The 72,089-nt window shown below is 44.0% G+C and overlaps 1 protein-coding gene and 1 pseudogene across 1 annotated transcript; one reads left to right on the forward strand and one right to left on the reverse strand.

Annotated features, from left to right (window-relative positions):
• Positions 1-34,453: 34,453 nt before the first annotated feature.
• LOC123161800 (putative hydrolase C777.06c) lies at positions 34,454-37,615 on the reverse strand (annotated as a pseudogene).
• Positions 37,616-62,188: 24,573 nt separating this feature from the next.
• LOC123155501 (uncharacterized) lies at positions 62,189-63,172 on the forward strand. The gene has a single exon (XM_044573669.1). It carries the CDS (start codon positions 62,445-62,447, stop codon positions 62,796-62,798), a length of 354 nt encoding a protein of 117 aa, XP_044429604.1. The 5' UTR covers positions 62,189-62,444; the 3' UTR covers positions 62,799-63,172.
• Positions 63,173-72,089: the final 8,917 nt, after the last annotated feature.

Raw genomic sequence — 72,089 nt, forward strand, 5'->3', positions numbered from 1 at the left:
TCCCACTCGGAGGCTTAGCTGCGAATCCGTTTCGCCTAAGTTTGTAAAAATCCTACCGAGTGGTGAGCCAGACTCCCACTCGGAGGCTTAGCTGCGAATCCATTTCGCCTAAGTTATCGAAAATCCTACCGAGTGAAGAGCAAACCTCTCACTCGGAGGCTTAGCTGCAGTCCAAGTACTCGCCTAAGTTATGAAAATCCTACCGAGTGAAGAGCAAACCTCTCACTCGGAGGCTTAGCTGCAGTCCAAGTACTCGCCTAAGTTACCGAAATCCTACCGAGTGAAGAGCAAACCTCTCACTCGAGGGCTTAGCTGCAGTCCAAGTACTCGCCTAAGTTATGAAAATCCTACCGAGTGAAGAGCAAACCTCTCACTCAGGGGCTTAGCTGCAGCCCAGTGCTCGCCTAAGATCTAAAAATCCTACCGAGCGAAGAGCAAACCTCTCACTCGGGGGCTTAGCTGCAGCCTAGTGCTCGCCTAAGTTATGAAAATCCTACCGAGTGAAGAGCAAACCTCTCACTCGGGGGCTTAGCTGCAGCCCAGTGCTCGCCTAAGATATAAAATCCTACCGAGTGAAGAGCAAACCTCTCACTCGGGGGCTTAGCTGCAGCCCAGTGCTCGCCTAAGATATAAAAATCCTACCGAGCGAAGAGCAAACCTCTCACTCGGGGGCTTAGCTACAGCCCAGTGCTCGCCTAAGTTATGAAAATCCTACCGAGTGAAGAGCAAACCTCTCACTCGGGGGCTTAGCTGCAGCCCAGTGCTCGCCTAAGATATAAAAATCCTACCGAGTGAAGAGCAAACCTCTCACTCGGGGGCTTAGCTGCAGCCCAGTGCTCGCCTAAGATATAAAAATCCTACCGAGTGAAGAGCAAACCTCTCACTCGGGGGCTTAGCTGCAGCCCAGTGCTCGCCTAAGATATAAAAATCCTACCGACTGAAGAGCAAACCTCTCACTCGGGGGCTTAGCTGCAGCCCAGTGCTCGCCTAAGTTATGAAAATCCTACCGAGTGATAAGCCAGACTTCCACTCGGAGGCTTAGCTGCAGCCCAGTGCTCGCCTAAGTTATCGAAATCCTACCGAGTGAAGGGCAAACCTCTCACTCGGGGGCTTAGCTGCAGCCCAGTGCTCGCCTAAGTTATGAAAATCCTTCCGAGTGATAAGCCAGACTTCCACTCGGAGGCTTAGCTGCAGCCCAGCGCTCACCTAAGTGGATTAAGGAATAAGTTGATTGCAGTAAGCGCCCTGCTTTGAACCTGCAAAAGACATTTCGAGCCAAGAGCAATCATATTCAAACGACAAATTCAAGTTCGGATCGATACCTAAAGGAACCGGAAGTGCTCAGGCGCTAAGCCCGTTAAGGTTTATCGGTTACAATTCCACTCGGCATACCGAGGCAAATTTAAAGCGTCGAGCTTAGAAGAAGTTTTTTACCCCTCCTGTGGAGGGCTGGAAGGTGCAACAAACTCATCAAGATCAATCCCATCTGCGATCCGAGTGGCAGCCGCAAGGAAAGTTTCCATAAAGGACCTGAAGTCGTGTTTCTTGGTGTTGGCCACCCCGAGGGCCGCCAGCTTGTCTTCTCGCGCATCTTTGCAGTGAACTCGGGCCAGACACAGAGCAACATCTGCACCGCACCGAGCCGAGGATTTTTTTCCACTCCTGCACTCGACCAGGGATCGTGTTCAAGCGAGCCATCAGCGACTCGAGGTCATTCTGAAGAGTCTCCCCGGGCCAGAGCATCGAGTCGATGCGAGATGTGGCGACCTTCAGCCTTGCAAGATAGTCCACGACAGCTGCAACACGGGACTCCAGTCGGAAAACATTCATGGCAGCTTCGTCGTCCATCGTAGAATTGACGGGGTCAAGGTTTGGTTCCAGCCGGCTAGTTTCTTCTTCAAAGTTTTGACAAAATTCTGCAAGGATGATCACCGAGTCAAGGCAATGGTCGAATGGAAAAACCACGGTTGGAAATGATCGCCGAGCATAGAGATTTACCTTCAAGCATAAGAAACAGCTTCTTGGCAAGACCATTCAGAAAGGCCTCCAGATCTTTTTTCTTCCCAAGAGCAGCTTTCAGATTGGCATTTTCTTGCTCAAGCTTGGCGACTGAAGCTAACTTCTCGTCAACAAGCTTGATCTTCTCAGCTAGTTCAAGGTCCTTCTTCCGTTCGGCCTCCCTCACCTTACCTGCAAGTTACAACAAGATCAGATTTTGAAACAAATAAAGGGAAAAAGCAGTCGTCAAGGTCTCACCAAACATACCTTCGGTCTCCTCCTTTGCCTTAGTCAGATTCTCCTGAACCAGCTTCAAATTCAGCTCGAGCTGAATGTGCTTGTTTTCCAGCTCAGAGTAGCGAGCCACAAGATCACAGGAGTTCTGCGAAGAACCAATCGACTAAAATGTCAAATATAATTCACTTCCGAGTGAAAAAGGAAAAATCACGCGTTTCTAAGACTACAGCCGAATACGAGCATTCGACCGTAGTCTCGGGGACTACACCCAGTGGGTGCACTCAGCGTGCCCCCACTAATCGACCAGTCGAAGACAGAGTCGACCGGTTTGTGAAACCCAGTCGCCTTAGTCGAATGACGGAAAGACTGAAATTATAAAGCCTAAGGCCGACTGCCAGCAGTCGACCTTAGCCTTGGGGACTACACCCAGCGGGTGCACTCAGCGTGCCCCCACTAATCCTATTTGAAGACAGAGTCGACCAGTCGACCTCAAAAAAAAACAAGATGTATTCTCTAAGACTGTAACCGACTGCCAGCAGTCGACCACAGTCTCGGGGAATACACCCAGTGGGTGCACTCAGCGTGCCCCCACCGGTTTGTGAAATCCATTCGCCGTAGTCGAATGACGGAGAGACTGAAATTATAAAGCCTAAGGCCGACTGCCAGCAGTCGACCTTAGCCTTGGGGACTACACCCAGCGGGTGCACTCAGCGTGCCCCCGCTAACACGGAGTTTAAATCAACACACCCAGTGGGTGACTACTATAAATTCTGGAAAGAAAAGTTTTTTGATAGCATATCCTAACAGAACAAGTGGTGGTCGACTGACCTGAACATTCCTTTGAAGGGCGGAACTGGCGTCATAAGCTGCCTGGCTCGCATCCCGGATGGTCTTCAACTGCTCCATCATGATCCCTGCCTGGCGTATCGCCTCCTTCGCGGCGCCAGCTTGGTCCTCTGGGACGTGGTGCATCGTGAAGAGGAAGGGCTGCGAAGCACTTGTCAGCGGATCTGCGAAGGACACAGTGTGTCGAGTGGTGTTCTCCTCCTCCGCGACCAGAGTCTCAGGCACCGTCACATCCTGGGGCACCCTGCTGGCAGACGCTTTCCTTCTCATTCTGTGCTTTAGTTGTTCCTCGTCTTCATCGTCATCAGGGAGAGTGATAACAACATTGGATGGAGCTACAGAAAAGAATCAGAATTAGAGATCATGAGTCGGTCGACTAGAAACGGTGTTAAGAGTATAATACCAGGTTTTGAGGTTGCTGCGTCCTCCATCGCATGGTCGTCAGCCCGGGCTGAGGTCTCAGAAGTAGCAGCACTACAACTCCAAAGAGTCAGTCGACTAACTCCAACGCCAACCAGAGATAAAGTTCACACAAAACAAGAAGACGTAAGCAATATGATTACCCTGATATGGTGGGGATGGACACCTTCATCTTCGGCATGTGCTTGGTCGGCTTCGACGGGGCCGCCCTGGGCTGCTTCGGCGCCTTTTCAGTCGGCGCCGGAGAGGTGGTCCGGGGGCGCTTGGTCGACTGAGTAACAGTCGCGACCCCCTCGCCGCGTTCAGTCGCAGGGTCATGGACAAGTTTCGACCGCCTTTCCGAGCGCGATGGTGCGACCTCCTCCTCCTCCTCCTCTTCGCCGTCCTCATCGTCATCATCATCGTCGTCATCGTCATCATCATCGGCCTCGGCGGCGTCCGAGTCCCACTCCTCCTCCTGGCTCTCGTCCCCGCTCGCTTCTCCCTCCTCAGTCGGAGCCTGCGCTCCGTTGGGCATGGAGTACAGTTCAGTGAGGGCCTGATGGACAACAAGACAAAGATCAGCCGACCGATCGGCAGAGAAAACAGAAATAAATACGACAAAAATACAATGGGAAGTGGAGCAGACATACCTTGTTTGGGTCACTGTGGCAGTCGAGTGGAGGAATCCTTCTGGCTCCGCGAGGGTTATCCTTGTTCCCAGTAACAGCGGCCATCCACCTTTCCAGAGTGGCATCGTCGACTGTTTCTGGGTTAACCCGAGTCACGTCCTCAGTCCCACAGTACAACCACATGCAGTGGCTCCGGAACTAAAGAGGCTGGATTCGGTGCCTAAGGAAAACTTCCAGGAGATCCATGCCCGTCACTCCCTCCCGAACCAACTGAACTACGCGCTCCATCAACATCTTCACGTCAGCTTTCTCCTCCGGAATCAGCTTCAGGGGGGAGGGCTTGTTCACTCGGTCCATGGTAAATGGAGGGAGCCCACTCGACTGCCCCGGTGTCGACTCATCCTGGCAGTAGAACCAGGTCGACTGCCAGCCTCTGACTGACTCGGGAAATGTCATAGCTGGGAAGGTGCTCTTGTTTCTCACCTGGATCCCCGGACCTCCACACATTTGGACCACTCGGGTTCTTTCGTCGCCTGGACTCGCCTTCTTCACAGTTTGAGAGCGACATGTGAATATGTGCTTGAACAAGCCCCAGTGCGGTCGACAGCCCAGAAAACTCTCGCACATGGACACAAACGCGGCAAGATAGGCGATAGAATTCGGGGTGAAGTGGTGGAGTTGCGCTCCAAAAAAGTTCAAGAAACCACGGAAGAAAACGCTCGGCGGCAAAGAGAATTCGCGGTCGACATGGGTAGCCAGAAGCACGCACTCACCCTCTTCCGGCTGGGGCTGCCACTCTTTCCCCGGAAGCCTCGCAGCTCCATGGGGGATCAGGCCCTCGTTGGCCATGTCGAGGAGGTCCTTCTCCGTGATGGTCGACTGGATCCAATCTCCCTGGACCCAGCCTTTCGGCAGGCGGGATCTGGACGAAGACCCACCGCGGCTGGTGGATCTCCCCTTCGCCTTCTCCGTCGCCGACGCCTTCTTCGCGCGCTCCAGCGCCGCCGTCTTCTCCTTGACCATGGCTTCCGGCGGGGCGCGTGAGGAGAAGTGGTGCGGGGGCAAGAGCGAGCGCGTTGGGCGGAGACGAAGGAGGCAGAGAGAGAGAATGCTGAGGCACTGTTCAAAAAACCCCCGTCGGGCGCATTTATAAGATCCCTTCCGAGTGGATGACAGGTGGACCCGGCAGATCTAATCATATCCTGGAACTGTTACACGGGCGAGATACGTGGCGAAGAAAGTGGCGCGAGAATCGAGGCGTCTATGTCCCGTCCCATCCGAACGCCGCAGTCCGCTCCGCTTCGTGCGTTTCCCGAAATTTCGCATCCCGCGGAATCCGCTAACGGCAGATCAGTCTGTCAAGCGCGGGATTTCCTGCGATCCGTCGCTCGGAAATCGACGAAGCCCGAAAGATCACTCGACGAAAGAAAAGAATGGATCGAGTCGACTGAAGACAAGTTGCTCACTATCAACGAAGAGATTCTCTGGATTCAGGACAACGCACGACCAGTGTGCAAAGGTCAATCGGAAACAGCATCAACTCCTCCGTCACTCAAAGCCTCAATCCATTCGGGGCTAATGATGGGGTCATGTACCTAGGGTAGGGTCACAGACCTGATCTAAGTACCCTGCCCAAGGACACCCTTAGAAGAGGTCACCTTCCAGTCGACCAACGAGGGATTCACTCGACTGACTTGAAGGACTCGACCACGAAGACTCACTCGACTACCAGGAGGTCAAAAGGCACTCCGCACTGCAACGGCCTGTAGTTAAGTAGACTTTATGATAGTTAAGACACATTATGTGGGACGTTACCAGTAACGCCCCGGACTAAATACACCTTAAACCCTTCATTACGTGGGCTGGCTGGGGTCCTGGCGCACTCTATATAAGCCACCCCCCTCCACAGGCAGAAGGGTTCGGCACCCTGTAACTCATATACACATAATCCACTCGACCGCCTCCGGGCTCCGAGACGTAGGGCTTTTACTTCCTCCGAGAAGGGCCTGAACTCGTACATCTCTTGTGTTACAACCTCTCCATAACTAGGACCTTGCCTCTCCATACCTACCCCCCACTCTACTGTCAAACTTAGAACCACGACACCCCGGCCCCCGTATATAAAGGAGCAAGGGGGAGAGGCGGCCAAGGGGAGGAGGCGCGCCCAAGTGGGGCAATCCTGCTCCAAGTAGGATCCCCCCCTCTTTCCTAGTCCAAGTAGGAGAGGGGAAGGAAGGGAAGGAGAAGGAGAAGGAAGGAGAGGGAGGAAAAAGAGGAAAGGGGGGCCGGACCCCTAGTCCAATTCGGTTTGGGCTAGGGGGGGCCGCGCGCCCTGCCTCCTCTCTTCCACCACTTGGCCCATGAGGCCCATTACTTCTTCCTCGTATTGTCGTAACTCCCCGGTACCCCCAAAAATACCCGAATCACTTGGAACCTTTCCGATGTCCAAATATAGTCGCCCAATATATCGATCTTTACGTCTCGACCATTTTGAGACTCCTCGTCATGTCCCCGATCTCATCCGGGCCTCCGAACTCCTTCGGTACATCAAAACTCATAAACTCATAATATTATTGTCATCGAAACCTTAAGCGTGCGGACCCTACGGGTTTGAGAACAATGTAGACATGACCGAGACACGTCTCCAGTCAATAACCAATAGTGGAACCTGGATGCTCATATTGGCTCCCATATATTCTATGAAGATCTTTATCGGTCAGACCGCATAACAACATACGTTGTTCCCTTTGTCATTGGTATCTTACTTGCCCGAGATTCGATCGTCGGTATCTCAATACCTAGTTCAATCTCGTTACCGGCAAGTCTCTTTACTCGTTCCGTAATACATCATCTCACAACTAACTCATTAGTTGCAATGCTTGCAAGGCTTATGTGATGTGCATTACCGAGAGGGCCCAGAGATACCTCTCCGACAATCGGAGTGACAAATCCTAATCTCGAAATACGCCAACCCAACAAGTACCTTCGGAGACACCTGTAGAGCACCTTTATAATCACCAAGTTACGTTGTGACGTTTGGTAGCACACAAAGTGTTCCTCCGGTAAACGGGAGTTGCATAATCTCATATTCATAGGAACATGTATAAGTCATGAAGAAAGCAATAGCAACATACTAAACGATCAAGTGCTAAGCTAACGGGATGAGTCAAGTCAATCACATCATTCTCCTAATGATGTGATCCCCTTAATCAAATGACAACTCATGTCTATGGCTAGGAAACTCAACCATCTTTGATTAACGAGCTAGTCAAGTAGAGGCATACTAGTGACACTCTGTTTATCTATGTATTCACACATGTATTATGTTTCCGGTTAATACAATTCTAGCATGAATAATAAACATTTATCATGATATAAGGAAATAAATAATAACTTTATTATTGCCTCTAGGGCATATTTCCTTCAGTCTCCCACTTGCACTAGAGTCAATAATCTAGTTCACATCGCCATGTGATTTAACAGCAATAGTTCACATCACCATGTGATTAACACCCATAGTTCACATCGATATGTGATCAACACCCAAAGGGTTTACTAGAGTCAGTAATCTAGTTCACATCGCTATGTGATTAACACCCAAAGATTACTAAGGTGTGATCATGTTTTGCTTGTGAGAGAAGTTTAGTCAACGGGTCTGCCACATTCAGATCCGTATGTATTTTGCAAATTTCTATGTCAACAATACTCTGCTCGGAACTACTCTAGCTAATTGCTCCCACTTTCAATATGTATCTAGATTGAGACTTAGAGTCATCTAGATTAGTGTCAAAACTTGCATTGACGTAACCTTTTACGACGAACCCTTTAGTCACGTCCATAATCGAGAAACATATCCTTATTCCACTAAGGATAATCTTGACCGCTGTTCACTGATCTACTCCTAGATCACTATTGTACTCCCTTGCCAAAATCAGTGTAGGGTATACAATAGATCGGGTACACAACATGGCATACTTTATAGACCCTATGGCCAAGGCATAGGGAATGACTTTCATTCTCTTTCTATCTTCTGCCGTGGTCGGGCTTTGAGTCTTGCTCAATTTCACACATTGTAACACAGGCAAGAACTCTTTCTTTAACTGTTCCATTTTGAACTTACTTCAAAATCTTGTCAAGGTATGTACTCATTGAAAAAACTTATCAAGCGTCTTGATCTATCTTTATAGATCTTGATGCTCAATATGTAAGCAGCTTCACCGAGGTCTTTCTTTGAAAAACTCCTTTCAAACACTCCTTTATGTTTTGCAGAATAATTCTACATTATTTATGATCAACAATATGTCATTCACATATACTTATCAGAAATGTTGTAGTGCTCCCACTCACTTTCTTGTAAATACAGGCTTCACCGCAAGTTTGTATAAAACTATATGCTTTGATCAACTCATCAAAGCGTATATTCCAACTCCGAGATGTTTGCACCAGTCCATAGATGGATCGCTGGAGTTTGCCTATTTTGTTAGCACCTTTAGGATTGACAAAACCTTCTGGATGCATCATATACAACTCTTCTTTAATAAATCCATTAAGGAATGCAGTTTTGTTTATCCATTTGCCAGATTTCATAAAATGCGGCAATTCCTAACGGACAGACTTAAGCATAGATACGAGTGAGAAACTCTCATCGAAGTCAACACCTTGAACCTGTCAAAAACCTTTTGTGACAATTCTAGCTTTGTAGATAGTAACACTACTATCAGCGTCCGTCTTCCTCTTGAAGATCCATTTATTCTTAATGGCTTGTCGATCATCGAGCAAGTCCACCAAAGTCCATACTTTGTTCTCATATATGGATCCTATCTCAGATTTCATGGCCTCAAACCATTTCACAGAATCTGGGCTCATCATCGCTTCCTCGTAGTTCGCAAGTTCGTCATGGTCTAGTAACATGACTTCCAGAACAAGATTACCGTACCACTCTGGTGCGGATATCATTCTGGTTTACCTACGAGATTCGGTAGTAACTTGATCTGAAGTTACATGATCATCATCATTAGCTTCCTCACTAATTGGTGTAGTAGTCACAGGAACAGATTTCTGTGATGAACTACTTTCCAATAAGGGAGAAGGTACAATTACCTTATCAAGTTCTACTTTCCTCCCACTCACTTCTTTCGAGAGAAACTCCTTCTCTAGAAAGTATCCATTCTCAGCAACGAATGTCTTGCCTTCGGATCTGTGATAGAAGGTGTACCCAACTGTCTCCTTTGGGTATCCTGTGAAGACACATTTCTCCGATTTGGGTTCGAGCTTATCAAGTTGAAGCTTTTTCACATAAGCATCGCAGCCCCAAACTTTCAGAAACGACAACTTTGGTTTCTTGCCAAACCACAGTTCATAAGGCGTTGTCTCAACGGATTTTGATGGTGCCCTTTTAATGTGAATGCAGCTGTCTCTAATGCATAACCCCAAAACGATAGTGGTAAATCGGTAAGAAACATCATAGATTGCACTATATCCAATAAAGTACGGTTATGACATTCAGACACACCATTATGTTGTGGTGTTCCAGGTGGCATGAGTTTGTGAAACTATTCCATATTGTTTTAATTGAAGACCAAACTCGTAACTCAAATATTCGTCTCCGCGATCAGATTGTAGAAACTTTATTTTCTTGTCACGATGATTTTCCACTTCACTCTGAAATTCTTTGAACTTTTCAAATGTTTTAGACTTATGTTTCATCAAGTAGATATACCCATATCTGCTCAAATCATCTGTGAAGGTCAAAAAATAACGATACCTGCTGCGAGCCTCAACACTCATCGGATCGCATACATCAGTATGTATTATTTCCAATAAGCAAGTTGTTTGCTCCATTGTTCCGGAGAACGGAGTTTTAGTCATCTTGCCCATAAGGCATGGTTTGCAAAGCATCAAGTGATTCATAATCAAGTGATTCCAAAATCCCATCAGCATGGAGTTTCTTCATGCGCTTTACACCAATATGACCTAAACGGCAGTGCCACAAATAAGTTGCACTATCATTATTAACTTTACATCTTTTGGTTTCAATATTATGAATTTGTGTATCACTACGATCGAGATCCAACAAACCATTTTCGTTGGTGTGTATGACCATAGAAAGGTTTTATTCATGTAAACAGAACAACAATTGTTCTCTAACTTAAATGAATAACCATATTGCAATAAACATGATAAAATCATATTCATGCTCAACGCAAACACCAAATAACACTTATTTAGTTTCAACACTAATCCTGAAAGTATAGGGAGAGTGCGATGATGATCATATCAATCTTGGAACTACTTCCAACACACATCGTCACCTCGACTTTTACTAGTTTCTGTTTATTCGGCAACTCCCGTTTCGAGTTACTACTCTTAGCAACTGAACCAGCATCAAATGCTGAGGGGTTGCTATAAACACTAGTAAAGTACACATCAATAACATGTATATCCAATATACCTTTGTTCACTTTGCCATCCTTCTTATCCACCAATTACTTGGGGTAGTTCCGCTTCTAGTAACCACTCCCTTTGCAGTAGAAGCACTCAGTCTCAGGCTTAGGTCCAGACTTGGGCTTCTTCACTTGAGCAGCAACTTGCTTGCCGTTCTTCTTGAAGTTCCCCTTCTTCCCTTTGCCCTTTTCTTGAAACCAGTGGTCTTGTTAACCATCAACACTTGATGTTTTTCTTGATTTCTACCTTTGTTGATTTCAGCATCACGAAGAGCTTGGGAATTACTTTCGTCATCCCTTGCATAATATAGTTCATCATGAAGTTCTACTAACTTGGTGATGGTGACTAGAGAATTCTGTCAATCACTATTTTATCTGGAAGATTAACTCACACTTGATTCAACCGATTGTAGTACCCAGACAATCTGAGCACATGCTCACTGCTTGAGCAATTCTCCTCCATCTTTTAGCTATAGAACTTGTTGGAGACTTCATATCTCTCAACTCGGGTATTTGCTTGAAATATTAACTTTAACTTTTGGAACATCTCATATGGTCCATGACGTTCAAAACGTCTTTGAAGTCCTGATTCTAAGCCGTTAAGCATGGTGCACTAAACTATCAAGTAGTCATCATATTGAGCTAGCCAAACGTTCATAACGTCTGTATCTGCTCCTGCAATAGGTCTGTCACCTAGCGGTGCATCAAGGACATAATTCTTCTGTGCAGCAATGAGGATAAACCTCAGATCACGGATCCAATCCGCATCATTACTACTAACATCTTTCAACTTAGTTTTCTCTTGGAACATATCAAAATAAACACAGGGAAGCAACAATGAGAGCTATTGATCTACAACATAATTTGTAAAATACTATCAAGACTAAGTTCATGATAAATTTAAGTTCAATTTAATCATATTACTTAAGAACTCCCACTTAGACAGACATCCCTCTAACCCTCTAAGTGATCACGTGATCCATATCAACTAAACCATGTTCGATCATCACGTGAGATGGAGTAGTTTCAACGGTGAACATCACTATGTTGATCATATCTACTATATGATTCACGCTCGACCTTTCGGTCTCCGTGTTCCGAGGCCATATCTGTTATATGCTACGCTCGTCAAGTTTAACCTGAGTATTCCGCATGTGCAACTGTTTTGCACCCGTTGTATTTGAACGTAGAGCCTATCACACCCGATCATCACGTGGTGTCTCAGCATGAAGAACTTTCGCAACGGTGCATACTCAGGAAGAACACTTATACCTTGATAATTTAGTGAGAGATCATCTTATAAAGCTACCGCCGAACTAAGCAAAATAAGATGTATAAAATATAAACATTACATGCAATCAAAATATGTGACATGATATGGCCATCACCATCTTGTGCCTTTGATCTTCATCTCGAAAGCATCGTCATGATTTCCAACGTCACCGGCATGACACCATGATCTCCATCATCTTGATCTATATCAATGTGTCGTCACATAGTCATCTCGCCAATTATTGCTCTTGCAACTATTGCTATCGCATAGCGATAAAGTAAAGCAATTATTTGGCACTTGCATCTTATGCAATAAAGAGACAACCATAAGGCTTTTGCCTGTAGCCGATAACTTCAACAAAACATGATCATCTTATACAAAAACTTATAACTCATCATGTCTTGACCATATCACATCACAACATGCCCTGCAAAAACAAGTTAGACGTCCTCTACTTTGTTGTTGCAAGTTTTACGTGGCTGCTACTGGGCTTAGCAAGAACCATTCTTACCTACGCATCAAAACCACAACGATAGTTTGTCAAGTTGGTGCTGTTTTAACCTTCGCAAGGACCGGGTGTAGCCACACTCGGTTCAACTAAAGTTGGAGAAACTGACACCCGCCAGCCACCTGTGTGCAAAGCACGTCGGTAGAACCAATCTCGCGTAAGCGTACGCGTAATGTCGGTCTGGGCCGCTTCATCCAACAATACCGCCGAACCTAAGTATGACATGCTGGTAAGCAGTATGACTTATATCGCCCACAACTCACTTGTGTTCTACTCGTGCATATGACATCTATGCATAAAACCAGGCTCGGATGCCACTGTTGGGGAACGTAGTAATTTCAAAATTTTCCTACGCACACGCAAGATCATGGTGATGCATTATGACGCCCCCGATTCAATCGTATACTAATCATACACGCAAACGTGTACGATCAAGATCAGGGACTCACGGGAAGATATCACACCACAACTCTAAAATAAAATAAGTCATACAAGCATCATAATACAAGCCAGGGGCCTCGAAGGCTCGAATACAAGTGCTCGATCATAGACGAGTCAGCGGAAGCAACAATTTCTGAGTACAGACATAAGTTAAACAAGTTGCCCTAAGATGGCTAGCACAAACTGTGATACATATCGAAAGAGGCGCAGGCCTCCTGTCTGGGATCCTGCTAAACTACTCCTGGTCGTCGTTAGCAGGCTGCACATAGTAGAAGGCACCTCCGGTGTAGTAGGAGTCGTCGTCGAAGGTGGCGTCTGGCTCCTGGGCTCCAGCATCTGGTTGCGACAACCAGGTAGAATGGAAAGGGGGGAAAAGAGGGAGAAAAGCAACCGTGAGTACTCATCCAAAGTACTCGCAAGCAAGGAGCTACACTACATATGCATGGGTATATGTGTAAAGGGCCATATCGGTGGACTGAACTGCAGAATGCCAGAATAAGAGGGGGACAGCTAATCCCGTCGAAGACTACGCTTCTGGCAGCCCCCGTCTTGCAGCATGTAGAAGAGAGTAGACTGAAGTCCTCCAAGTAGCATAGCATAGCATAATCCTACCCGGCGATCCTACCCTCATTACCCTGTTAGAGAGCGACCACCGGGTTGTATCTGGCACTTGAAAGGGTGTGTTTTATTAAGTATCCGGTTCTAGTTGTCATAAGGTCAAGGTACAACTCCAAGTTGTCCTGTTACCGAAGATTACGGCTATTCGAATAGATTAACTTCCCTGCAGGGGTGCACCACATAACCCAACACGCTTGATCCCATTTGGCCGGACACACTTTTCGGGTTCATGCCCGGTCGCGGAAGATCAACACGTCGCAACCCCACCTAGGCACAACAGAGAGGTCAGCACGCCGGTCTAAACCTAAGCGCACAGGGGTCTGGGCCCATCGCCCTTAGCACACATGCACGTTGCGTGGGCAGGCGGAAGCAGACCTAGCAACCTCCAGTACAACGGAAGTCACGTTGCGCGGTCCAATCTGGCGCGCGCCGCTCAGTCGCTGACGTCACGAAGGCTTCGGCTGATACCACGACGTCGAGTGCCCATAACTTTCCCACGTAGTTGGTTAGTGCGTATAGACCAAATGGCCAGACTCAGATCAAATACCAAGATCTCGTTAAGCGTGTTAAGTATCCGCGAACGCCGACTAGGGCCAGGCCCACCTTTCTCCTAGGTGGTCTCAACCTGCCCTGTTGCTCCGCCACAAAGTAACAGTCGGGGGCCGTCAGAAAACCAGGCCCACCACTACCTAGGTGGAACCACCTGCCCCTTCAGCCCCCATCTCCGAACAGTATCACAGGTAATGTAATAGTGTAAAGTATTTAGTATATGCCCGTGATCACCTCCCGAAGTGATCACGGCCCAATAGTATAGCATGGCAGACGGACAAGAGTGTAGGGCCACTGATGGAACACTAGCATCCTATACTAAGCAGTAGGATAACAGGTAAAGGTAACAACAGTAGTAGCAAGGACAGGCTATGCAGCAGTATAGGATTAACTGAAGGCAGTAACATGCTACACTACTCTAATGCAAGCAGTATAGAGAAGAATAGGCGATATCTGGTGATCAAAGGGGGGGCTTGCCTGGTTGCTCTGGCAAGAAGGACGTGTCGTCAACACCGTAGTCGAACTGGAGGTCGTCGGCAGTCTCGGGGTCTACCGGAAAGAAGTAACGGAGGTGGAACACAATAAATAACAGAGCAATTAAAGCATCACAAAGCATAACGAGGTAATACGCGGTGCTAGGTATGCCCTAACGCGGTAGTAGGTGATACCGGCGAAGGGGGAAACATCTGGGAAGGTAATCCCGGTGTTTCGCGTTTTCGGACAACTGAACCAGAGGGGGAAAGTTGGGAGTTCGGTAGGTTAGGGATGTGTGGCGAACAAACGGGCTGCGTATCCGAATTCGTCTCGTCGTTCTGAGCAACTTTCATGTACAAAGTTTTTTCATCCGAGCTACGGTTTATTTTATATTAATTTTAAAAGATTTAAAATGATTTTTTTAATTTCTGGATTTAATTTAACTCGAAATTAAATTTGAATTTAGATGCTATGGGTACACAGAAAGTGTACCCAGAGTGTGTCTAAGGGGCTAGCAGGTGGGGCCCTGGTCAAATGTCCAGTCAGCGTTTGACTGGACCATTGACTGGTCAAGAGGGGCCCATGGGACCCGCATGTCATTGATACATGTTTTACTAAACAACATTTGATTAACTAATCTGGTTGATTAGGTTATTAAGCAGGTTATTTAAGTTAACTACTCCCTCCGTCCGGGTGTATAAGTCATTCGCGTAGTTCTAGGTCATCGATTTGAGGAATTAAATATGTGTTATATGTCATGAAAAGTATACCACTAGATTTCCACACGGATGTAGTTTCTAAATATATATTTTTTGTCACATATAATACATATTTAGATAGTTAAATTATCGACCTAGAACTACGCGAATGACTTATACACCGGGACGGAGGTAGTAATTAACTTACTAACTAATTAATTAATTGATTAACAATTATTATTTAATTAATCCTTTTTTCATTTTATTTTTGGGCGTGGGCCCCAAGTGTCATAGGCCATGGGGGCCTTAGCGGGGCGGGCTACCGGGTGCGGGCGCACCCGAGCGGGCGCTCGCCCGCAGGGCGGGACGAGGCCGCCGGGGCACGAGGCGAGGCCACCGGCGACAAGGAAGCCTGCCAGGCGGGGCAGTGGGGAGGCGGCCGCGGGCGGCGCGTGTGGGGGGGCCACGCGGCCGGGTGACGCGGGCGTGGGTGTGCGCGGCCGGTGGTGGTGAACACGAGCGCCCAACAAGCTCTCGACGCGGTAGTGCGGTGAACTTTAGCGGCGGAGAAACAGAAAGGGGGCGCAGGGGATCGAGGGGGAGCCTCACATCGAGCGGCAGGGGAGGTCCGTGAGCTCGGGGAAGGCTGTGGCGGGTCTGAGAGGCGGTCGACGAGGTGCAGGTCGTCGGTGATGAGGCCGTTGGTCAGGGGCGACGACGGGCGGAGCAGATGGGCATGCGCGGACATCAGGGGACGGAGGGAGGCCGGATCCGCGACGGGCCCTCCGGGGATCCGTCCATCTCTGGCGAGGAGGCGGCTTGGCGCGGCACGAACGCGGGGAACCAGGCGGCTGCGGCCATGACAGGAGCTTCTGCGAGGCGGTGGCGCGAGGACGGCGGTTCCTCGGGCGCGGGCGCGCCGGCGAGGTGGTTCTTCGGCGCAGCAAGGAATCGGGCGCGGGGTGCGCGGCGATGCTGGGGAACGAGAGGGAGCGGTGGTCTCAGTCCGGAGGAGTGGGGGGGTCGTGCGGGAGGAGTGAGAGGGGGTTCGTGCGGGAGGAGTGGGCGGATCGTGCAGGGCGACGGGGATGGGCGCCGTCAGATCCAGGGCGAGGGGGAGTGAGAGGGGATCGGGAGAGGCTAGGGTTAAGAGGGAGTTAGGTGGGCCTTGGGCCAACTCCGGCTGTTGGGCTGCCTCTCTCCTTCTTACTTCTCTTCTTTTCTTTCTCCTTTTTCACATTTTATTTTCTGTTTTCAACTTTAGCTGTTGTTTTCTATTAAGTGGTAAAACTAAATGAGCTTTGTTAGAAACGACACTTGTCACTTAAATCAAGCAACTTGTTTCTAGAAGTCACAAAATGTTTGAGGCCAAAGGAGTTGTCTAACCATTTTTAGAAAATGGAAAGGCCAATTTTATAAGTTGCTGGACCACTAAATAAAATTCCAGGGGCACTTTGGGAAACCAAAAGAGGTTGGTTCCAACATGAAAAATATCCAGGGATTATTTGCCACACTTTGAACTTTTTATTTTGCATGCTCGAGAATTAGTTTGAAATTCAGTTTGAACTAAGAGTAGGATCAAGCGAGAATTAGCAACAGTAATATGATGACATGGCATCATTAGTAGGGGATTACTGTAGCTTAAGTATTCGGGCGTCACATGCATAGCAACGAGAGGGGAGAGTGTTGTCCACGTATCCTCGTAGACCGAAAGCGGAAGCGTTATAACAACGCGGTTGATGTAGTCGTACGTCTTCACGGCCCGACCGATCAAGCACCGAAACTACGACACCTCCGAGTTCTAGCACACGTTCAGCTCGATAACGATCCCCGGACACCGATCCAGCAAAGTTTCGGGGAAGAGTTTCGTCAGCACGACGGCGTGGTGACGATCTTGATGTTCTACCGTCGCAGGGCTTCGCCTAAGCACCGCTACAATATTATCAAGGATTATGGTGGAGGAGGGCACCGCACACGGCTAAGAGATCTCAAGGATCAATTGTTGTGTCTATGGGGTGCCCCCCTGCCCCCGTATATAAAGGAGCAAGGGGGGAGAGGCGGCCAAGGGGAGGAGGCGCGCCCAAGGGGGGCAATCCTACTCCAAGTAGGATTCCCCCCTCTTTCCTAGTCCAAGTAGGAGAGGGGAAGGAAGGGAAGGAGAAGGAGAAGGAAGGAGAGGGAGGAAAAAGAGGAAAGGGGGGCCGGCCCCCTAGTCCAATTCAGTTTGGGCTAGGGGGGGGGGGGGCGCGCCCTGCCTCCTCTCTTCCACCACTTGGCCCATGAGGCCCACTACTTCTTCCTCGTATTCCCGTAACTCCCCGGTACCCCCGAAAATACCCGAATCACTTGAAACCTTTCCGATGTCCGAATATAGTCGTCCAATATATCGATCTTTACGTCTCGACCACTTCGAGACTCCTCGTCATGTCCCCGATCTCATCTGGGACTCCGAACTCCTTCGGTACATCAAAACTCATAAACTCATAATATTACTGTCATCGAAACCTTAAGCGTGCGGACCCTACGGGTTCGAGAACAATGTAGACATGACCGAGACACGTCTCCAATCAATAACCAATAGCGGAACCTGGATGCTCATATTGGCTCCCACATATTCTACAAAGATCTTTATCGGTCAGACCGCATAACAACATACGTTGTTCCCTTTGTCATCGGTATGTTACTTGCCCGAGATTCGATCGTCGGTATCTCAATACCTAGTTCAATCTCGTTACCGGCAAGTCTCTTTACTCGTTCCGTAATACATCATCTCACAACTAACTCATTAGTTGCAATGCTTGCAAGGCTTATGTGATGTGCATTACCGAGAGGCCCAGAGATACCTCTCCGACAATCGGAGTGACAAATCCTAATCTCGAAATATGCCAACCCAACAAGTACCTTCGGAGACACCTGTAGAGCACCTTTATAATCACCAAGTTACGTTGTGACGTTTGGTAGCACACAAAGTGTTTCTCCGGTAAACGGGAGTTGCATAATGTCATAGTCCTAGGAACATGTATAAGTCATGAAGAAAGCAATAGCAACATACTAAACGATCAAGTGCTAAGCTAACAGGATGGGTCAAGTCAATCACATCATTCTCCTAATGATGTGATCCCCTTAATCAAATGACAACTCATGTCTATGGCTAGGAAACTCAATCATCTTTGATTAACGAGCTAGTCAAGTAGAGGCATACTAGTGACACTCTGTTTATCTATGTATTCACACATGTATTATGTTTCCGGTTAATACAATTCTAGCATGAATAATAAACATTTATCATGATATAAGGAAATAAATAATAACTTTATTATTGCCTCTAGGGCATATTTCCTTCACATCTGTATTTTGTCCCTCTCCCTTTGTACATTTTCCTTAAGGGACAAAAGGTAGATGATCCGGTGCACCAATTTTTTGTCCCTTATAGAGAGTAGGAAGGAACGCTTATACATGGGTCAGGTGGGGCACAATTACTTCAGCCACTTGCATTGCTCATTGTCCCAAGCACACATACGCATTGCAATGGCTGGATTGGTCACCTTCGATCGCGGCAGTGTGGGATCAAATTCGGCCGGCGCAGGTGCCTTCCCTTTTTTCTAATATGTATATATGTAGTTTTTTTAAAAAAAATACTAGTTATATAAAAGTATTGATCGTATTTAAAAAATGTTAAATCACATATTAAAAATATTTTCATCGCGTATTAAACAAATGTACAACGTGTGCTTAAAAATCATGTGGTTTGAATAAATGTTAAATATGTCTAAAAGTAATGTTTTAGATGAATACAAAAAAATTATAACTTGTATGAAAAAAAAGCAGACATCAAACATGTATTTCAAAACAATGCTCATTTGTATTTAAAAAATATAAACATGTATAAAATTAATGTTTCGGATGTATACAACTAATGTACAATGTGCATGAAAAACAAAAGACATCAAAACATGTATTTTAAAATCAGTTAATCATGTATTGAAAAAAGGTTAGATGTGTATAAAATAATGTTTCAAATGTATACAATAAATGCATAATGCGCATGAGAAAAGTAGAGATCAAAATATGAATTTGAAAAATGTATAATGTGTATGAAAAATGTGGAACATATATAGGAAAATGTTTCTGATGTGTACGAGTAATGTACAACGTTTATGGAAAAAGTAGACATCAAAAACTTAAAACAATCATATATTTAAAAAAATTAAACACATATATAGGGAAATACAGTTGTGCCTCTTACGGATTACATGTGTTTTTGCAGAAGCACATGTTGTGATTTTTTCTTTTTCAGAAAGCACATGCTGTGCTTTCTCCTTTTTCCAGGATGCATATGTCGTACTTTCTCACTCATCGAAGCAAGGTCGTGCTTCACGGAAAGCACATATATGTTTCTTGTGGAAACACATGCTATGCCTTTTCTATCTTGAGAAAGCACTTTTCTATCTTGTGAAAAATGTTAAACATGCATAAAAATATTCCTATTATATTTGAAAAGAGAAAAGAAAAATATCAAAACTGACAAATAAACAAAGGAAAATGAGGAAACCCGAGAATGAAACAAAGAAAATCAAAGAAAAATAAAGAAAAAGAACAACCAAAGAAACCAAAAATAATGGAAACATTGAAAAACAACAATGAAACAATGAATACGAAGAGAACCGAAAATATACAAAGAGGAAAAAATGATGCAAAAATGAAATTTGAGAAAGATACAAAGAAAGCAAAGAACACCGAACCAAGAAATAAAAAATAAAAACGAAGAAAAAAAGAAAGAAAGAAACTGAAGGAAATAGTAAAGAAAACACAGAAAAAGAACGTAGAAAAATAGATAAAAACCAACAAGTCCAACTAATACAAATCATCTATATATTTTAGCAAAGGAGTTTCAGGAAACTTGAGGGGTGATGTCAAAAATATCTTGGAGGTGTAGAATGAATCATTGCCAGAAAAATACCTAGGTAGTCCCACAGATGTGGGGAAATCCAAAAAGGCTGCTTTAGATATATGAAAGATAGGGTTTGGAATCGTGTGCAGCGGTGGATGGAAAAGATCTTACCATCAAGAGGGAAGGACGTGCTAATTAAATCGGGTGCTCAGGCGATACCCACATATTCAATGTCATGTTTTTAGCTCCCTCATGGTCTATGCAAGCATATCAATGGATTGCTTCAGAAATTTTGGTGGGGAAGCCGAAGGGGAGAAAGGAAGCCGGCATGGGTTTCACTATGTCCAAGCCAAAATTCATGGGCGACTTGGGATTCTGAGACATTGAACTTTTTAACCTAGCGCTCTTGGCACGACAAAGCTTGGAGGCTTACACAGGACCCCAGCTCGCTGAGTGCTCGAGTTCTTAACACACATTACAATCCATATTGGCGATCTGTTAGAAGCACCGATGGGCTCAAACCCCTTGCAGGTATGGAGATCCATAAGGGAAGGAATGGAGGTCCTATCTTTGGGACTGATTAAGCGGATTGGAACTAGAACAGAAACACGCATTTGGCATGGTAATTGGTTCCCTAGATACTACAAACTTTGGTCAATATGTTCTTGTTCACATCCCCCCAACTTAGCTTCCAAGATTATAGATGAAGCGACCAGAACATGGAACCGGGAAATTCTCTTGGAACATTTTATTGCTCCTCACATTGATGTTATCATGAACAATCTACTTAGTTCAAGAGTACGAGGAGTTATTTTGGCATGTCGCTATGATAAAAGAGGTGTTTTTCAGTCTGTCCCGCATGTAGGATGATCACTAGAATCAAAACTCAGAGAGAGTATTGGCTTGAGAATAGGCCAAGTCATTTGAATCAAGCTAAAGAGAAGAAAGGCTAGACTAGTTTGTGAAAAGAAAAAGGTGCCATCAATGGTTGGTGTCTTCGTTTGGAGGATAGCCCATATTTCCCTTCTGATAGGCATAACCAGGTTTGAAAGAAACATGGCTACCTCCTCAGTGTGCTCTATTTGTAATGCTGCAGAAGATACATGGTGACACTCTTTGTTCGAGTGTCGCATGGCCAGATGTGTATGGGCTTAGGGAGATGAAGATATCTTGGAGAATGTGGTATCAAATCAATCTTAGGATGCCTGGGTATGGCTCTTTTGGCTATTTGATTCCATGAACAAGCATGACCTAGCCCGGGTTCTAGTCGCCCTTTGGTCGATCTGTTGGGCCAGGGGACGTGAATTCATGACAACGAGCTTCAAAGACCTCTAACGACGATGGGTTTTATCACGAGATACCTGCAGGACCTCGACATTGTCGTTGTTCATGCACCCCGCCAAACTTCTTTGACTACTGCACCGCTTTAGTGTGTGCGCAAATGGCTAGCTCCGGAGGGGAATGCGGCAAAAAGTATGTTTCCGTTTTGAGCCTCAAGAATCCAATTTCGAAGCTCATATGTTCGCAAAGGTTGCATCATCTCTTGCAATCGGTCGCCATTTATGGCAAGGGAAAGTACATGAAATCATTTGTATCCCGTTTACTTTGAATTATGAATAAAGTCCCTAGCTCACGTAAAAAAAGTTTACTATCATGAACCTGTTTTTGATGTGTCTTCTTATTTTGGAAGTTTTTTAAATGAATGTCTTTGAAAAGGCAAATTTGTTTTTAAATTACTGATTTTTTTTCAAAATACAACTTTTAGAAAAAAATCCAAACAATTTTTGAACCAGTGAACATCTTTTGAAATTCTGAATATTCTCTGAAACACACTTTTTTAATCGTGAACAAATTTTTGAAATGGGAAACCTTTTTTGAAATTTGGATTATTTTTAAACACAATTTGTTTTGAAAATTCCTCAACATTTTGAAACAGTGAATATTACGATTGTTTTTGGAATTTTTGGACATTTTTTTAAATAGCAACTATTTTGAAAACAGAAACATTTTGTGGAATTTATGAACATTTTGTGAAAACGCAAAGACTTTTTCTAATTTGTGACCATTGTTTGTAAAAAAAATTGTGAATTTAAAAAATGGAAAAAGGAAAAAGAATCATAAGAAAAGAAAATAAGAAGAAAAGGAAAAAAGCACTAAAAGGGAAAACCTAGTAAAGAAACAAAACGGGAATAACTGGTTCAGAACCTTCTAGAAGGTTACCCAAACCGGATAGGAACCGTCCAGAAGGTTCACAATACAGGTTCCTGTAGTGTGTTGTGTATTTAACAAGTGGGCCGGGCTCCCTCAAAATAAAACAAGTGGGCCGGGCCAACGCTGATCGATCCGATCCGGGCCAACGCTATGTGTCTACCAGGGTAATAATATTTTTTTACCAGCCCGATTTTACGTTAAGCCGTGAAAACAACACGTGGTCCGTTAATGGTGCGAGTTGTCAGCGGACGCGGTTTGGACTGTGGGCCGGAATCGGCGAGCCCAATGGAATCAATAAAAGCACAGGAGAAGAGATGAATGATGCACAAACCAAGCAAGGGATCGTGGAACCAATATCATCCGGCCGCCCCTTTCTTCCTTCTCTTGATCGGTCCTTTGGATTTGGAGAAGAGAAGAGAATCAGGATGGCCATGGACCGGCAGTCGGAGTGGATCGTGCTGCGGCGCGTGTTGGCCTTCCTCAAGTCGAGGAAGCTCCACCGGGCGGCCTACGCGCTGGAGAAGGAGGCGAGGCTCAAGCTGGACCTGCCGCACCTGCACGACCTCTTCGCCAAGGGCCGCTGGCGGGCGGCGGACGAGTACGTGACGGCGTTCATGAGCAGGAAGGAGAGCACCACGCCCTCCGCGTCCGCCACGCTCTTCGTCGTCAGGTTCGAGCGCTTCGTCCGCGCGCTCAGGCGGGGCGACGAGGCGTGGGCCCTCCGCTACTTCGTCCGCGCCATCCGGCCGCTACTGTGCAGCCACCCCGACGAGGCCGCCGTGCGCGCCGAGTGCAACAGGGCCATGATGGACCGCGACTCCCTCCACCGCAACTACCCCGACGATGCCGCATACAGGGAGCAGCGCTTGATCGAGTTCTATCGCTGCGTCTATCAGAACGAGCACATCTCCCGCTCCTTCAACGATATCTTCGACTACAACCTGCGCTTCATGAGGGGGACGGCTGCCATCGGCCTGCGCCGCCATGCACACCGGCCGCGACGCCCACCAAGACCCGCCGCCTAAATCAACAACCTCATCCGCTCATCGCTCATCTCGACCCGACCAGCCAGCTGAAGGAAATATGCCCTAGAGGCAATAATAAAGTTATTATTTATTTCCTTATAATCATGATAAATGTTTATTATTCATGCTAGAAGTGTATTTACCGGAAACATAATACATGTGTGAATACATAGACAAACATAGTGTCACTAGTATGCCTCTACTTGACTAGCTCATTAATCAAAGATGGTTATGTTTCCTAACCATGAACAATGAGTTGTTATTTGATTAACGAGGTCACATCATTAGTAGAATGATCTGATTGACATGACCCATTCCATTAGCTTAGCACCCGATCGTTTAGTATGTTGCTATTGCTTTCTTCATGACTTATACATGTTCCTATGACTATGAGATTATGCAACTCCCGTTTACCGGAGGAACACTTTGGGTACTACCAAACGTCACAACGTAACTGGGTGATTATAAAGGAGTACTACAGGTGTCTCCGATGGTCGATGTTGGGTTGGCGTATTTCGAGATTAGGATTTGTCACTCCGATTGTCGAAGAGGTATCTCTGGGCCCTCTCGGTAATACACATCACATAAGCCTTGCAAGCATTACAACTAATATGTTAGTTGTGAGATGATGTAGTACGGAACGAGTAAAGAGACTTGCCGGTAACGAGATTGAACTAGGTATTGGATACCGACGATCGAATCTCGGACAAGTAACATACCGATGACAAAGGGAACAACGTATGTTGTTATGCGGTCTGACCGATAAAGATCTTCGTAGAATATGTAGGAGCCAATATGGGCATCCAGGTCCCGCTATTGGTTATTGACCAGAGACGTGTCTCGGTCATGTCTACATTGTTCTCGAACCCGTAGGGTCCGCACGCTTAAGGTTACGATGACAGTTATATTATGAGTTTATGCATTTTGATGTACCGAAGGTTGTTCGGAGTCCCGGATGTGATCACGGACATGACGAGGAGTCTCGAAATGGTCGAGACGTAAAGATTGATATATTGGAAGCCTATATTTGGATATCGGAAGTGTTCCGGGTGAAATCGGGATTTTACCGGAATACCGGGAGGGTTACCGGAACCCCCCGGGAGCTATTTGGGCCATAGTGGGCCTTAGTGGAAAAGAGAAGGGGCTGCCCTAGATGGGCTGCGCGCCCCCCCTTCCCCTAGTCCTATTAGGACTAGGAGAGGTGGCCGGCCCCCTCCTCCTCTTTTCCCCTCCGAGGAATCCTAGTTGGACTAGGATTGGAGGGGGAATCCTACTCCCAGAGGGAGTAGGACTCTCCTGCGCCTCCCCCCCTTGGCCGGCCAGCCTCCCCTCCTCTCCTCCTTTATATACGGAGGCAGGGGAACCTCTAAACACACAAGTTGACACAAGTTGATCCACGTGATCTATTCCTTAGCCGTGTGCGGTGCCCCCTGCCACCATATTCCTCGATAATACTGTAGCGGAGTTTAGGCGAAGCCCTGCTGCTGTAGTTCATCAAGATCGTCACCACGCCGTCGTGCTGACGGAACTCTTCCCCGACACTTTGCTGGATCGGAGTCCGGGGATCGTCATCGAGCTGAACGTGTGCTCGAACTCGGAGGTGCCGTAGTTTCGGTGCTTGATCGGTTGGATCGTGAAGACGTACGACTACTTCCTCTACGTCGTGTCATCGCTTCCGCAGTCGGTCTGCGTTGGGTACGTAGACAATACTCTCCCCTTGTTGCTATGCATCACATGATCCTGTGTGTGCGTAGGAAATTTTTTGAAATTACTACGAAACCCAACAGTGGTATCAGAGCCTAGGTTATTTATGTTGATGTTATATGCACGAGTAGAACACAAGTGAGTTGTGGACGATACAAGTCATACTGCCTACCAGCATGTCATACTTTGGTTCGGTGGTATTGTTGGACGAGACGACCCGGACCAACCTTACGCGTACGCTTACGCGAGACCGGTTCCCTCGATGTGCTTTGCACAGAGATGGCTTGCGGGCGACTGCCTCTCCAACTTTAGTTGAACCAAGTATGGCTACGCCCGGTCCTTGCGAAGGTTAAAACGGAGTCTATTTGACAAACTATCGTTGTGGTTTTGATGCGTAGGTGAGATTGGTTCTTACTTAAGCCCGTAGCAGCCACGTAAAACATGCAACAACAAAGTAGAGGACGTCTAACTTGTTTTTGCAGGGCATGTTGTGATGTGATATGGTCAAGGCATGATGCTGAATTTTATTGTATGAGATGATCATGTTTTGTAACCGAGTTATCGGCAACTGGCAGGAGCCATATGGTTGTCGCTTTATTGTATGCAATGCAATCGCGATGTAATGCTTTACTTTATTACTAAACGGTAGTGATAGTCGTGGAAGCATGAGATTGGCGAGACGACAACGATGCTACGATGGAGATCAAGGTGTCGCGCCGGTGACGATGGTGATCATGACGGTGCTTCGGAGATGGAGATCACAAGCACAAGATGATGATGGCCATATCATATCACTTATATTGATTGCATGTGATGTTTATCTTTTTATGCATCTTATCTTGCTTTGATTGACGGTAGAATTATAAGATGATCTCTCACTAAATTATCAAGAAGTGTTCTCCCTGAGTATGCACCGTTGCGAAAGTTCTTCGTGCTGAGACACCACGTGATGATCGGGTGTGATAGGCTCTACGTTCAAATACAACGGGTGCAAAACAGTTGCGCACGCCGAATACTCAGGTTAAACTTGACGAGCCTAGCATATGCAGATATGGCCTCCGAACACGGAGACCGAAAGGTCGAGCGTGAATCATATAGTAGATATGATCAACATAATGATGTTCACCGATGAAACTACTCCATCTCACGTGATGATCGGACATGGTTTAGTTGATTTGGATCACGTGATCACTTAGAAGATTAGAGGGATGTCTATCTAAGTGGGAGTTCTTTAGTAATATGATTAATTGAACTTAAAATTTATCATGAACTTAGTCCCTGAAAGTATCTTGCTTGTTTATGTTGATTGTAGATAGATGGCTCGTGCTGTTGTTCCGTTGAATTTTAATGCGTTCCTTGAGAAAGCAAAGTTGAAAGATGATGGTAGCAATTACACGGACTGGGTCCGTAACTTGAGGATTATCCTCATTGCTGCACAGAAGAATTACGTCCTGGAAGCACCGTTGGGTGCCAGGCCTGCTGCTGGAGCAACACCAGATGTTATGAACGTCTGGCAGAGCAAAGCTGATGACTACTCAATAGTTCAGTGTGCCATGCTTTACGGCTTAGAATCGGGACTTCAACGACGTTTTGAACGTCATGGAGCATATGAGATGTTCCAGGAGTTGAAGTTAATATTTCAAGCAAATGCCCGAATTGAGAGATATGAAGTCTCCAATAAGTTCTATAGCTGCAAGATGGAGGAGAACAGTTCTGTCAGTGAGCATATACTCAAAATGTCTGGGTATAATAATCACTTGATTCAATTGGGAGTTAATCTTCCGGATGATTGCGTCATTGACAGAATTCTCCAATCACTGCCACCAAGCTACAAGAGCTTCGTGATGAACTATAATATGCAAGGGATGAACAAGACTATTCCCGAGCTCTTCGCAATGCTGAAAGCTGCGGAGGTAGAAATCAAAAAAGAGCATCAAGTGTTGATGGTTAACAAAACCACTAGTTTCAAGAAAAAGGGCAAAGGAAAGAAGAAAGGGAACTTCAAGAAGAACAGCAAACCAGTTGCTGCTCAAGAGAAGAAACCCAAGTCTGGACCTAAGCCTGAAACTGAGTGCTTCTACTGCAAGCAGACTGGTCACTGGAAGCGGAACTGCCCCAAATATTTGGCGGATAAGAAGGATGGCAAGGTGAACAAAGGTATATGTGATATACATGTTATTGATGTGTACCTTACCAATGCTCGCAGTAGCACCTGGGTATTTGATACTGGTTCTGTTGCTAATATTTGCAACTCGAAACAGGGGCTACGGATTAAGCGAAGATTGGCTAAGGACGAGGTGACGATGCGCGTGGGAAACGGTTCCAAAGTCGATGTGATCGCAGTCGGCACGCTACCTCTACATCTACCTTCGGGATTAATATTAGACCTAAGTAATTGTTATTTGGTGCCAGCGTTGAGCATGAACATTATATCTGGATCTTGTTTAATGCGAGACAGTTATTCATTTAAATCAGAGAATAATGGTTGTTCTATTTATATGAGTAATATCTTTTATGGTCATGCACCCTTGAAGAGTGGTCTATTCTTATTGAATCTCGATAGTAGTAATACACATATTCATAATGTTGAAGCCAAAAGATGCAGAGTTGATAATGAAAGTGCAACTTATTTGTGGCACTGTCGTTTAGGTCATATCGGTATAAAGCGCATGAAGAAACTCCATACTGATGGACTTTTGGAACCACTTGATTATGAATCACTTGGTACTTGCGAACCGTGCCTCATGGGCAAGATGACTAAAACACCGTTCTCCGGTACTATGGAGAGAGCAATAGATTTGTTGGAAATCATACATACCGATGTATGTGGTCCGATGAATATTGAGGCTCGAGGCGGATATCGTTATTTTCTCACCTTCACAGATGATTTGAGCAGATATGGATATATCTACTTAATGAAGCATAAGTCTGAAACATTTGAAAAGTTCAAAGAATTTCAGAGTGAAGTTGAAAATCATCGTAACAAGAAAATAAAGTTTCTACGATCTGATCGTGGAGGAGAATATTTGAGTTACGAGTTTGGTGTACATTTGAAAAACTGTGGAATAGTTTCACAACTCACGTCACCCGGAACACCACAGCGCAATGGTGTGTCCGAACGTCGTAATCGTACTTTACTAGATATGGTGCGATCTATGATGTCTCTTACAGATTTACCGCTATCATTTTGGGGTTATGCTTTAGAGACGGCCGCATTCACGTTAAATAGGGCACCATCAAAATCCGTTGAGACGACGCCATATGAACTGTGGTTTGGCAAGAAACCAAAGTTGTCGTTTCTTAAAGTTTGGGGCTGCGATGCTTATGTGAAAAAGCTTCAACCTGATAAGCTCGAACCCAAATCGGAGAAATGTGTCTTCATAGGATACCCAAAGGAAACTGTTGGGTACACCTTCTATCACAGATCCGAAGGCAAGACATTCGTTGCTAAGAATGGATCATTTCTAGAGAAGGAGTTTCTCTTGAAAGAAGTGAGTGGGAGGAAAGTGGAACTTGACGAGGTAACTGTACCTGCTCCCTTACTGGAAAGTAGTTCATCACAGAAAACTGTTTCAGTGACACCTACACCAGTTAGTGAGGAAGCCAATGATAATGATCATGAAACTTCAGATCAAGATACTACTGAACTTCGTAGATCAACCAGAGTAAGATCCGCGCCAGAGTGGTACGGTAATCCTGTTCTGGAAGTCATGCTACTAGATCATGATGAACCTACAAACTATGAAGAAGCGATGGTGAGCCCAGATTCCGCAAAGTGGCTTGAAGCCATGAAATCTGAGATGGGATCCATGTATGAGAACAAAGTATGGACTTTGGTTGACTTGCCCGATGATCGACAAGCAATTGAGAATAAATGGATCTTTAAGAAGAAGACTGACGCTGATGGTAATGTTACTGTCTACAAAGCTCGACTTGTCGCAAAAGGTTTTCGGCAAGTTCAAGGGATTGACTACGATGAGACCTTCTCACCCGTAGCGATGCTTAAGTCCGTCCGAATCATGTTAGCGATTGCCACATTTTATGATTATGAAATTTGGCAGATGGATGTCAAAACTGCATTCCTGAATGGATTTCTGGAAGAAGAGTTGTATATGATGCAGCCGGAAGGTTTTGTCGATCCAAAGGGAGCTAACAAAGTGTGCAAGCTCCAGCGAGCCATTTATGGACTGGTGCAAGCCTCTCGGAGTTGGAATAAACGTTTTGATAGTGTGATCAAAGCATTTGGTTTTATACAGACTTTCAGAGAAGCCTGTATTTACAAGAAAGTGAGTGGGAGCTCTGTAGCATTTCTGATATTATATGTGGATGACATATTACTGATTGGAAATGATATAGAATTTCTGGATAGCATATAGGGATACTTGAATAAAAGTTTTTCAATGAAAGACCTCAGTGAAGCTGCTTACATATTAGGCATTAAGATCTATAGAGATAGATCAAAACGCTTAATTGGACTTTCACAAAGCACATACCTTGACAAAATTTTGAAGAAGTTCAAAATGGATCAAGCGAAGAAAGGGTTCTTGCCTGTGTTACAAGGTATGAAATTGAGTAAGACTCAATGCCCGACCACTGCAGAAGATAGAGAGAATATGAAAGATGTTCCCTATGCATCAGCCATAGGATCTATCATGTATGCAATGCTGTGTACCAGACCTGATGTATGCCTTGCTATAAGTTTAGCAGGGAGGTACCAAAGTAATCCAGGAGTGGATCACTGGACAGCGGTCAAGAACATCCTGAAATACCTGAAAAGGACTAAGGATATGTTTCTCGTATATGGAGGTGACAAAGAGCTCATCGTAAAAGGTTACGTTGATGCAAGCTTTGACACTGATCCGGACGATTCTAAATCGCAAACCGGATACGTGTTTACATTAAACGGTGGAGCTGTCAGTTGGTGCAGTTCTAAACAAAGCGTCGTAGCGGGATCTACATGTGAAGCGGAATACATAGCTGCTTCGGAAGCAGCAAACGAAGGAGTCTGGATGAAGGAGTTCATATCCGATCTAGGTGTCATACCTAGTACATCGGGTCCAATGAAAATCTTTTGTGACAATACTGGTGCAATTGCCTTGGCATAGGAATCCAGATTTCACAAAAGGACCAAACACATCAAGAGACGCTTCAACTCCATCCGGGATCTAGTCCAGGTGGGAGACATAGAGATTTGCAAGATACATATGGATCTGAATGTTGCAGACCCGTTGACTAAGCCTCTTCCACGAGCAAAACATGATCAGCACCAAGGCTCCATGGGTGTTAGAATCATTACAGTGTAATCTAGATTATTGACTCTAGTGCAAGTGGGAGACTGAAGGAAATATGCCCTAGAGGCAATAATAAAGTTATTATTTATTTCCTTATAATCATGATAAATGTTTATTATTCATGCTAGAAGTGTATTTACCGGAAACATAATACATGTGTGAATACATAGACAAACATAGTGTCACTAGTATGCCTCTACTTGACTAGCTCGTTAATCAAAGATGGTTATGTTTCCTAACCATGAACAATGAGTTGTTATTTGATTAACGAGGTCACATCATTAGTAGAATGATCTGATTGACATGACCCATTCCATTAGCTTAGCACCCGATCGTTTAGTATGTTGCTATTGCTTTCTTCATGACTTATACATGTTCCTATGACTATGAGATTATGCAACTCCCGTTTACCGGAGGAACACTTTGGGTACTACCAAACGTCACAACGTAACTGGGTGATTATAAAGGAGTACTACAGGTGTCTCCAATGGTCGATGTTGGGTTGGCGTATTTCGAGATTAGGATTTGTCACTCCGATTGTCGGAGAGGTATCTCTGGGCCCTCTCGGTAATACACATCACATAAGCCTTGCAAGCATTACAACTAATATGTTAGTTGTGAGATGATGTATTACGGAACGAGTAAAGAGACTTGCCGGTAACGAGATTGAACTAGGTATTGGATACCGACGATCGAATCTCGGGCAAGTAACATACCGATGACAAAGGGAACAACGTATGTTGTTATGCGGTCTGACCGATAAAGATCTTCGTAGAATATGTAGGAGCCAATATGGGCATCCAGGTCCCGCTATTGGTTATTGACCAGAGACGTGTCTCGGTCATGTCTACATTGTTCTCGAACCCGTAGGGTCCGCACGCTTAAGGTTACGATGACAGTTATATTATGAGTTTATGCATTTTGATGTACCGAAGGTTGTTCGGAGTCCCGGATGTGATCACGGACATGACGAGGAGTCTCGAAATGTTCGAGACGTAAAGATTGATATATTGGAAGCCTATATTTGGATATCGGAAGTGTTCCGGGTGAAATCGGGATTTTACCGGAATACCGGGAGGGTTACCGGAACCCCCCGGGAGCTATTTGGGCCATAGTGGGCCTTAGTGGAAAAGAGAAGGGGCTGCCCTAGATGGGCTGCGCGCCCCCCCCTTCCCCTAGTCCTATTAGGACTAGGAGAGGTGGCCGGCCCCCTCCTCCTCTTTTCCCCTCCGAGGAATCCTAGTTGGACTAGGATTGGAGGGGGAATCCTACTCCCAGAGGGAGTAGGACTCTCCTGCGCCTCCCCCCCTTGGCCGGCCAGCCTCCCCTCCTCTCCTCCTTTATATACGGAGGCAGGGGCACCTCTAAACACACAAGTTGACACAAGTTGATCCACGTGATCTATTCCTTAGCCGTGTGCGGTGCCCCCTGCCACCATATTCCTCGATAATACTGTAGCGGAGTTTAGGCGAAGCCCTGCTGCTGTAGTTCATCAAGATCGTCACCACGCCGTCGTGCTGACGGAACTCTTCCCCGACACTTTGCTGGATCGGAGTCCGGGGATCGTCATCGAGCTGAACATGTGCTCGAACTCGGAGGTGCCGTAGTTTCGGTGCTTGATCGGTTGGATCGTGAAGACGTACGACTACTTCCTCTACGTCGTGTCATCGCTTCCGCAGTCGGTTTGCGTTGGGTACGTAGACAATACTCTCCCCTCGTTGCTATGCATCACATGATCCTGTGTGTGCGTAGGAAATTTTTTGAAATTACTACGAAACCCAACACCAACAGGACGAACAGAGCTCGAAGTAGGAGTACCTTATGATTTCTTTGTAGTACGAAACAAGTTGAGCTCGAAATGCATGACGATGAAAGTTTTTGATTTCCTAATCTTCAAGACTTTCAAATTTGTGTATTCACAAAAAAAAAGACTTTCAATTTATGTCTTCGAATTCTGAAAGTTCTGATTAATTCTTGAAATATTTCTTCCTCAGAATTGGCGGGGGAAAAAATCTTGGAGATTATGTAATGCTTACTCTCAAATTTTGTTTCACCATTTGCATCTTTGAAGTAACGATCTGTGGTTTGCTGTTGTCTCAAGAGGATCAGCCAAGATAAGGGGCAGCAATATTTTTATATTTAAGAATGGGGCTGCAATGCAAAACGCTAGAACAACCTTGGGTTCTAGTGTACTCACTTACTAAAACTTAGAAGAAAAAAAACCGTATTTGTAAACACAGACACAACCAAAGAACAACAAGAACACCGCACAAGACGTAGGTGTTACACCTCCATGGCACGAACCTGGATAAACAAAGCCTCCCTCTCTCCGAACATCTAAAAGGGGATCTCAGCAATCTCTGATATCGACGCTTCCCCGCCGACAACCTCACATGTTGTAGCGCAGAGCTGGCCGCAGCCATTCCACACTGGCATGAGCCGGCGTACGACATCCACCACATCCCCGGGGCCAGTGCCCCAATGTCCTCATGGAGAGAAGCGGGTGCCACCTTGCTTGATGCTGACGGGGAGGTGCCGATGTGGCCCGACTATACTTGCGGCGGGAGCTATATGCTCATCGATGCCTACTGAACACTGCCTTGCCGTCGCCGGTCACCAAATCTGTCACGCGCAGGGCCACTGCCGTTGCCACCACATCATCCCGCGCCTTTCGTCGTACCGCTCACAGTCATCACGCATCGTGTACTGGGCATGCTGCACGCAGGGCTGCCGCTGCATCATCCCAAGCCATCTGTTGTACCGCTTGTAGTCATTGCGGATCGCCGACCAAGCATGTTGCGCCACCACCCACCTGCTCAGGGGCGCCGCCTTGCGTCTGGGGCGTGCAGGGGCGGGCCCAGGATTCTTGGGAGTGTGTATTCAAAATTTCGAAGATTTGTAAATTTTTTGCAACCTCTTATTTTCGGCAAGTATAAATTATTATAGCACCATGCTATCCGAAGTGTATAAAATAAACATAGAATTGGGAATAATATCTCAGATTCATATAAGTGATCATAACTTGATTTTTTTAATTGGGATCATAACTTGGAATTGCTCAACATATGAAGGACAAATTATTTAGGACATATCAAAGTGATGACATCTGATACAAATGGAGGGTACAATCGATATGATTAATGTCAATTCATCCAAAACAAATTCACATCCGGTACTACTAATACCATGTCTCCAAAATAAATAAATAAATTTGACCAACAAACAACTATGAAGCACCTCCATAGATTGAATCGGAGACAACAATCAAAAAATTAACCCACGTGACCACATTAGATGGAGAAAATTTATAAAACGTAAATGGAAAGATTGATGTGTTGACTAACGAACGAGATCAACGCCTGGACTCTATCTCCATGTGCCGGATGTATGTGCGGCACCGTCGTGTGCCCGGCTGCCCGCCCGCCACTGCGTCCGATGCCCCTGTCGCCGTGCGGCCGTGCGGCGTGCTAGCGATGAGAACTGGGAGTGTGGAAGCGCAGGTTCGTGTGATCGGTCGATCGTGCAATTGACCCCACGTCCACTACAGAGTTTTCACTTTTTTTTAGAGGACTACAGAGTTTTTACTTGGGCTGGGACTGACCGACTACTAGATAAAAGACAATTGGGCCACTGGGCCATGTTGAGCGGGAGGGTAGAGAAACGGAAAGAGGCTGTCTATTCCCTTGGGCTGAAAGCGTATGCAGCCTGCTATTCTGCGTACATATTGCCTTTCCGATATAATACATGGTACACACGGTATATATGTAAATTTCTTTGGCAAAAATTGTAGCTATTCAACTGAATACCCATGAATTGAACTGGGCCCACCCCTGGGGGCGTGAAGTCCACACGCACCACAGCACCCCGACCTTAATGCTGCCTCGACGGTGCCGAGACAGCTCCATAGCACCAGCACGTGACCGCATAGGGCCTGTCACCGCCATGCGATCCTGCCGCCGATCCCTTCCGTCCTGCTCTGCTACCCGCGACAGCATGCCTCCCCTCGATGCACTAATCCTCCTTCCAGAGAACGGTCGCCACCACCATTGGAGTAGTCCGATCCTGTAGCTTGTCGCCACCTACCGGTGGAACAACGGACTTCGGAGACCGGCACAAGGGGAGCAAGTTCTCACTGCCGTCGGCCGCAGAGGATTTGTTACCACATACACGGAGGGAAACTTTTGGTCTAAGGATGTATATACACCCTATATGAAAACTATATTTAGTAATTAAATAAAAAGTCACAAATCCTGAAAGTACTTTTGAAATAAACTTGACATTCCAATGCACTGGTAAAAAAAATTCCACAAAAATAAAAAATATCGTTGACTTCTTTTAAAAAAAAGATAGAAAATTCGGTCAAAATAGTGCGAATAGTGACCTGTAATAGCAATTAAATTGTATTTTTCCCTGAAGTCAACGTTGGTTTTCTATTCGTGAAAATTTGTATACTAGTGCAAAAGAAAGTCAAGTTCATTGCAAAAAACTTCCAAACTTTTTTGACTTTTTTTTTATTATTTCCTATATGAGGTGCATATACACCCAGGAACCAAAGGGTATTTCCCCCACATACACCCTCTTTTATTTACTTGTCGCTTAGGACATCAGTGTGGCCTCCAGTTAATGACACCTATTTGAGAATAATAGAACAATATACTACATAGTGTATATAAAATCTACATGAGCAAACTTAAAATATTTTGAATACATAAAAGATCACAAAATAACTGCTGAAACTACTGCTATGGCGGATCTTCGCTGAATCAGCAAAAGATACATGGATGCTGTAATCTGCATTGACATGATTGAAATTGTTCAAAGTTACCAACTAGTCAGGCCCTCGAGTATTGCATAGCGACCTTGCATACCTTATTACAAGTCAATGAAGACTCGCAGGCCGTCATGAGCCAGTTGTGTCGGTATTCCTTCTCTATAATCATACAAGCTTACACATGAGACAGGTCCTTTAGGCTTAGAGAAAATACAGGAAGAATGTAACTATTTCAGCAGCTACACACGGACGTACCTGATAGACCATTCTGCCAACATCTGGTTTTCTCTCTGATGCCCCAAAAAATGCCTCATTCCAATCAACAGAGCTCTTTTAGGATGGATCCTCTTGATAGCATCAAGACTCTGCAAAATAATAGGATATTGATTTCATGTTGAAGCAAATAGCATTATCCTATACAAGGAACACTTCACAGTTTGCTAAGCAAATCTGATGAAAAAAACTTCAAGACAAAATATTAGGAAGTCCTTGAAAAATAACCTCACTCAGAGTTAAATGGGTGCTGAAAGAATCTCCCTGTTCAGAACATGAAGTCTGTGTCAGAGTATCAACATATTTGACAGCATTTGGAATTTAGTCATATCAAATAATCATCAATTTGTATTCTCTGACAGGCAATGAGGGGTGGGCTTACGACTCCATGCAAAGAGTTGCTTCTAGTATAAGTAGATCAACTTGTCCAGCACCAGATTTTGAAATAGCTAGAGGCGAAGACTCAACATCAGCAATTCAGCATTCCACTCGGTAACATGGAGCAGTATAATATGCAGGAAACAAGAAAGTCCAACTAAAAAAATAGCTATTAGATGTTTTACCATGTGAAATTATGATTTGCAACCTTGTTAATACTATTATTTGATAACTGACACGTACTAAGACTCTGGTCTCCAAGAAACATACTGAAAAGTGTTACTACCATTGAATTTGATCAGATGAAATCACTGAAGTTAACGTGTACACTTTTATGATTTTCGGTGCCCCACATATAGGATTTGATATACAGTTTTAGCAACAACATTAGATACTTAACCTGCTAGATTATCAAGGACATCATAAACAATGTCGAGAATTTTGGATGCTGTTTAACAGATTAATAACATCTTTCTGTTTCATTACAACTACCCCTTAAACATATGTCAGTGAAAAACGTCATGCTGTATTGATTAACAACCCTCCCATCTGTGATCCACAACAAGCATTCTAATTATCTGAATAACGAATTATGGACCAATATTTCCTTTTTACCATGCTCGGTTTTAGGTAGAAATCTTGAGACATCAGATAAATATGCAACTCTAGCTCTCCTCCCAAATAAGAAGCCTAAACAAATATACCCCTCTCCGTGCATTACCTGAACACAGAATAGCAAGGTAAGTAAGCACTCCAGGAGGCAAACATGTAACAAGATCAAAGTAACGCTCAACAGCGCTGGTTGTTACCGGCAACGGCACACACTGTAGCCCTGACGCTACAAAGGGTTTGTCGACATCATCCTCAATTATCTTCCAGTCGATTTTTGCGACTTGGGCATCTTCATCGCCATCCTCTGGTTTCTGCTCCACCAAGTAGGGGAATCTTCTCGTGATACTGTAAATTCACGGTTGCTGTTATTACAGGATATGTTCTGGTGACTAATCCGAGTTTCTTTTTTCAGTTCACTGGGAAAGCTAAAGATGAAGATGAACCTGTCCATCGTGAATTGCGTGAGGAAGATAGGAATTTGCTCGACATCGTTTCGGTCATTTCTTGGTTGTACCACCCAGACTTCGTCAAGGCCTAATACAGCATCTGCATGCTCATGAGTCAGAATGATCTGCAGTGCACAGAATTGAGAGGGTGAGCATCCTTTCTTTCCAGAAAAGAATGCACTGTCGAATATCTCACCGAGTCAACATAAGGAACTTTGTGGTGGACAAACCACCGGAGAACTTGTTCTCTGAATGTCTTGCCGATGTCGATTAGGATGTACTTGTGGGTTCCATCGTCATGGCAATAGTCTATCAAGAGAGAGGTGTTGAGCCTGATAGCAAACAGGCATATGCATTTTGTCAGATAAGCACAGATAAAATTACTTGTCAAAGTGCCCTCACAAAGTTATCTAAATATATCTTAGACCATTCATGTAAAGTATGTTCGACTTTTCTAATACATCTAGAACAACATGAGAAATTGCATTTCAGCAAACGTGAAATGCTAATTATCTATCTGGAATATGAAGTTATCTGAAAGTCGTCGCCTGTGTCCGTACTGCGCGCACCTGTAGTTGGGGTTCCCCTCCGGCGGTTGGGAGATGCCCATGGAGCAGACGGCGCAGGGCGGCGTTGACGGCTTGAGGAGGCACCGCGCGTCGGGCAGCGCGCCGGAGCAGCCCGTTCCCAGGAAGATGAGCGAGGAAGATCCCCCAGTCGGCGACTGGGACGGATCGGGCTCCATCGATCCCTGGGCGATCTAATTGGTTCTTGTTTGTCTCGTTGGGAATTTGGGACGCTGATTTTCTCCTCTGTCCTCTCCTCTCCTCCTTGTTCGGGAAAGCTTGTTTACTGGAGGCGCCGGAAAAGCTTTGCTGTTGACCTCGGCAAGTCTTCGCGCCTTTTTCTTTTCCTGGAGATTTTAATTAGGTTGCGATAGTTCTCTTTTTCTATCAGCCGATTTTCTGGGCCACGGTTGAAACACAACGCCTCATGCTAACTCCCCCCCCCCCCACACACACACACACCATACCTCCTCGTGTCGTTCCGAGGGAGACACCAGGGTCCCAGCCCTAGCGCCGCCAGCCTCCATCTCAGAAGGTCCCTGCCGCCGACATTGGTGGCGAGTTGGGCGCGGTAGTTAGGACGGTAGCCCTAGGTTGTGCGGTGGTGGCCGACGCCTCCATGGTCAGCGGGGTGCATGCTCTGGTGGGCGGCCCTGCTTGGTGATGTTTGCGGTGGTGGACCGCGTATCTGATGCCCGGCGTGGCTCTTGGTCGGCTGGCAGCGCGTGGAGGGGGCGGTAAGGGGCGGCTGGAGGCCCTCTGTCGATGTTTCGGCCGCTGCGTACTTCATGTCGCGGCTCCGTGCAGATACAGTCAGCTGTGGGATCGGGTTGTTGTGATTACGGTAAAAAACCGTGTCGGTTCAGTCATGATAGATGATGGCGACGGCTTTAACGTTGTTTCCTTGTCGAGGCATCTTCGTTGCAGTCAGCATTACCTCGCTCAGACTATTCAGTGGGAAACCCTAGATCTGGGTCTCCTGGATCGGACGAAGACGACGCTTTTGGTGTCAAGTGGGGGCGGCAACACTGGAGGAATTCATTTTTGGTGGCGCTCCTCGGGTGCCGAGCCGGGACTTTCAGGGTGAAAACTTAAGGCCCGGCCTTCATTGGTTGTGTCTGGCAATTGCCTTGCTGAATGAATTGTTTTGAGATCTCGGACTTCTCCAAGGTGAAAACCTAAGATCTTGGGCCGGGCAACGATGATGCGTGTGCACTGTTTTCTTATTGGAGGTGTTGCTTTTGGAGATCTTTTATGTTTTCTGGGTGTTGTATTTGGTGATGGTCTGTGTGCGGCTGCTGAGAGGAGTCGATCACGGTGGCAGAACCTTTGTTTTTTTCCTTTGGTTGTGTGCATCCAAGATGTCTTTGCGACATCTTGTAGGTGCAGAGATTGGGTGTAATTGGTATCTTCATAATATCAATATATTCCCTTCTTAAAAAAAATATAGGCATCATTTTGGAGTAGGTGTTGGCTCGAGGAGCCAAGACGTGGAGTGATGTTGCATCTACCGCCTGGACAGTGGTTTGTCTCGGCGGTGTGGGACAGTGGGGTCTCAATGATTGATGTGTGTTTATGGGCGCGTGCAGGATGGTGACGTTGCCTAGTGTCATGACAACGTCGATGCCAGAGAGGTCTGGCAAGGTCAATGTGTTGATCATTCTTGAAGATGGGACGATGAAGCATAGCAGTGATGAATTCTAGAATGCACATGCAATGCGCGTTGAGTGTCTGGTAGACCTGTTGGTGCTCTTGACTCATCATTAGGCGGCTTGGTAAGGCCACTGAATTAGATGATGCTTGCTGGTACAAAGCTAGGACACATCCCTAAAAGGATGGCTTTGAGTTATTTCATTTTGTCAGACTTTGTAAATAGTATAATAGAATGTAAATCATTTATGCAGAGGCTTGAGGTTTCAACCTTCTTTTCAAAAAAAAAATGCATCTTCAACCTACGCCATTTTCCTCCTCCCAGTCATCTTCTTTATGCAACACTTTCCTCCTGCGGCAGTTGCACGTGCATCATGCCCCTGCCTCCGGCGAAGTCATGTCATAGAGATTTATTACAAAAATTTCCTCCAAACGATATTAGACATTGTAGTTTAATCTTTATTTCAGTCAACTTCAGCGTTGTACATCCCTAACAAAATATATCTAAATAAGAAATAAGGAGATCAGATCTTTGTATAGCTTAGCCCTCTGGGGACATCGTCACCCACACGACTGCGACAGGTTAACAATGAAGATTAATTAGCACGAAAAGTTCTAACTTTTTGCGAACATTGAAACATTGTCTTTTCATATGCTGCAAATATGATGGTGTTTGTTGTGTACCGATATATTAAACCAGAAAATCTCGCTGGCCGTATGCTCTAGCCGAAAAGACACCATCATCAAAAGGTCTCTATCCTCCGGTCTTTACAGGATAGATCAATTACGGAGCCATGGCGGACATGCATGAATAACCTACACATGAGATGAAACATATTTATTGTTAAAAAATCACATCATTGCTTATAAGCCACAAAGCCCAACATAAGGTTGCCGCCCCCGCAAGAATATGTGCAGAAAATAATAGTTTGTCAATACTCTGCAACCAACGTGCACTACGTGTATGTGCTGGAGGGAGGGGGGGTGTAAAGATTTGAGACTACTTGAAATAGGTGTTTAATACACTCGTCATATTGACATAAGACATATGTCTTGCTACCTTGTCGATTGCAGCTTGCCAGGTTATCTCCAGTTAAGATCACACCCCTGTTTAGAAACTAGAGGTAATTTTGAGCTTCCATTTTTTTGTTATTAATTGGAACATTGCTATATGGAAATCACATCGTACAAGGACTTGACAAGACTTGACAGAAAACCTGCCATTTTGATGTAAGTTCTATCGAAACTCATCTTATTCATTTGATAACTGAATGGGCTCCAGATGCGTGAGTGATTCATTTCACGCTGCAAGGCGAGGCCCAAATAGGTTCATGCTACCTCTTGAGCACAGCGTTGGATTTCCCCGAAGAGGACAGGATGATGCAGCAAAGTAGCGTAAGTATCTTCCTCAGTTTTTGAGAACCAAGGTATCAATCTAGTAGGAGACCATGCACAAGTCCCTCGAACCTACAAAAACGATAGCTACTCGCAACCAACGTGATTAGGGGTTGTCAATCCCTTCACGGTCACTTACGAGAGTGAGATCTGATAGAGATGATAAATAACATTTTTGGTATTTTTGATAGATAGATGCAAAGTAAAAAGTAAAAAGCAAAGTAAAAGCAAAGCAAGTAAATAAAGTGATAGAGATTGATATGATGAGAATAGACCCGGGGGCCCTAGGTTTCACTAGTGGCTTCTCTCAAGAGCATAAGTATTCTACGGTGGGTGAACAAATTACTGTTGAGCAATTGACAGAATTGAGCATAGTTATGAGTATATCTAGGCAATGATCATGTATATAGGCATCACGTCCGAGACAAGTAGATCGAAATGATTCTGCATCTACTACTATTACTCCACTCATCGACCGCTATCCAGCATGCATCTAGAGTATTAAGTTAAAAACAGAGTAACGCCTTAAGCAAGATGACATGATGTAGAGGGATAAATTCATGCAATATGATAAAAAACCCATCTTGTTATCCTCGATGGCAACAATACAATACGTGTCTTGCAACCCTTTCTGTCACTGGGTAAGAACACCGCAAGATTGAACCCAAAAGCACTTCTCCCATTGCAAGAACTACCAATCTAGTTGGCCAAACCAAAAAGAATAATTCGAAGAGACTTGCAAAGATAACTCAATCATACATAAAAGAATTCAGAGAAGATTCAAATATTTTCCATAGATAAGTTGGATCATAAACCCACAATTCATCGGTCTCAACAAACACACCGCAAAAAGAAGATTACATCGAATAGATCTCCACGAGAGAGGGGGAGAACATTGTATTGAGATCCAAAAAGAGAGAAGAAGCCATCTACATGCTAGCTATGGACTCGAAGGTCTGAAGTAAACTACTCACACTTCATCGGAGGGGCTATGGTGTTGATGTAGAAGCCCTCCATGGTGGATGCCCCCTCCGGCGGAGCTCCGGAACAGGCCCCGAGATGGGATCTCGTGGATACAGAAGGTTGCGGCGGTGGAATTAGGTTTTTGGCTCCTTTTCTGATCGTTTGGGGATACGTAGGTATATATAGGAGGAAGGAGTACGTCGATGGAGCAACAAAGGGGCCCACTGTTGGGGAACGTAGTAATTTTAAAAAAATTCCTACGCACACGCAAGAACATGGTGATGGCATAGCAACGAGAGGGGAGAGTGTTCGTCCACGTACCCTCGTAGACCGTAAGCGGAAGCATTATGACAACACGGTTGATGTAGTCGTACGTCTTCATGAATCGACCGATCCAAGCACCGAACGTACGGCACCTCCGTGTTCAGCACACATTCAGCTCGATGACGTCCGCCGGGCTCCAATCCAGCGAAGCGTCGGGGATGAGTTTCGTCAGCACGACGGCGTGGTGACGATGATGATGTTCTACCGGCGCAGGGCTTCTCCTAAACTCCGCGACGATATGATCGAGGTGGATTATGGTGGAGGGGTGCACCGCACACGGCTAAGGAACGATCCGTAGATCAACTTGTGTGTCTATGGGGTGCCCCCCGCCCCCGTATATAAAGGGGAGAGGAGGAGGGGGCCGGCCTAAGGGGAGGCGCGCCCTAGGAGGGGGAAACCTACTCCAAGTAGGTTTCCCCCCTCCCTTTCCTATTCCAAGAAGGAGGGGGAAGGAAGGAGTGGGAGAGGGGGAAGGCAAGGGGGGCGCCGCCCCCCCTTTCCTTGTCCTATTCGGACTCAAGGGGAGGGGGCGCGCCACTTGCCCTGGTCGGCCCCTCTCTTTCTCCAATAGGGCCCATCAAGGCCCATTACTTCCCGGGGGGGCGGTTTCGGTAACCCTCCGGTACTTTGGTTTTTCTCCGAAAACACCCGGAACACTTCCCGTATCCGAATATAGTCATTCAATATATCAATCTTTATGTCTCGATCATTTCGAGACTCCTCGTCATGTCCGTGATCACATCTGGGACTCCGAACAACCTTCGGTACATCAAAACTTATAAACTCATAATAAAACTGTCATCGTAACGTTAAGCGTGCGGACCCTACGGGTTCGAGAACTATGTAGACATGACCTAGAACTATTCTCGGTCAATAACCAATAGCGGAACCTGGATGTTCATATTGGTTCCCACATATTCTACGAAGATCTTTATCGGTCAAACCGCATAACAACATACGTTGTTCCCTTTGTCATCGGTATGTTACTTGCCCGAGATTCGATCGTCGGTATCCAATACCTAGTTCAATCTCGTTACTGGCAAGTCTCTTTACTCGTTCCGTAATACATCATCTCATAACTAACTCATTAGTTACAATGCTTGCAAGGCTTAGGTGATGAGTATTACCGAGAGGGCCCAGAGATACCTCTCCTACAATCGGAGTGACAAAACCTAATCTCGAATTATGCCAACTCAACATGTACCTTCGGAGACACCTGTAGAGCACCGTTATAATCACCCAGTTACGTTGTGACGTTTTGTAGCACACAAAGTGTTCCTCCGGTAAACGGGAGTTGCACAATCTCATAGTTGCAGGAACTTTGTATAAGTCATGAAGAAAGCAATAGCAACATACTAAACGATCAAGTGCTAAGCTAACGGAATGGGTCAAGTCAATCACATCATTCTCCTAATGATGTGATCCCATTAATCAAATGACAACACATGCCTATGGTTAGGAAACATAACCATCTTTGATCAATGAGCTAGTTCAAGTAGAGGCATACTAGTGACACTATGTTTGTCTATGTATTCACACATGTATCATGTTTCCGGTTAATACAATTCTAGTCATGAATAATAAACATTTATCATGATATGAGGAAATAAATAATAACTTTATTATTGCCTATAGGGCATATTTCCTTCAGTCTCCCACTTGCACTAGAGTCAATAATATAGATTACATAGTAATGATTCTAACACCCATGGAGTCTTGGTGCTGATCATGTTTTGCTCGTGAGAGAGGCTTAGTCAACGGGTCTGCAACATTCAGATCCGTATGTATCTTGCAAATCTCTATGTCTCCCACTTGGACTTGGTCCCGAATGGAATTGAAGCGTCTCTTGATGTGTTTGGTCCTCTTGTGAAACCTGGATTCCTTTGCCAAGGCAATTGCACCAGTATTGTCACAGAAGATCTTCATTGGTCCCGATGCACTAGGTATAACACCTAGATCGGAAATGAACTCCTTCATCCAGACTCCTTCATTCGCTGCTTCCGAAGCAGCTATGTACTTCGCTTCACATGTAGATCCTGCCACGACGCTTTGTTTAGAGCTGCACCAACTTACAACTCCATCGTTTAATAAAAATACGTATCCGGTTTGCGATTTAGAATCGTCCGGATCAGTGTCAAAGCTTGCATCGACGTAACCATTTACGACTAGCTCTTTGTCACCTTCATATACGAGAAACATATCCTTAGTCCTTTTCAGGTATTTCAGGATGTTCTTGACCGCTGTCCAGTGATCCACTCCTGGATTACTTTGGTACCTCCCTGCTAAACTAATAGCAAGGCACACGTCAGGTCTGGTACACAGCATTGCATACATGATAGAGCCTATGGCTGAAGCATAGGGAACACCTTTCATTTTCTCTCTATCTTCTGCAGTGGTCGGGCATTGAGTCTGACTCAACTTTATACCTTGTAATACAGGCAAGAACCCTTTCTTCGCCTGGTCCATATTGAACTTTTTCAATACTTTATCAAGGTACGTGCTTTGTGAAAGTCCAATCAAGTGTCTTGATCTATCTCTATAGATCTTAATGCCCAATATGTAAGCAGCTTCACCGAGGTCATTCATTGAAAAACTTTTATTCAAGTATCCTTTTATGCTATCCAGAAATTCTATATCATTTCCAATCAACAATATGTCATCCACATATAATATTAGAAATGCTACAGAGCTCCCACTCACTTTTTTGTAAATACAGGCTTCTCCAAAAGTCTGTATAAAACCATATGCTTTGATTACACTATCAAAGCGTTTATCCCAACTCCGAGAGGCTTGCACCAGACCATAAATTGATCGCTGGAGTTTGCACACTTTGTTATCTCCTTTAGGATCGATAAAACCTTCCGGTTGCATCATATACAACTCTTCTTCCAGAAATCCATTCAGGAATGCAGTTTTGACATCCATCTGCCAAATTTCATAATCATAAAATGCGGCAATCGCTAACATGATTCGGACAGACTTAAGCATCGCTACAGGTGAGAAAGTCTCATCGTAGTCAACCCCTTGAACTTGTCGAAAACCTTTTGCAACAAGTCGAGCTTTATAGACAGTTACATTACCGTCAGTGTCAGTCTTCTTCTTAAAGATCCATTTATTCTCAATGGCTTGCCGATCATTGGGAAAGTCAACCAAAGTCCATACTTTGTTCTCATACATGGATCCCATCTCAGATTTCATGGCTTCTAGCCATTTTGTGGAATCTGGGCTCATCATTGCTTCCTCATAGTTCGTAGGTTCGCCATGGTCAAGTAACATGACTTCCAGAACGGGATTACCGTTCCACTCTGGTGGACCTACGAGGTTCAGTAGATACCTGATCTGAAGTTTCATGATCAATATCATTAGCTTCCTCACTAATTGGTGTATTTGTCACATGAACTGATTTCTGTGATGTACTACTTTCCAATAAGGGAGCAGGTACAGTTACCTCATCAAGTTCTACTTTCCTCCCACTCACTTCTTTCGAGAGAAACTCCTTCTGTAGAAAGGATCCATTCTTAGCAACGAATGTTTTGCCTTCGGATCTGTGATAGAAGGTGTACCCAACAGTCTCTTTTGGGTATCCTATGAAGACACATTTCTCCGATTTGGGTTCGAGCTTATCTGGTTGAAGTTTCTTTACATAAGCATCGCAACCCCAAACTTTAAGAAACGACAACTTTGGTTTCTTGCCAAACCACAGTTCATAAGGTGTCATCTTAACAGATTTAGATGGTGCCCTATTCAATGTGAATGCAACCGTCTCTAAAGCATAACCCCAAAACGATAGCGGTAAATCAGTAAGAGACATCATGGATCGTACCATATCTAGTAAAGTACGATTACGACGTTCGGACACACCATTTCTTTGTGGTGTTCCAGGTGGCGTGAGTTGCGAAACTATTCCGCATTGTTTCAAATGTAAACCAAACTCATAACTCAAACATTCTCCTCCACGATCAGATCGTAGAAACTTTATTTTCTTGTTACGATGATTTTCCACTTCACTCTGAAATTCTTTGAACTTTTCAAATGTTTCAGACTTGTGCTTCATTAAGTAGATATACCCATATCTGCTCAAATCATCTGTGAAGGTGAGAAAATAACGATATCCGCCACGAGCCTCAACATTCATCGGACCACATACATCTGTATGTATGATTTCCAACAAATCTGTTGCTCTCTCCATAATACCGGAGAATGGTGTTTTAGTCATCTTGCCCACGAGGCACGGTTCGCAAGTACCGAGTGATTCATAATCAAGTGATTCCAAAAGTCCATCAGTATGGAGTTTCTTCATGCGCTTTACACCGATATGACCTAAACGGCAGTGCCACAAATAAGTTGCACTATCATTATCAACTCTGCATCTTTTGGCTTCAACATTATGAATATGTGTATCACTACTATCGAGATTCAATAAAAATAGACCACTCTTCAAGGGTGCATGACCATAAAAGATATTACTCATATAAATAGAACAACCATTATTCTCTGATTTAAATGAATAACCGTCTCGCATCAAACAAGATCCAGATATAATGTTCATGCTCAATGCTGGCACCAAATAACAATTATTCAGGTCTAAAACTAATCCTGAAGGTAGATGTAGAGGTAGTGTGCCGACCGCGATCACATCGACTTTGGAACCGTTTCCCACGCGCATCGTCACCTCGTCCTTGGCTAGTGCTCGCTTATTCCGTAGTCCCTGTTTCGAGTTGCAAATATTAGCAACAGAACCAGTATCAAATACCCAGGTGCTACTACGAGCTCTAGTTAGGTACACATCAATAACATGTATATCACATATACCTTTGTTCACTTTGCCATCCTTCTTATCCGCCAAATACTTGGGGCAGTTCCGCTTCCAGTGACTAGTCTGCTTGCAGTAGAAGCACTCAGTTTCAGGCTTAGGTCCAGACTTGGGTTTCTTCTCTTGAGCAGCAACTTGCTTGCTGTTCTTCTTGAAGTTCCCCTTCTTCTTCCCTTTGCCCTTTTTCTTGAAACTAGTGGTCTTGTTGACCATCAACACTTGATGCTCCTTCTTGATTTCTACCTCCGCAGCTTTTAGCATTGCAAAGAGCTCGGGAATAGTCTTGTTCATCCCTTGCATATTATAGTTCATCACAAAGCTCTTGTAGCTTGGTGGCAGTGATTGGAGAATTCTGTCAATGACGCTATCATCCGGAAGATTAACTCCCAATTGAATCAAGTGATTATTATACCCAGACATTTTGAGTATATGCTCACTGACAGAACTATTCTCCTCCATCTTGCAGTTGTAGAACTTATTGGAGACTTCATATCTCTCAATCCGGGCATTTGCTTGAAATATTAACTTCAACTCCTGGAACATCTCATATGCTCCATGACGTTCAAAACGTCGTTGAAGACCCGGTTCTAAGCCGTAAAGCATGGCACACTGAACTATAGAGTAGTCATCAGCTTTGCTCTGCCAGACGTTCTTAACGTCGTCAGTTGCATCAGCAGCAGGCCTGGCACCCAGCGGTGCTTCCAGGACGTAACTTTTCTGTGCAGCAATGAGGATAATCCTCTGGTTACGGACCCAGTCCGTGTAATTGCTACCATCATCTTTCAACTTTGCTTTCTCAAGGAACGCATTAAAATTCAACGGAACAACAACACGAGCCATCTATCTACAAACAAACATAGACAAGCAAAATACTATCAGGTACTAAGTTCATGATAAATTTAAGTTCAATTAATCATATTACTTAAGAACTCCCACTTAGACAGACATCTCTCTAGTCATCTAAGTGATTACGTGATCCAAATCAACTAAACCATAACCGATCATCACGTGAGATGGAGTAGTTTTCAATGGTGAACATCACTATGTTGATCATATCTACTATATGATTCACGCTTGACCTTTCGGTCTCCGTGTTCCGAGGCCATATCTGCATATGCTAGGCTCGTCAAGTTTAACCTGAGTATTCCGCGTGTGCAAAACTAGCTTGCACCCGTTGTAGATGGACGTAGAGCTTATCACACCCGATCATCATGTGGTGTCTGGGCACGGCGAACTTTGGCAATGGTGCATACTCAGGGAGAACACTTCTTGATAATTTTTAGTGAGAGATCATCTTAAAATGCTACCGTCAATCAAAGCAAGATAAGATGCATAAGGATAAACATCACATGCAATCAATATAAGTGATATGATATGGCCATCATCATCTTGCGCTTGTGATCTCCATCTCCGAAGCACCGTCGTGATCACCATCGTCACCGGCGCGACACCTTGATCTCCATCGTAGCATCGTTGTCGTTTATGCCATCTATTGCTTCTACGACTATCGCTACCGCTTAGTGATAAAGTAAAGCAATTACAGGGCGTTTGCATTTCATACAATAAAGCGACAACCATATGGCTCCTGCCAGTTGCCGATAACTTTGGTTACAAAACATGATCATCTCATACAATAAAATATAGCATCACGTCTTGGCCATATCACATCACAACATGCCCTGCAAAAACAAGTTAGACGTCCTCTACTTTGTTGTTGCAAGTTTTACGTGGCTGCTACGGGTTGAGCAAGAACCGTTCTTACCTACGCATCAAAACCACAACGATAGTTCGTCAAGTTGGTGTTGTTTTAACCTTCGCAAGGACCGGGCGTAGCCATACTCGGTTCAACTAAAGTTGGAGAAACTAACACCCGCTAGTCACCTGTGTGCAAAGCACGGCGGTAAAACCAGTCTCGCGTAAGCGTACGTAATGTCGGTCCGGGCCGCTTCATCCAACAATACCGCCGAACCAAAGTATGACATGCTGGTAAGCAATATGACTTGTATCGCCCACAACTCACTTTTGTTCTACTCGTGCATATAACATCAACGCATAAAACCTAGGCTCGGATACCACTATTGGGTAACGTAGTAATTTCAAAAAAATTCCTACGCACACACAAGAACATGGTGATGGCATAGCAACGAGAGGGGAGAGTGTTCGTCCACGTACCCTCGTAGAACGTAAGCGGAAGCGTTATGACAACGCGGTTGATGTAGTTGTACGTCTTCACGAATCGACCGATCCAAGCACCGAACGTACGGCACCTCCGTGTTCAGCACACGTTCAGCTCGATGACGTCCCCCGGGCTCCAATCCAGCAAAGCGTCGGGGATGAGTTTCGTCAGCACGACGGCGTGGCGACGATGATGATGTTCTACCGGCGCAGGGCTTCTCCTAAACTCCGCGACGATATGACCGAGGTGGATTATGGTGGAGGGGGGCACCGCACACGGCTAAGGAACGATCCGTAGATCAACTTGTGTGTCTATGGGGTGCCCCCCGCCCCCGTATATAAAGGGGGAGAGGAGGAGGGGGCCGGCCTAAGGGAGGCGCGCCCTAGGAGGGGGAAACCTACTCCAAGTAGGTTTCCCCTCTCCCTTTCCTATTCCAAGAAGGAGGGGGAAGGAAGGAGTGGGAGAGGGGGAAGGCAAGGGGGGCGCCGCCCCCCTTTCCTTGTCCTATTCGGACTCAAGGGGAGGGGGCGCGCCACTTGCCCTGGCCAGCCCCTCTCTTTCTCCAATAGGGCCCATCAAGGCCCATTACTTCCCGGGGGGGGGGGGTCCGGTAACCCTCCGGTACTCCGGTTTTTCTCCGAAAACACCCAGAACACTTCCGGTATCCGAATATAGTCATTCAATATATCAATCTTTATGTCTCGACCATTTCGAGACTCCTCGTCATGTCCGTGATCACATCCGGGACTCCGAATAACCTTCGGTACATCAAAACTTATAAACTCATAATAAAATTGTCATCGTAACGTTAAGCGTGCGGACCCTACGGGTTCGAGAACTATGTAGACATGACCTAGAACTATTCTCGGTCAATAACCAATAGCGGAACCTGGATGTTCATATTGGTTCCCACATATTCTACGAAGATCTTTATCGGTCAAACCGCATAACAACATACGTTGTTCCCTTTGTCATCGGTATGTTACTTGCCCGAGATTCGATCGTCGGTATCCAATACCTAGTTCAATCTCGTTACTGGCAAGTCTCTTTACTCGTTCCGTAATACATCATCTCATAACTAACTCATTAGTTACAATGCTTTCAAGGCTTAGGTGATGAGTATTACCGAGAGGGCCCAGAGATACCTCTCCTACAATCGGAGTGACAAAACCTAATCTCGAATTATGCCAACTCAACATGTACCTTCGGAGACACCTGTAGAGCACCTTTATAATCACCCAGTTACGTTGTGACGTTTGGTAGCACACAAAGTATTACTCCGGTAAACGGGAGTTGCACAATCTCATAGTTGCAGGAACTTTGTATAAGTCATGAAGAAAGCAATAGCAATATACTAAACGATCAAGTGCTAAGCTAACGGAATGGGTCAAGTCAATCACATCATTCTCCTAATGATGTGATCCCATTAATCAAATGACAACACATGCCTATGGTTAGGAAACATAACCATCTTTGATCAATGAGCTAGTTCAAGTAGAGGCATACTAGTGACACTATGTTTGTCTATGTATTCACACATGTATCATGTTTCCGGTTAATACAATTCTAGTCATGAATGATAAACATTTATCATGATATGAGGAAATAAATAATAACTTTATTATTGCCTCTAGGGTATATTTCCTTCACCCACGAGGTAGGGGGCGCGCCCAGGGGGCGCCCTCCACCCTCATGATCGCCTCTGGCACTTCTTGGAGTAGGGTCCAAGTCTCCTAGATCACGTTCGGTGAGAGAATCACGTTCCCGAAGGTTTTATTCCGTTTGGACTCCGTTTGATATTCCGTTTCTTCGAAACACTGAAATAGGCAAAAAATAGCAATTCTGGGTTGGGCCTCCGGTTAATAGGTTAGTCCCAAAAATAATATAAAAGTGAAAAATAAAGCCCAATATAGTCCAAAACAGTAGATAAAGTAGCATGGAGCAATCAAAAATTATAGATACGTTGGAGACGTATCAGGCATCCCCAAGCTTAATTCCTGCTCTTCCTCGAGTAGGTAAATAATAAAAAAAGAATTTTTCATGCGGAGTGATACTTTGGCATAATTTCAATGTAAATCTTCTTAATTGCGATATGAATATTCAGATCCGAAAGATTCAAGACAAAAGTTCATATTGACATAAAAATAATAATACTTCAAGCATACTAATCAAAGCAATCATGTCTTCTCAAAATAACATGGCCAAAGAAAGTTATCCCTACAAAATCATATAGTCTGGCTATGCTCCATCTTCCCCACACAAAATATTTAAATCATGCACAACCCCGGTGACAAGCCAAGCAATTGTTTCATACTTATGACATTCTCAAAACTTTTTCAATCTTCACGCAATACATGAGCGTGAGCCATGGATATAGCACTATATGTGGAATAGAATGGTGGTTGTGGAGAAGACAAAAGGAGGGAAGATAGTCTCACATCAACTAGGCGTATCAACGGGCTATGGAGATTCCCATCAATAGATATCAATGTGAGTAAGTAGGGATTGTCATGCAACGGATGCACTAGAGCTATAAGTATATGAAAGCTCTACAAAAGAAACTAAGTGAGTGTGCATCCAACTCGCTTGCTCACGAAGACCTAGGGCATTTTGAGGAAGCCCATCATTGGAATATACAAGCCAAGTTCTATAATGAAAAATTCCCACTACTATATGAAAGTGACAAAATGAGAGACTCTCTATCATGAAGATCTTGGTGCTACTTTGAAGCACAAGTGTGGTAAAAGGATAGTACCATTGTCCCTTCTCTCTTTTTCTCTCATTTTTTTATTTGGGCCTTTCTCTTCCTTTTTTTTGGCCTCTTTTTTTCTTTTCGTCCGGAGTCTCATCCCGACTTATGGGGGAATCATAGTCTCCATCATCCTTTCCTCACTTGGGACAATGCTCTAATAATGATGATCATCACACTTTTATTTTTCTTACAACTCAACAATTACAACTCGATACTTAGAACAAAGTATGACTCTATATGAATGCCTCCGGCGGTGTACCGGGATATGCAATGAATCATGAGTGACATGTATGAAAGAATTATGAATGGTGGCCTTGCCACAAATACGATGTCAACTACATGATCATGCTAGCAATATGACAATGATGGAGCGTGTCATAATAAACGGAACGATGGAAAGTTGCATGGCAATATATCTCGGAATGGCTATGGAAATGCCATGATAGGTAGGTATGGTGGCTGTTTTGAGGAAGATATATGGTGGGTGTATGATACTTGCGAAAAGTGCATGGTATTAGAGAGGCTAGCAAAGGTGGAAGGATGGGAAAAAGTGCGTATAATCCATGGACTCAAAATTAATCATAAAGAACTCATATACTTGTTGCAAAAATCTAGAAGTTATCAAAGCAAAGTATTAAGCGCATGCTCCTAGGGGGATAGATTGGTAGGAAAAGACCATCGCTCGTTCCCGACCACCACTCATAAGGAAGACAATAAATAAATAAATCATGCTCTGAGTTCATCACATAACGGTTCACCATACGTGCATGCTACGGGAATCACAAACTTCAACACAAGTATTCTTTGAATTCACAACTACTTAACTAGCATGACTCTAATATCACCATCTTCATATCTCAAAATAATTATCAAGCATCAAACTTATCTTAGTATTCAACACACTCAAAAGAAAGTTTCACATATCTTGAACACCAAGTATATTAACATTAAGCGAATTACCATGCTATTAATGACTCTCAAAATAATCTAAGTGAAGCATGAGAGATCAATAGTTTCTTTAAAACAAATCCACCACCATGCTCTAAAAGATCTAAGTGAAGCACTGGAGCAAAAATTATCACGCTCGAAAGATATAAGTGAAGCACTATGAGCAAAACTATCAAGCTCAAAAGATATAAGTGAAGCATGTAGAGTATTCTAACAAATTCCAATTCATGTATGGCTCTCTCAAAAGGTGTTTACAGCAAGGATGATTGTGGTAAACTAACAATCAAAGACACAAATAATACAAGACGCTCCAAGCAAAACACATATCATGTGGTGAATAAAAATATAGCTCCAAGTAAATTACCGATGGAAGTGGACGAAAGAGGGGATGCCTTCCGGGGCATTCCCAAGCTTTGAATTTTTGGTGTCCTTGGATTATCTTGGGGGTGCCATGGGCATCCCCAAGCTTAGGCTCTTGCCACTCCTTGTTCCATAATCCATCAAAAGAATTCACCCAAAACTTGAAAACTTCACAACACAAAACTCAACAGAAATCTCGTGAGCTCCGTTAGAGAAAGAAAATAAAGAACTACTTAAGGTACTGTAATGAACTCATTCTTTATTTGTATTGGTGTTAAACCTACTGTATTCCAACTTCTCTATGTATTATAAACTATTTTACTAGCCATAGATTCATCAAAATAAGCAAACAACACCCGCAAAACAGAATCTGTCAAAAACAGAACAGTCTGTAGCAATCTGTAACTAACGCAAACTTCTGGAACTCTCTACCAAAATAGGAAGTCCTGAACAATTTATTTATTGAATAGCAGCAAAAAGAATCAACAAAGCACGTTCCTGTGATTTAACAAAATTATATTCGTGCGCGCAAAGTTTCTGTTTTTCAGCAGAATCAAGTCAACTATCATCGTAGGTTATCCTATAGGTTCTACTTGGCACAAACACTAATTAAAAGATAAAACCACATCCAAACAGAATGTAGATGGATTATTTATTCCTAAACAAGAGCAAAAACAAAAAACACAAATAAAATTGGGTTGCCTCCCAACAAGCGCTATCGTTTAACGCCCCTAGCTAGGCATAAAAGCAAGGATAGATCTAGGTATTGCCATCTTTGGTAGGCAATCCATAAGTGGATCTCATGTTAGATTCATATGGTAATTTTATTTTCTTTCTAGGGAAGTGTTCCATACTCTTCTTCAAGGGAAATTGGAATCTAATATTTCCTTCCTTCATATCAATAATTGCACCAATCGTTCTAAGGAAAGGTCTACCAAGAATAATAGGACATGGAGGATTGCAATCTATATCAAGAACGATAAAATCTACGGGAACATAATTCCTATTTGCAACAATAAGAACATCATTAATTCTTCCCATAGGTTTTTTAATAGTGGAATCCGCAAGATGCAATTTTAGAGAGCAATCATCAAAGTCACGGAAATCTAGCAAATCACACAAAGTTTTGGGAATAGTAGAGACACTAGCACCCAAATCACACAAAGCATGAAACTCATAATTTTTAATTTTAATTTTGATAGTAGGTTCCCACTCATCATAGAGTTTTCTAGGGATAGAAACTTTTAACTCAAGTTTTTCTTCATAAGATTGCATCAAAGCATCAACAATGTGTTCGGTAAAGGCCTTATTTTGACTATAAGCATGAGGAGAATCTAGCACGGATAACAAGGAAATACAACCAATAAAAGAGCAATTTTCATAATTAAATTCCTTGAGATCCAAAATAGTGGGTTTAGAAACATCTAGGTTTTTATTTCTTTCAATCCCACTTTCATCAATTTCATCATCAAGATCTAGAAACTCCGAATTCTTAGAACGCCTTCTAGGTAAAGGAAGATCATATTCAGTTTCATCAAGATTCATATTGCAAAACAAAGATTTAATGGGGGACACATCAATAACTTTTAGATCTTCATCTTGATTTTCATAGGAATTGGAAGAACACGCTTTAATAAAGGCATCTTTGGAAGCACGCATCCTAGCGGTTCTTTCCTTGCACTCATCAATGGAAATTCTCATGGCCTCGAGAGACTCATTGATATCATGCTTAGGAGGAATATATCTAAGCTTTAAAGAATCAATTTCAAGAGAAATTCTATCAACGTTCCTAGCCAAATCATCAACTTTAAGCAATTTCTCTTCAAGCAAAGCATTAAAATTCTTTTGTGAATTCATAAATTCTTTAACACTACTCTCAAGTTCAGAGGGCATCTTATTAAAATTTCCATAAGATTTGTTGTAGGAATTTCCATAATTATTAGAAGGATTACTAGTATAAGGCCTATGATTAAAATTCCCTCTATACGCGTTGTTTCCAAAACTATTCCTTCCAACAAAATTCACATCCATAGATTCATTATTATTCTCAAGCAAAGTAGACAAAGGCATATCATTGGGATCAAGAGGAGTATTTTTAGGAGCAAACATCTTCATAAGTTCATCCATCTTTTCACTCAAAACATTGATTTCTTCTATAGCATGCACTTTTTTACTAGAAGATCTTTCGGTGTGCCATTGAGAATAATTAGCCATAATATTGTCAAGCAATTTTGTAGCATCTCCTAACGTAATTTCCATAAACGTGCCTCCCGCGGCCGAATCTAAAAGATTTCTAGAAGAAAAATTCAATCCGGCATAAAAATTTTGTATGATCATCCATAAGTTCAAACCATGAGTAGGGCAATTATGAAGCATCAATTTCATTCTTTCCCAAGATTGGGCAACATGCTCATGATCAAGTTGTTTAAAATTCATAATATCGTTCCTAAGAGTGATGATCTTAGCGGGAGGAAAATACTTAGAGATAAAAGCATCTTTGCACTTGTTCCAAGAATCAATACTATTTTTAGGCAAAGACGAAAACCAAACTTTAGCACGATCTCTAAGAGAAAACGGAAATAACTTCAATTTGACAATATTGTTATCCGTATCTTTTTTCTTTTGCATATCACACAAATCAACAAAATTGTTTATATGAGTAGCGACATCTTCACTAGGAAGGCCGGCGAATTGATCTTTCATAACAAGATTCGGCAAAGCGGTATTGATTTCACAAGACTCATCATTATTAAGAGGAGCAATCAGAGTACTAAGGAAATCATTATTATTGGTATTCGAGAAGTCACACAATTTGGTATTATCTTGCGTCATGGCAACAAGTAATCCAACACACAAGCAAACAGAAAGGCAATGAGAAAAGGAAAACGGAAAAGAGAGGAGGAGATTGGGAAAGAGAGGGCAAATAAAACGGCAAGGGTGAAGTGGGGAAGAGGAAAACGAGAGGCAAATGGCAAATAATATAATGCGAGAGATAGGGATTGCGATGGGTACTTGGTATAGTTAACTTGCTTGCGTGAGCCTTCCCGGCAATGGCGCCAGAAATTCTTCTTGCTACCTCTTAAGCACTGCATTGGATTTCCCCGAAGAGGAGAGGATGATGCAGCAAAGTAGCGTAAGTATTTCCCTCAGTTTTTGAGAACCAAGGTATCAATCCAGTAGGAGATAACGCACAAGTCCCTCGTACCTACACAAAACGATAGCTACTCGCAACCAACGCGATTAGGGGTTGTCAATCCCTTCACGGTCACTTACGAGAGTGAGATCTGATAGAGATGATAAATAATATTTTTGGTATTTTTGATAGATAGATGCAAAGTAAAAAGTAAAAAAGCAAAGTAAAAGCAAAGCAAGTAAATAAAGTGATAGAGATTGATATGATGAGAATAGACCCGGGGGCCATAGGTTTCACTAGTGGCTTCTCTCAAGAGCATAAGTATTCTACGGTGGGTGAACAAATTACTGTTGAGCAATTGACAGAATCGAGCATAGTTATGAGTATATCTAGGCAATGATCATGTATATAGGCATCACGTCCGAGACAAGTAGATCGAAACGATTCTGCATCTACTACTATTACTCCACTCATCGACCGCTATCCAGCATGCATCTAGAGTATTAAGTTAAAAACAGAGTAACGCCTTAAGCAAGATGACATGATGTAGAGGGATAAATTCATGCAATATGATAAAAACCCCATCTTTTTATCCTCGATGGCAACAATACAATACGTGTCTTGCAACCCTTTCTATCACTGGGTAAGAACACCGCAAGATTGAACCCAAAGCTAAGCACTTCTCCCATTGCAAGAACTACCAATCTAGTTGGCCAAACCAAAAAGGATAATTCGAAGAGACTTGCAAAGATAACTCAATCATACATAAAATAATTCAAAGAAGATTCAAATATTTTCCATAAATAAGTTGGATCATAAACCCACAATTCATCGATCACAACAAACACACCGCAAAAAGAAGATTACATCAAATAGATCTCCACGAGAGAGGTGGAGAACATTGTATTGAGATCCAAAAAGAGAGAAGAAGCCATCTAGCTACTAGCTATGGACCCGAAGGTCTGAAGTAAACTACTCACACTTCATCGGAGGGGCTATGGTGTTGATGTAGAAGCCCTCCATGGTGGATGCCCCCTCCGGTGGAGCTCCGGAATAGGCCCCAAGATGGGATCTCGTGGATACAGAAGGTTGCAGCGGTGGAATTAGGTTTTTGGCTCCTTTTTTGATTGTTTGGGGATACGTAGGTATATATAGGAGGAAGGAGTACGTCGGTGGAGCAACAGGGGGCCCACGAGGTAGGGGGCGCGCCCAGGGGGGCGCCCTCCACCCTCGTGACCACCTCTGGCACTTCTTAGAGTAGGGTCCAAGTCTCCTGGATCACGTTCGATGAGAGAATCACGTTCCCGAAGGTTTTATTCCATTTGGACTCCGTTTGATATTCCGTTTCTTCGAAACACTGAAATAGGCAAAAAAACAGCAATTCTGGGCCTCTGATTAATAGGTTAGTCCCAAAAATAATATAAAAGTGGAAAATAAAGCCCAATATAGTCCAAATCAGTAGATAAAGTAGCATGGAGCAATCAAAAATTATAGATACGTTGGAGACGTATCAGTTCATCAGAAAGAAATATCATGGTTTTCTTGTTCCAAAACTGTGCGATTGTGGTGTATTTTTGTCTAACAATCTTGTACAGGGTAGGGTATTGCATCATAAGTGGGGTGGCGCCCAGCTTGTATACTCCTATCATCAAACCTGAGAACCATCCCCAATTGAGAAAGTGTCAAATTGAAAAAAAAGAATTCCTTGACCCTCATCAGTTCATATCAAAACTGTGAATCACTAGGTTTTCAATGGATTTGAGAAATGACTTTGGAACTCATGTAGTTGTTATGAATGATTTCCTGCCATACTCTATTCTGAGTGATTAGTTTGTATACCCATGTACTAAGAAAGATGATATTTTTAATATCAAGATCTTGGATTCCAAGAACCCCTTGACTTTTAGGCCGTCATAACACATCTAGTCGATATTTCTTTGATTCATTATCACACTGTTAAAAAATCTAGATCTAAAGTAGTCGAGTCACTGCAGAACTCCTTTTAGTAAGTAGAAGAATGACAATATGTATAATCCATATTATTGAGCACGAAATTGATCAAAACCAATTGCCCCTATAAGACAAGAGTTTGGCCTTCCAACTGGTTAGACGTTTCTCAAGTCTCTCTTCCACGCGTTCCCACTCAACGATAGTTAAAAGCCGATAGTGAATCGGAATACCCAGGTACCGATGAGGGAACTATCCAAGTTGGCAACAGAAAATCTCAACATACTCAGATGCCAAATCTAGGACCTGACGGAACTAGAAAAGTTCAGTCTTATGGAAATTAGTGTGAAGATCAGACAGTTCCAGAAAAGCACATAATAAAAGATTGAGGCTTCTTGCTTTATATAGGGAGAAAGTATCAGGTGGTACCAGCCCTTATATGCTACCATGATACCAACTTTAAAAGTTCAAATTTGAATTTGTCAAAAGATTCTGAAATAAATCATGGATGTTCAAGACATATATGTCGGCAACCCCTAAAATCAGACCAAATTCGACACACACAAAGAGATAGAAAAAGACAAATCCATCATGAATAGTGTCAAAAGAAGACAAAAGCAAAAATGACACTATTCACATCTGAATTTGTCTTTTTTGTTTCTTCATGTATATTTCGAATTTTGATCTGAATTCTTTAGGGGTTTTCGACATATATGTCATGAACATCCATGATTTTTTTTAGATTTTTTTGACAAGTTTAAATATAAATTTTTAAAGTTGGTACCATGATAGCATATAAGGGCTGGTATCACCTGATACTTTCCCTTTATACAGGTCATGGTCCATAAAAAGTGTAGTGTTATATACACATATCGTAGAATGGACAAACCATCTTTTACAAAGTGAGGAATAACCCGCTAATTTGATCGTCCAGTTTAGCCCACTCAACAAGAATAGTTAACATATCTGCCACAATGTTGAACAAAATAGGGAGCGTTGGGTACCTTCCGAGTATGGAAACAAGGACAAACATCATTTATCCTTGATGACCACACTATTGCCAGAGACGCTACCTATCAACACCATTTTGACGAGAACCCTTTCATGCGGAGAGTTTACAGAAGAAAGGGAAATTTTACTTTATCATAGGCTTTTTAAGTCAATTTTTAAGATGACTCCGCTCAACTTTTTCTGGTGAAGCTCATGTATGGTTTTATGCATCACAACAACTCGAACTAGTATGTTGCACCCTTGCATTAATAAGTTTGAGTGGGCGTACCACATGGTCAACCACCCCATTCAACCGGTTCATTGCAACCTTTGTAAAGATTTTTAAACTGGCATTTAGGAGGCAAATCGGTCAATATTACTGAACAACTTGCCTCCTTAGTCTTGGGCAAAAGAAATAATTTCCCCAGAGTGTAAACGAGCAATGTCAAGGTTTTCTCTATTCAGTTGGATAAACAACTGAATCAATTCCGCCTTCATCATATCATGTCCCAAAAAATTGAGAAAACTCTGTCGGAAAACCATCTGGCCTAGGAGCCTTGTTGTGTTACATTCGGAACAGTGCAATGTGAATTTCCTCAATGGAGAATGGAGAGGTTAAAAACTCATTTTTTTCACCATTGAAACTTGAGGGGTCCCATGAGTAATAGATTTGTCTAGCGAAAATGAACTTTCAGCTGAAGGTCCAAAAAGGTCTTTGTAATACTTAGTAATAAATTTTCTGAGTGGGACAAGCCCCTCGATATGGCCCTCATCATGGTCTAGAGCAAAGATATGTTTCTTTCTATGTCTGCCATTTGCTAGCATTTGAAAGCGTTTCGTATTGCCATCTCTTGAACAAGGGAGTCGGCCTTGGATTGTTGGTACCATTTAACCTCTTCCTCATGTAAAAGGTCGGCAATCTTCTCATTGGGTTAGCCTGTTGGATCAATCTCAATAGCAGAAAGGGCCTCACCTTCCCAATTTTATCAAGAGTATCGATTAAGGTAGAAAGTCGGAAAAAAACTTAAAGAATTTGGACAAGCAGTGTGGATTGTGGCTAGGGACCATGCTGGAATGATTGCTCTGGCAGACTATCATTGCATTCCACCTTGTCTAGACACTGATGAGGTTGAGACTATGACTATCAGGGTGGCCTCTCAGAACCTATCAATCTATGTAGGGGTCCGATCTGCGTTGAAACTGACAACTCCTCCGTCGTTGAGATGCTTCAGCCAGACATTCATCAAATTTTGCTCTTTCCTGTCATTGTTAATATCAAGGCTTCAAATCGGCCTTAGTGAAGGCCATTGGAAGAGAAAGTAATGCCCTGGCCCATGAATTGGAAGCTTATGCAAGAGTACATGGTGATGTGCTTAGGGTGGTTGGTGTCCCCTTTAGACTACAGCCCTATGTGGCCAGCAATTGTCATGAGTGATAGCAATATATAACTAGCAATTATTTTCACATGTTGATATTAATATGGTCAGGTAAGGTCATGAGCTAACTTACTAAAATATGTATGTCCACGTTGCAATGCTTGGAAAATTATATAATGAAATTAAAATATTCAAATAGTGGAAAATGTTCCACTACACATGAATATTTGAAAACAAAACAGAGAGTAATGTTGCACCTATGGGAACGCTTATTTATGGGTTAAAACTAGGAGGGGCCATCCTAAAATTTGAGTGAGGATAAGGACACGCACTTTCATAAAGCAAATTCGGAAGTCGAAGTGCAAAGTTAGGTTCCGTGTCGTGTAACCAGCTCACCAGGGTTCAAGTTTTACATTTGACATTGGTGTTCAGATATTTCAAGATTTATTTAGGCTGCGGTGATGTTCATTCAGTGAGGGGGCACATTCCTATCGACTACAAGACATATGTGATCACTTCATCAATCTCAAGATATTGTGCTAGGACAGTATCTCGGAGTTGTTCAAATGAATAGAGTGTGCATGCAAAGAAATTGTAATGTGTTCATCATCCGCGATTCAGCCATTGTAATGTGTTCAAAGAAAAATTCCGGCCTTTGCGTCCCTGTTATCAATCACCCAACAGGAAATCTGAAAATCACTTTGCTTGGTCATCAGAAAATTTAAAATGCAGCTGGTGAGGCGGTCCACTGTACGCCCGAATTTCACGGATGGTCTAATTGTCAGCCATTAACGGATTCTGACGTGCATGAGGGCATGTAAAATGGTTGATAAGGTAGTCTTATCTTAAGTCTTGCATGTAATTTAGATATGACAAAAAAAAGAGTCTACAATGGGTCATCTTTTAGCCTTATCTTCAATAACTAGTCATTCCTAAAAATGTGGTGAGACATATTGTGCTAAGAGATCATCTCTTGTCTTCTCTTAAATAAGATAAGACAAGCCTTTTCTTATGAGTTCTCTCTCCTCCACATCATTATTTATCCTACGTGGCACTCTTAAGATAGCACCATTGTACATGCCCTGAGCGGTGCCGACAGCACGTCCTCGCAACCAACCCACAGTTTCGGGTCCGTGCCGCTATCTGGAAGCAGCAAAAAAAAAAAAGCCAAGTTGCTTTCGTCCGGAAAGCGCAGCATTTATCTAACGCAGAAAAGCAGGAGAGTCCTAACGAACGGATGATTCCTTCGAAATGCAGCATCGATCGTGCTCGCTTTCCCCTGCTAGTCTGCTATAGAACCCGGTAAGTTGGAGCAATGCACTTGAAAATCCTAAAATGCAGAAAAGAAAACATTGCTCCATCTATTCTTTCTCCAGTTTCATCCTCACATCCAGTGTCATTTTCCAGAAGTACCACAATTATAATACTCCCTCCGTCCGGAAATACTTGTCCTAGAAATGGTTGTATCTAGACTTATTTTAGTTATGGATACATCCATTTTCAAGCATTTCTATGACAAGTATTTCCGAACGGATGGAGTATAAGCCTTTTTAGACATTTCAATAAAGACTACATACTGATGAATATAGACATATATTAGAGTGTAGATTCATTCATTTTGTTTTGTATGTCCGCATTGATTGAAATCTCTACGAAAATTATATTTAGAAACGGAGTGAGTATATAACATCCAAACTCAACTGAAATTAGTACATCTAAACTAACTAGATTGCATAGTGGCGCCAAACAAAAGCATAGCATAATGGCGTCGAACATAGCATAGATTTTTCAAAAAGGGAATCTCCGTGCAATCGATATATCGAGGTGATACAAATGCACTGAGCGAATATACGACCTCTGAAAAGTATGATGTACATAGCCCACAAGTCCGAAGGAAAGAAAAAACAAAAATAGTACTCACTCTGGTGAGACGATAACCAAAAACCAGCCTTTGATGTAGGAGGTCTTGTCCGAAGACTACGCCATCATCCATGATTAGTCGTTGTAGGTTTAGCAGTGGTGTGGAGCTCTTGAAAAACGACATAGCGACGCTATAGCTCACTATTTTATTTCCATGATTGGCTATGCCACGTGCTTTCGTGTAACATTGCACACATTGAAAGTCGCTAGTAATTCAAAGCACAACCCTGTTTTGTTCAACTTCCGCTCATGACTTTTGGCGGTACGAAGTAGAACCAGATCGAAAAGGCAGGCTCCCGGCATCCTCTCCTCCTACAAGTTTAAGAGCTAGCCGCACTCACTCATCTCCGCTACCACTCCATTCTTGCCACCACAGCACAGAGTCGTCAGGCAAGCGCGCCACCCATACGTCAATGGAGAGGTCAAGGTCCTACTCAGAGAAGAGCAGCGGCGACGGCACCCCGGCCAGCGCCGTCACCGAGCTGAGGTGCTACAGTGCCTCCTACGTCACACCAAAGAAGGCAGCGGGCACCGCCGGCTGGCCTCCTTGTACTACAGCTTCTTCCTCGGCGTCGGCGGCGGCGGCCGGCTCGAAGGCGAGGTCGTGGAGCGGCAGCTTCCGTAGCGCCCCGGCGGAGCTGCGGAGGAAGAGGAGGGTGGCCGGGTACAGGGTGTACGGCGTGGAGGGGAAGATGAAGGTGTCGCTCAAGAACGGCGTGAGGTGGCTCAAGGGCAAGTGCACCCAGGTTGTGGACGGCATTTGGTGAACCCACCGACGGTGCAGATCAGTCGGCTCATTCTCTTCTCTGCCTGGTGATCATTGCCGTGATCCAAGACCAAGAGGTGCCCGGACGTGAGTACGGTCACAATCTTCCTTTTCTGAGCTCTGGCGTCGTGTTTTTCCTCACTTTTTTAGTAAGAACACAAGTGGAAGGTTGCAGAAAAGAAGGGTAACTGCAGACTGTCTTGACCATGCATACACACTTGGTATACAACCAATGGATGCTTGGCTGTTCTTTAAAATGTACTCTAAATTTGCTCTCGTGTGTCTGGGATGTTCATCTTGCCTGGACGGTTGCAAATAAACCAACCTTTTTGATAGACGAGCAGGTTAGTTGCAAGGCACAATATAAATAAAAAATGGTAGGCTAAGAGCATCCATGATGCTCTCATGTTCGTCCGGGGTTTCGCCTGAAGCTTACAGCGCAACCGCCGCTTCTTTTTTTTTCTTTTTTTTTTCCGAAAACTTTCAATCTATTCATTTCCTCCAATCATGGCAGTACAATGAACACAAAAAATAATAAAAACTACATCGAAATTCGTAGACCACCTAGCGACGACTACAAGCACTGTAGCGAGTCGAAGGTGCGCCACCATCATCGCCCCTCCCTCGTCGGAACCGGGCATAACTTGTTGTAGTGAACAGTCGGGAAGTCGTCGTGCTAAGGCCCCATGGGACCAATGCACCAGAATAGCAACCGCCGCTTCTTTTCAAGTTGGTCATGAAAAATGCTTTTGACTTTGAGAGATAGGACTACATGTTGAATTGCGGGAGCAACTAACCAGGGTACCCTTAGGCCACTCCTAATGGTTATATCTTAGAATCAAGGTAAAAATCTTTTGTGGCATTGTTTTTTTTTTGACAAAGCAAGAATGCCACCATCATCGCCCCTCCCTCGTCGGAGCCGGGCATAACTTGTTGTAGTGGACAGTCGGGAAGTCGTCGTGCTAAGGCTTCATGGGACCAATGCACCAGAACGGCAACTGCCGCTTCTTTTCAAGTTGGTCATGAAAAATGCTTTTGACTTTGAGAGATAGGACTACATGTTGATTTGCGGGAGCAACTAACCAGGGTACCCTTAGGCCACTCGTAATGATTATATCTTAGAATCAAGGTAAAGACCTTTTGTGGCATTGTTTTTATTGTTTGACAAAGCATGAATGCCACCATCATCGCCCCTCCCTCGTCGGAACCGGGCATAACTTGTTGTAGTGGACAGTCGGAAAGTCATCGTGCTAAGGCCCCATGGGACCAATGCACCAGAACAGCAATCGCCGCTTCTTTTCAAGTTGGTCATGAAAAATGCTTTTGACTTTGAGAGATAGGACTACATGTTGATTTGCGGGAGCAACTAACCAGGGTACCCTTAGGCTACTCCTAATGGTTATATCTTAGAATCAGGGTAAAAATCTTTTGTGGCATTGTTTATTTTTGACAAAGCATGAATGCCAGCATCATCGCCTTTCCCTCGTCGGAGCCGGGCATAACTTGTTGTAGTGGACAGTCGGGAAGTCGTTGTGCTAAGGCTCCATGGGACCAATGCACCAAAATAGCAACCGCCGTTTCTTTTCAAGTTGGCCATAAAAAATGCTTTTGACTTTGAGAGATAGGACTACATGTTGATTTGCGGGAGCAACTAACCAGGGTACCCTTAGGCCACTCCTAATGGTTATATCTTAGAATCAAGGTAAAAATCTTTTGTGGCATTGTTTTTTTTTGACAAAGCATGAATGCCACCATCATCGCCCCTCCCTCGTCGGAGCCGGTCATAACTTGTTGTAGTGGACAGTCGGGAAGTCATCTTGCTAAGGCCTCATGGGACCAATGCCCAGAACAGCAACTGCAGATTCTTTTCAAGTTGGTCATGAAAAATGCTTTTGACTTTGAGAGATAGGACTACATGTTGATTTGCGGGAGCAACTAACCAGGGTACCCTTAGGCCACTCCTAATGGTTATATCTTAGAATCAAGGTAAAAATCCTTTGTGGCATTGTTTTTTTTTGACAAAGCATGAATGCCACCATCATCGCCCCTCCCTCGTCGGGGCCGGTCATAACTTGTTGTAGTGGACAGTCGGGAAGTCGTCGTGCTAAGGCCCCATGGGACCAATGCACCAGAACAGCAATCGCCGCTTCTTTTCAAGTTGGTCATGAAAAATGCTTTTGACTTTGAGAGATAGGACTACATGTTGATTTGCGGGAGCAACTAACCAGGGTACCCTTAGGCCACTCCTAATGGTTATATCTTAGAATCAGGGTAAAAATCTTTTGTGGCATTGTTTATTTTTGACAAAGCATGAATGCCACCATAATCGCCCCTCCCTCGTCGGAGCCGAGCATAACTTGTTGTAGTGGACAGTCGGAAAGTCGTCGTGCTAAGGCCCCATGGAACCAATGTACCAGAACAGCAATCGCCGCTTCTTTTCAAGTTGGTCATGAAAAATGCTTTTGACTTTGAGAGATAGGACTACATGTTGATTTGCGGGAGCAACTAACCAGGGTACCCTTAGGCCACTCCTAATGGTTATATCTTAGAATCAAGGTAAAAATCTTTTGTGGCGTTGTTTTTTTTTACAAAGCATGAATCATATTGACTTGAAATGAACCTGCAAGGATACAAACACAATGAACACATGTCTGGCATCTGCATAGGTAGAACATACACGTCTAACACTGAGAACACACACAAATAAATATGTCTGCAAAGAGCAAAGTGCTATAAGACCAAATCTATGCCTAAACGAGGAAAATAAGGAAACAAAGGGATCAAAACATCGATTGACAAACTACAGTAACGACCATATCCAAATCAACCATGTTTTGACTCACCACGGACACCAAGCAAGGTTCTTCAACGATAACACTTCAGAAAGGTAATGATGCTCAAGCGCCGCCGTCACCGTATCCAACCAACAAAGGCCAGATTTTAAGTTTTTGTTGGGGAACGTAGTAATTTCAAAAAATTTCCTACGCACACGCAAGATCATGGTGATGGCATAGCAACAAGAGGGGAGAGTGTTCGTCCATGTACCCTCGTAGACCGTAAGAGGAAGCGTTAGCACAACGCGGTTGATGTAGTCGTACGTCTTCACGATCCAACCGATCCAAGCACCGAACGTATGGAGCCTCCGAGTTCAGCACACGTTCAGCTCGATGACGATCTCCGGCCTCCGATCCAGTCGAGCTCCGGAGATGAGTTCCATCAGCACGACGGCGTGGTGACGATGATGATGTTCTACCGTCGCAGGGCTTCGCCTAAACTCCGCGACGATATGCCCGAGGTGGAATATGGTGGAGGGGGGCACCGCACACGGCTAAGGAACGATCCGTAGATCAACTTGTGTGTCTATGGGGTGCCCCCCGCCCCCGTATATAAAGGAGGGAGGGGGGAGGCTGGCCGGCCCCTTGGGCGCGCCAAGGGAGGAGGAATCCTCCTCCTAGTAGGAGTAGGACTCCTCCTTTCCTACTCCTACTAGGAGGGGGAAGGAAGGGGGAGAGGGGGGAAGGAAAGGGGGGCGCCGCCCCCCCTCCTGGTCCAATTCGGACCAGAGGGAGAGGGGGCGCGCAGCCCACCCTGGCCGGCCCTCTCTCTTCCCACCGAGGCCCATGTGGCCCATTAACTCTCCCGGGGGGTTCTGGTAACCCCCCCGGCACTCCGGTTTTCTCCGAAATCACCCGGAACCTTTCCGGTGTCCGAATATAGTCGTCCAATATATCAATCTTTATGTCTCGACCATTTCGAGACTCCTCGTCATGTCCGTGATCACATCCGGGACTCCGAACAAACTTCGGTACATCAAAACTTATAAACTCATAATAAAACTGTCATCGTAACGTTAAGCGTGTGGACCCTACAGGTTCGAGAACTATGTAGACATGACCTATAACCATTCTCGGTCAATAACCAATAGCGGGACCTGGATGCCCATATTGGTTCCTACATATTCTACGAAGATCTTTATCGGTCAAACCGCATAACAACATACTTTGTTCCCTTTGTCATCGGTATGTTACTTGCCCGAGATTTGATCGTCGGTATCCAATACCTAGTTCAATCTCGTTACCGGCAAGTCTCTTTACTCGTTTCGTAATACATCATCTCATAACTAACTCATTAGTTACATGCTTGCAAGGCTTAGGTGATGAGTATTACCGAGAGGGCCCAGAGATACCTCTCCGACAATCGCAGTGACAAAACCTAATCTCGAATTATGCCAACCCAACATGTACCTTCGGAAACACCTGTAGAGCACCTTTATAATCACCCAGTTACGTTGTGACGTTTGGTAGCACACAAAGTGTTCTTCCGGTAAACGGGAGTTGCACAATCTCATAGTTGCAGGAACTTTGTATAAGTCATGAAGAAAGCAATAGCAGTATACTAAACGATCAAGTGCTAGGCTAACAAAATGGGTCATGTAAATCACATCATTCTCCTAATGATGTGATCCCACTAATCAAATGACAACACATGTCTATGGTTAGGAAACATAACCATCTTTGATTAATGAGCTAGTCAAGTAGAGGCATACTAGTGACTATAGTTTTGTCTATGTATTCACACATGTATTATGTTTCCGGTTAATACAATTATAGCATGAATAATAAACATTTATCATGATATGAGGAAATAAATAATAACTTTATTATTGCCTCTAGGGCATATTTCCTTCAGTCTCCCACTTGCACTAGAGTCAATAATCTAGATTACATAGTAATGATTCTAACACCCATGGAGTCTTGGTGTTGATCATGTTTTGCTCATGAGAGAGGCTTAGTTAACGGGTCTGCAACATTCAGATCCGTATGTATCTTGCAAATCTCTATATCTCCCACTTGGACTTGGTCACGAATGGAATTGAAGCGTCTCTTGATGTGCTTGGTCCTCTTGTGAAATCTGGATTCCTTTGCCAAGGCAATTGCACCAGTATTGTCACAGAAGATCTTCATTGGTCCCGATGCACTAGGTATGACACCTAGATCGGAAATGAACTCCTTCATCCAAACTCCTTCATTCGCTGCTTCCGAAGCAGCTATGTACTCCGCTTCACATGTAGATCCCGCCACGACGCTTTGTTTAGAACTGCACCAACTTATAGCTCCACCGTTTAATAAAAACACGTATCCGGTTTGCGATTTAGAATCGTCCGGATCAGTGTCAAAGCTTGCATCGAGGTAACCATTTACGACTAGCTCTTTGTCACCTCCATATACGAGAAGCATATCCTTAGTCCTTTCAGGTATTTCAGGATGTTCTTGACCGCTGTCCAGTGATCCACTCCTGGATTGCTTTGGTACCTTCCTGCCAAGCTTATTGCTAAGCATACGTCAGGTCTGGTACACAGCATTGCATACATGATAGAGCCTATGGCTGAAGCATAGGTGGAACATTTTTCATTTTCTCTCTATCTTCTGCTGTGGTCGGGCATTGAGTTTGACTCAACTTCACACCTTGTAGCACAGGCAAGAATCCTTTCTTTGCCTGATCCATTTTGAACTTTTTCAAATTTTTGTCAAGGTATGTGCTTTGTGAAAGTCCTATTAAGCGTCTTGATCTATCTCTATAGATCTTGATGCCCAATATGTAAGCAGCTTCACCGAGGTCTTTCATTGAAAAACTTTTATTCAAGTATCCCTTTATGCTATCCAGAAATTCTATATCATTTCCAATTAATAATATGTCATCTACATATAAAACTAGAAATGCTACAGAGCTCCCACTCACTTTCTTGTAAATACATGCTTCTCCAAAAGTCTGTATAAAACCATATGCTTTGATCACACTATCAAAACGTTTATTCCAACTCCGAGATGCTTGCACCAGTCCATAAATGGAACGCTGGAGCTTGCATACTTTGTTAGCACCTTTTGGATCAACAAAACCTTCCGGCTGCATCATATACAACTCTTCTTCTAGAAATCCATTCAAGAATGCAGTCTTGACATCCATTTGCCAAATTTCATAATCATGAAATGCAGCAATAGCTAACATGATTCGGACAAACTTAAGCATCGCTACGGGTGAGAAAGTCTCATCGTAGTCAACCCCTTGAACTTGTCGAAAACCTTTCGCAACAAGTCGAGCTTTATAGACAGTTACATTACCATCAGCGCCAGTCTTCTTCTTAAAGATCCATTTATTCTCAATGGCTTGCTGATCATCGGGCAAGTCAACCAAAGTCCATACTTTATTTTCATACATGGATCCCATCTCAGATTTCATGGCCTCTAGCCATTTTGCGGAATCTGGGCTCATCATCGCTTCCTCATAGTTCGTAGGTTCATCATGGTCAAGTAACATGACTTCCAGAATAGAATTACCGTACCACTCTGGTGCGGATCTTACTCTGGTAGACCTACGAGGTTCAGTAGAAACTTGATCTGAAGTTTCATGATCAATATCATTAGCTTCCTCACTAATTGGTGTAGTCGTCACAGGAACCAGTTCTCGTGATGAACTACTTTCCAATAAGGGAGTAGATACAGTTATCTCATCAAGTTCTACTTTCCTCCCACTCACTTCTTTCAAGAGAAATTCCTTCTCTAGAAAGGATCCATTCTTAGCAATGAATGTCTTGCCTTCGGATCTGTGATAGAAGGTGTACCCAACAGTCACTTTTGGGTATCCTATGAAGACACATTTCTCCGATTTGGGTTCGAGCTTATCTGGTTGAAGTTTCTTCACATAAGCATCGCATCCCCAAACTTTAAGAAACGACAACTTTGGTTTCTTGCCAAACCACAGTTCATAAGGTGTCGTCTCAACGGATTTTGATGGTGCCCTATTTAACGTGAATGCGGCCGTCTCTAAAGCATAACCCCGAAATGATAGCGGTAAATCGGTAAGAGACATCATAGATCGCACCATATCAAGTAAAGTACGATTACAGCGTTTGGACACACCATTTCGTTGTGGTGTTCCGGGTGGCGTGAGTTGCGAAACTATTCCGCATTGTTTCAAATGTAAACCAAACTCGTAACTCAAATATTCTCCTCCACGATCAGATCGTAGAAACTTTATTTTCTTGTTACGATGATTTTCCACTTCACTCTGAAATTCTTTGAACTTTTCAAATGTTTCAGACTTGTGCTTCATTAAGTAGATATACCCATATCTGCTCAAATCATCTGTGAAGGTGAGAAAATAACGATATCCGCCACGAGCCTCAACATTCATCGGACCACATACATCTGTATGTATGATTTCCAACAAATCTGTTGCTCTCTCCATAGTACCGGAGAACGGTGTTTTAGTCATCTTGCCCATGAGGCACGGTTCGCAAGTACCAAGTGATTCATAATCAAGTGATTCCAGAAGTCCATCACTATGGAGTTTCTTCATGCGCTTTACACCGATATGACCTAAACGGCAGTGCCACAAATAAGTTGCACTATCATTATCAACTCTGCATCTTTTGGCTTCAACATTATGAATATGGGTGTCACTACTATCGAGATTCAATAAAAATAGACCACTCTTCAAGGGTGCATGACCATAAAAGATATTACTCATATAAATAGAACAACCATTATTCTCTGATTTAAATGAATAACCGTCTCGCATCAAACAAGATCCAGATATAATGTTCATGCTCAACGCTGGCACCAAATAACAATTATTCAGGTCTAAAACTAATCCCGAAGGTAGATGTAGAGGTAGCGTACCGACCGCGATCACATCGACTTTGGAACCGTTTCCCACGCGCATCGTCACCTCGTCCTTGGCTAGTGCTCGCTTATTCCGTAGTCCCTATTTCGAGTTGCAAATATTAGCAACAGAACCAGTATCAAATACCCAGGTGCTACTACGAGCTCTAGTTAGGTACACATCAATAACATGTATATCACATATACCTTTGTTCACTTTGCCATCCTTCTTATCTGCCAAATACTTGGGGCAGTTCCGCTTCCAGTGACCAGTCTGCTTGCAGTAGAAGCACTCAGTTTCAGGCTTAGGTCCAGACTTGGGTTTCTTCTCTTGAGCAGCAACTTGCTTGCCGTTCTTTTTGAAGTTCCCCTTCTTCTTCCCTTTGCCTTTTTTCTTGAAACTAGTGGTCTTGTTGACCATCAACACTTGATGCTCCTTCTTGATTTCTACCTCCGCGGCTTTTAGCATTGCGAAGAGCTCGGGAATAGTCTTGTTCATCCCTTGCATATTATAGTTCATCACAAAGCTCTTGTAGCTTGGTGGCAGTGATTGGAGAATTCTGTCAATGACACTATCATCAGGAAGATTAACTCCCAGTTGAATCAAGTGATTATTATACCCAGACATTCTGAGTATGTGTTCACTGACAGAACTATTCTCCTCCATCTTGCAGCTATAGAACTTATTGGAGACTTCATATCTCTCAATCCGGGCATTTGCTTGAAATATTAACTTCAACTCCTGGAACATCTCATATGCTCCATGACGTTCAAAACGTCGTTGAAGACCCGATTCTAAGCCGTAAAGCATGGCACACTGAACTATAGAGTAGTCATCAGTTTTGCTCTGCCAGACGTTCTTAACGTCGTCAGTTGCATCAGCAGCAGGCCTGGCACCCAGCGGTGCTTCCAGGACGTAACTTTTCTGTGCAGCAATGAGGATAATCCTCAGGTTACGGACACAGTCCGTGTAATTGCTACCATCATCTTTCAACTTTGCTTTCTCAAGGAACGCATTAAAATTCAACGGAACAACAGCAGGAGCCATCTATCTACAAACATACATAGACAAGCAAGATACTATCAGGTACTAAGTTCATGATAAATTTAAGTTCAATTAATCATATTACTTAAGAACTCCCACTTAGACAGACATCTCTCTAGTCATCTAAGTGATCACGTGATCCAAATCAACTAAACCATAACCGATCATCACGTGAGATGGAGTAGTTTTCAATGGTGAACATCACTATGTTGATCATATCTACTATATGATTCACGCTTGACCTTTCGGTCTCCGTGTTCCGAGGCCATATCTGCATATGCTAGGCTCGTCAAGTTTAACCTGAGTATTCTGCGTGTGCAAAACTGGCTTGCACCCGTTGTAGATGGACATAGAGCTTATCACACCCGATCATCACGTGGTGTCTCGGCACGACGAACTTTGGCAATGGTGCATACTCAGGGAGAACACTTCTTGATAATTTTAGTGAGAGATCATCTTAAAATGCTACCGTCAATCAAAGCAAGATAAGATGCATAAAGGATAAACATCACATGCAATCAATATAAGTGATATGATATGGCCATCATCATCTTGTGCTTGTGATCTCCATCTCGGAAGCACCGTC

Source organism: Triticum aestivum, chromosome 7B (assembly GCF_018294505.1).
Source record: "Triticum aestivum cultivar Chinese Spring chromosome 7B, IWGSC CS RefSeq v2.1, whole genome shotgun sequence".
In the NCBI taxonomy this organism is placed as follows: Eukaryota; Viridiplantae; Streptophyta; class Magnoliopsida; order Poales; family Poaceae; genus Triticum; species Triticum aestivum.

Bases quoted from the DNA above. Each gene is read 5' to 3' on its own strand.
- LOC123155501 (XM_044573669.1), top strand. From the start codon at position 62,445: ATGGAGAGGTCAAGGTCCTACTCAGAGAAGAGCAGCGGCGACGGCACC.